At 28.0% G+C, this 72,089-nt stretch overlaps 3 protein-coding genes across 3 annotated transcripts; 1 reads left to right on the top strand and 2 right to left on the bottom strand.

The window, feature by feature from the left end:
• Positions 1-20,059: 20,059 nt before the first annotated feature.
• On the bottom strand, positions 20,060-20,707 carry LOC136074412 (uncharacterized). The gene has a single exon (XM_065786728.1). It carries the CDS (start codon positions 20,705-20,707, stop codon positions 20,060-20,062), a length of 648 nt encoding a protein of 215 aa, XP_065642800.1.
• A 5,615-nt stretch (positions 20,708-26,322) lies between these two features.
• Positions 26,323-56,108, top strand: LOC100215309 (probable ATP-dependent RNA helicase DDX6). The gene is made up of 11 exons (XM_065788176.1): positions 26,323-26,627; positions 32,008-32,083; positions 38,144-38,378; positions 45,118-45,261; positions 46,069-46,163; positions 48,206-48,328; positions 48,592-48,660; positions 49,902-49,961; positions 50,150-50,330; positions 50,444-50,563; positions 55,166-56,108. Exons 1-11 carry the CDS (start codon positions 26,587-26,589, stop codon positions 55,330-55,332), a joined length of 1,311 nt encoding a protein of 436 aa, XP_065644248.1. The 5' UTR covers positions 26,323-26,586; the 3' UTR covers positions 55,333-56,108.
• Positions 56,109-59,873: 3,765 nt separating this feature from the next.
• LOC136074411 (uncharacterized) lies at positions 59,874-61,115 on the bottom strand. Its single transcript, XM_065786727.1, has one exon. The coding sequence runs from the start codon at positions 61,113-61,115 to the stop codon at positions 59,874-59,876; it is 1,242 nt and encodes a 413-aa protein (XP_065642799.1).
• Between the last annotated feature and the right edge of the window lie 10,974 nt (positions 61,116-72,089).

Here is a 72,089-nt window from a genome sequence, read left to right as displayed (position 1 = left end):
CTCTTGCTTTGGTATGGGCAATTGAAAAATTACATTTGTATCTGTATGGAAAAAACTTTAAGGTCGTAGTGGACCACAAACCGCTCAAGTTTATTTTTTCATCCAGTTCTAAAATAAATGCATGCATTGCAAGATGGCAAATCAAATTGCAGGCATTATGATTTTGACATAATATATAAGAAGGGAGAAGAGAACATTGCAGACTTTATATCCAGAAACTGTATCCCAAATGAGAATGAAAATGGCACCCAAATCAACATCACTTGAAGATATAAAAATGGAGACAGCAAGAGACGTCAGTTTAGTTGCAGTAAAGAATGCATTAGTGTCTGGTAAATGACATGACAACCCAATACTGGAACCATATCGTAGATTTAAAAATGAGTTAACTGATCATGAAGGGATTATATTAAGAGAAACAAGAATTGTCTTACCAAAGTCTCTTCAAAAAAGAGCTTTATAAATTGCACATGAAGGACATTTAAGTGTTGAAAAATGCAAAGGATTATTGCGTCAAAAAGTGTATTGGATCACTATGAGTAGTGATATTGAATCACATATTGAAAAATGTCTTGGATTTCAAGCCAATTAAAATGTCGATTTTACCAGAACATGTTTGGGATGAATTAGCAATGGATTTATTTGGACCATTACCATCAGGAGAGTATTTATTTGTTATAGAAGATATATATTCCAGATACCCATTTGTTGAACTAATTAAATATAGGTTCAGGGGTATTTTTTTAATTTGTTGATTAGAGTGAAATAGTATATACTTAGTTTTTTCCATTTTGAGTGATAATTTATTTGATTTAAACCATATATTAACTTTTTTTAGTTCAGCATTTGTTTTTTCATAGAGGTCTTCGATTGTCTTTGATGAGTAAAATAAGTTTGTATCGTCGGCAAACATTATAGTTTTAAAGATATTAGTGGCGTTTGGAAGATCGTTTATATAAATAAGAAACAAAAGAGGAGCAAGAATGGAACCTTGGGGTACACCACATTTTGTTTTTAGTAAATTTGAGTTGCTTTTTCTATCTATAATAACATACTGTTGTCTGTTATTAAGGTAGTTTTTAAACCAATTGAAAGCTTGATTTTTTATACCATAGTTTTTCATTTTTGTTAGTAAAATCTCATGGTTGACGGTGTCAAATACCTTTGACAATCAATAAAGATCCCTAATGTTAATTTTTTTTTTTAAATGATCTAATTGAAATAATGAAATGATCTAATTGAAATCTAAATGAAATAATTTTATAGATTTTAAGTTTATACGTAATCCAATTTACCAAGTATTTAATTCATCAGTTTTAACAGGTATTGTACCTGTATTTAATCAGTTTCAACAGGTGTTTTTACCAAGTATTTAATTCATCAGTTTCAACAGGTACAATACCTGTTGAAGCTGATAAATTAAATACTTGGTAAATTGGATTACGTATCTCTTCAAAAACATCTGATAATCGATTCCTGGGAACTTAATTTTAAGTGATTTAATAGCTGTTTCAAGTTCGTCTTGATTTATTTCATTGAAAATTAAAGAGCAGTGTGAGCCTGTTAAGTAACTTTAAATGTATTATTTGAGCATTGAATTTTCGATGCAAGATCAGCACCAATGTTGGCAAAGTATTTGTTAAATTCATTGGAAATATCTCGTTTGTTGTTTGATTCACTTTCATTAATTATTACTCTAGAAGGCATTTTGTTAACATTAAATTTACTTTTACCAATTATTTCCTTCATATTGTCCCATTTCTTTTTTAAGTCATCATTAAATTTTTGTATTTGAATAATATAAAATGTGTATAGAATAATATATATTTGTATAGAATAATATAAAATTTTGTATTTTTTTTATTTTTTCAAATAGGTTTTTGTATTGCTTGCAGGCCCGGATTAAGGTCTACAGTGCCCATAAGCTGTAAAAAATTTGGTGCCCCCAATTAAAATTTTTTTTTTACATATTTCTCTACTCGATACTTGAATAAATAATAAAACTTTATTTTAGGTTTATTAGCCACATCAATATGTACATGTATATAATACCTATGTGAAAACAAATAAAAACATAAAATTAAAATTAAACAAAATATATTTTAGATATATAAAAATATAAAATAATCATATTTCAAAAAGTAACAAGCCATTATTTTATACTTTTCTTTTTCTTGCTTTTTGATGGGCAAATGTGTTAATAGTATCATTAAAATCTAATTTTTCAACCAATTCTGCTTCAATGCTAAATATTGCTAATGCATTCAGTCTTTCCTCCTTCATGGTTGACCTCAAGTAGGATTTTACTCTTTTAAGTACAGAAAAAACTCTTTCGCCTGAGCAGTTTGAAACTGCTGTACTAAGGTACATACGCATAACTACTTCTAAATTTGGAAACATACACTCTAATTCTTTGGTCTTGATGTACTTAAACATAGAGAGAACAGATTTTACATTTTTATCTGTGGAAATTAATTTTGAAAAAAGAATACACTCATCTATAAGTAAGCTTGAGTTTTCAACATCATCAATGAAATATTTTGCCAAAGTTTCACATGTGTTTCTTATAACAATAGAACTCGGTGTTTTATACAATGTGGGTATACACCCATAAATATCTGATATTTTTTCATAAGCTTGTCTTCTTGAACTAAGTTGACATTTAAGAGTATCAATGATCACATAATATACATTTCTAATAAAATCTATTTTGCCTGTGATTTCTGTGAGAGGTCGAGATCTTGATTCATCAGCCATAGCCTAAAAAAAAAAATAGTTTTTAATGTTGTTAATGTTTATGACTTTTTTCAAATTATTTTATGTGTATTTTAAAATTAATAAGTTAAACATACCTTTCTCTTTTTTTTTCTCTTGGAATCTTTGGCATACTCCGAACAATCAGTAATTTCTACAGCCTTATTTTCAAAAACATCAAAACCATCTCTGATCTGTACCAAGTAATTTTCAAGGCCATTGTATAGGTCTTATACTGTATGAAGATCAATGTCAGTTGATTGTAACTTTTTATTTGTAGCATTAAAACTAAAATCATATTAAACTTTATATTAATTTATTTATCTATTAAGCTGACCCTAATAAAATAAAATAAATGAAAGCATAATTTATTATTTAAAAATAATTAATTTATAGAGTGAAAAATACCTGTTTAATATTGAATTTATATGCATATCATTAAACCAGTTTCTAAAGTTTTTAATCTTGCAAGCAACCCATTAGCTTCTACATTATATACAGCTTTTTCTTTCTTATTATCAACTATACTACGCAAAGCTTCAATTATAAATGCATAAGAATTAAATAAAGCATGGCAAGCATCAAAAAGAGCACTCCAGCGAGTTACTGATAAATTTTTTACACTAAGATTTTTCTTCAAATATGTTTTTAAAATGTCCCAACGTGCAGTAGAACTAGAAAAAAAATTGTATAGTTCCTGGAGAAGCATAAAAAATGAAGTAGCAGAATTACAACTTTCTGCTGCACACGTTCCGACCAAGTTAAGAGAATGTGCAGAACATGGTACTCTGAAAATGAATTAAAACTTTTAATTCTTGACTGCAATCCAGAATACTGACCTGACATATTTCTCGCATTGTTGTAGCTCTGGCCACGACAATTTTCAATTGGTATATTGTGTGAATTAAGAAAATCCATTAAAACATTGCTCATTTCTTCAGATTTATGACCACTGTTTGGAATGAATATTAAAAATCTTTCTGCAGGTACACCACTAGGTAAAACATATCTTAATGCAATAACAAGTTGATCGACGTTTGCTATATCAGGTGTAGAATCAACAATTAAAGAATAATACTTGGCTGCTTTTAATTCTTTTAATATAATTTTAATTATATCATTCTTCATCAAAAGTAAAAGTTCTTCATAGATTGTGGATGATAAATAAGACGGAGTTCCTTTCCCTCTATTCCCATATTTTTCTATATGTTGAGCAATAAAAGGGTCAAATTTAGCAAGTAACTCTAACGTTCCCAAAAAGTTCCCATTGTTAATTTTGTTAAATTGTTCATTATCACCTATTTTTTCAACAATTACTTCAACAATTCGATGAAGAACAGCTTTCCAGTAATTCATTTCATCAGTCACTTGTGTTGCCAATTGAGTGTCAATTCTACCTACATCACTTTGTAATGTAATAAAACTTAATGTATTATTTTTATGTGCCAAAGAATTTTCGTGCCTGGAAATAAGTAAATGTCCATTTTTCCAATCATTAAATCCAGCATCTCCCAGTTGAGTACTGCATCCAAATAATTTGCATGGAGCACAAAATAATACAAATTTTGAAATTGAATAAACAAGCCATTTCCGTGAAACATTTTCTCCGTTTTTTCGATTTTTCGTAAAGATTGATTTACTACAATAACGATCATAATCAGAAGATCGTTTTGATGAGGTAAAATCTGCATCAATGTTCTGATCATATCCAAATGTTGCAATATAATTACGACATATGTTACTATTTGTCCAATCTGCTGGATCTTTAAAATTATTTGTATTATTCTGCGTAAGAGGATTAGGAATGACATTTAGCTCAGATTTTTCTGATTCCTCATTTACATCAACAACTGATTGATCTGAAGAAGACGCAGTACATTGAATAGAAGTAGAAGTAGTAGAACAATTATTAGTAATAGTTATATCATTTGAAGATTCTAGTTTATTATCTTCAACACAACTAGGGGTAATGTTATTTATTTGAAAAAATTATTTAACCTAGGTATTTTACTAAGTAAAATCACTTCTTTTTCTTTTTTAAAAATTACACGCTTTCTCGCTTGGGCTCCACTAATATGTCGTTTCTGATCCATTTTTACATAAATATCGAACACTAAACTATATATAAAACGCACTACTCGCACTAAAGAAAAACCTTTATAATTTAAATTTACAAGTTACAATAGTGTTAACAAAACATACGTACGATCAAACGGAAGACCGCACGACAAAACGCATTGATTATTACTATTTCAAATTTCCGATATTATTTAAATAAAAATAAAATCAGGATAGTATTGTGCTTATTGTCAATAATTATTTTACAGATTGTACAATTTTTCAAGTTTAAAAAAAAAAAAAAGGATAGTATGAAGTGCCCGTGCCCCTAAATCCGTGGTTGTGTAGGCTGAAGCCTACACTGCTTTCGCCTTAATCCGGGCCTGATTGCTTGTAGAGGGATATGTTCGCTTCGCTTCTATTTTTTAGTATTTTACGTATAGTTTTTTTTTTTTGTTTTGAGGATTTTCTTATTTCTTTTGTTATCCATGGACAATTTAAATATTTTTTTTTTTATTTCTTTTTCTTGAATTGGAAAACTTTTATTATATTGTAGGATAAATAAATTTATAAAGTTAATGTACGCAGAGTTTGTGTTACCTTGGTCACATTCTTGGTAGATCTTTTGCCAATTTGTTGCCGATAGCAAGTCCTTAAATTTTTGAGTAGACGTTTCATCGATAATTCTTTTATGACATAAGATTTTTGAATTATTAATTTTTGTGGAATTTTGTGACAAAGAAAAGTATATTGGAAAGTGATTTGAAATATCTGTTTTTATTATTCTGGATATTAGAGAAAGATCTTGTATTGAGTTTGTTAAAATATTGTCAATAGCAGTAATAGATTTGGAAGTTACCCTGGTAGGTTTGTTGATAATGGGGAAGATATTAAGTTGAAACATGTCGTCAAAGAAATTTTTAGTAATAGCATGCTTGTTGTACATTAAAATATTTATGTTTATATCTCCTATTATGAATAACTCTTTCTGTTCTCTATTTTTTGTAATTATATGTTTCATATAATTTGAAAATTTACAAGTATCACCATCAGGTGATCTGTAGCACGTAGAAACTAGAAAGTTCTTTGAGGTAGTGTTAATAACTTCCATTGTGAAGACCTCACTATCGCCATCAGAGTTTGAAAGATCATTTCTTATCTTAATGTTTAGATCATTCCGTATATAATTCACAATTCCTCCTCCTCTTTTGTAAATTGATCTTTCATTAAAAAATAATTTATAGTTTGGAATTTGGAGGTCAGAGTTTGTTTCTGCTGCTTCGTCAGAGCACCAGGTCTCTGTAAGGCAGATCATACTGAAAGTGTGTTTGCATTCAAGGAGAAAGTTTTTTAACTTGTCTATATTAATAAGTAACCTTCTGATGTTTATGTGTATTACCGTAAAGTTATTTATAGTGGTTTGTAGTTCAAATTTAAAATTTTGTATATCAAAATATGCAGAATCGGAGTATTTTTCGTTTAAAAAGCTAAAGTCGTCATAATGATTAAGCGGTAAAGATTTATTAGCAATTTCAAAAATATTCAAACGCAGCGTTTCAAAGTCTATTGTTTCATAAGCCATAAAGATTTTTTAGAAAACAAAAACTTGTTAGAAAGTGCGTTCGCTTAAAACAGTTGTTTAGTTTTTAAAATCTCTGCAATAAATTTTATCAAATTTATTGCAGAGATTTTAAAAACTAAACAGCTGGCGTACTTACCAGCTTTACGAAGTCGTTTAACTTCTTCCCGGGAAGTCCGCACATCTTCTTGACGCTGCTAAGTATGCCGATTTGGCTTGGAAATCAATTCAACCTTCATCTCTCAAAAATTGCTTTGACAAGGCAGAACTGTTTCAGATTTCCAGTCCCGTTAACACTGAACTATGCTCTGAGGAGGCTGACTTCGCATCTTTTAATATGCTCTCGCTGCTGAACGAAATTGAAATAATAGGGAATATGATCAGTTCGGAAGATATCAGTAATTTTGAATCAATTGACTGTGAAGATTCTCCAACGTATATTGAAGCAATCAAGAAAGATGTTGAAGATTGTTTGTCTCTCAAAGAAATTAATGATAATGCAGTTGCTATGGATAACAATTCTGATGAAGAAGAAGCTAATAATGATAAGATAGACAATGGTACAGACTTCTTAGGTATTGAATTTATACATTTATCTCTGATCGATATTGGCAAGCAAATAAAATGTCAAAAAGCTAAAGCAATTTTAAAAGACGACAACGATAAGTTAATGAATAGCTACGAACAACTATCATCAAACATACGGTCCGTAATTATGAAAATTAAACGAAAAAAGCTGCAGAATGCATATCAGCCTACAATTCATGACTTTTTTTGTCATGCATAGTATATTTTTTAATAAAGATTTGTTTATATAGTTAATAACTTAGTTTGCTAAATTTTTTCTTATCTTTTTCTTATTTGCACACTCCTAGCTAATTGCGCACCGCAGTGCCTGTTTTAATTTGCGCAATTAAGCGAGAGACTACTGAACTACCAGGACATCCCATAATGCATTACGCGTACGATCACACTCTTAAGTATGTAAAAACGAAAGAGTCGACAGGCCTTGTTTTATATGCGATGTTTTCTTTGACGCAATCAGAACTCCTCCACGGCGTTTATTTGATTGTCTTTCTTATGAGACTAATTCAAAATTCTTAAGATGAAAATTAGAATTATTTTCAAGTTCGAAAGAAGAGCACCAAGTTTCAGTAACATATATAATATTAAAAATGTTTTCAGTTTCTTCTAGAAAATGTCGCAAGTTTTCATTATTTTTTCTTAAACTCTTTATAGTGCAGCAGATTAGCATTAGAAATGACTGAAATTGTGCACAAGTGGATAAAAACATGAAATTTTCACCAACAACTCAGAAAATTATGCTGATAATTTTAAGATATGGTGGCAAAGCATAGCATGACCAGAACTGTCTATTCTTGTAACCAGCCCTTGCTGCATGATATGCATGTAAAATGAGGCGAGTATCAGCCTTCTCAGGAGAACATGGTTCAAGATTATCAAAGGTGCAAGAGTTTGAAGACAGATGTTGCCCAGCAGTGGCTATTATAACTTTTGACTCTGGTAATTGAAACTGCTTTTTCAGATAAAATTGAAAAAACTCGTTTTTTGTTGTGATCATCTCAGGAATTTCTGCTATTTATGTGGGACAGGTACTTGAGGTCCAACACGTACTCTAGCTCCAGTTCCTCGCGTTGCACGTGTAGCAGATTTTAAGATTTGAGATTTATAAGTGACCCAGACAAGATCTAGCCGTTGCGTTGTAACAATTTGTAAGCGGAGATAAAGAAGGAATACCTCTAATGCATAAGATGCAAACGTCTTAGCCTTACTAGGCTTCAATAACTGAACAATAAATGGGGACAAGCTGTTGCGTTTTAGCGGTGCATACACACTAGCAGTCCTATTAACAAAGCAATCTTGAACAAAATATTTGTACTGAGATTGGACTACATCACGAATTGATATAATATCGGCTGCAGTATAGCTCGCAACACGCCTGCTATGTAATACCACAATATCTTCACTGTCAACTTGAAATGGGTTACCCATATTACCTAATAGCACAATATTAGTTAAACTAATAGCACCACCTTTAACTGCAGCGTTGCATTGTTCATGGCTTTGATCAATAGCCATTGCTGAAAATTTTCGTACAGTTTTTTTAACTGTAAGTTTTCCCGCGTTAAATACAGCTAAAGTTCATGGACTATTCTGCAAAAGACAAACCATGTCTCGAATGTGCACAGATAACCATCGAGCATAATGAGTACGATCAAGTGAAAAAACCATGGTACCAGTTTTGTTAAGCTATCTAAGTGTAGATCAAAATTTGAAGTACGCAAAGACCTAATAGACGTAAACAAAATAAGCTGGATTTCTTTTACTGTACTCCAATAAACAAACTGTGGATAAACCATTTGACTTACGCTCCAGTTAGTGAAAGGCAACGGTTGAACGCCGTCGTCAAGCAAACTACAATAGGACACGTATGCTTGATACTGTAGTATATGATTTGCATCTGAGTATGATTCCGGTAGAGCTTCTATTTTCTTACTACCACGCGAGTTAAAAAGCAACATAACATTGCGTGGAACTCCAGTACTGTAATTATCAGGTTGCTGAGCTAATGAAATAGCTGTGCCATGGAATGCTCCACGAACTGTTGTCGCTGTGGGGTTGTGGTCAGTATTATCAACAGCTGCAACAGTAAATAGTTTTTTTCTCAGTTTCAAAGAACACACAACTTGATCACTGTTATACTGATCACACACTTCATTTCCTAGTTCAGTTGTCAATGCAAGTACTCGATCATAAGATACACTTAAACCAAGATGAAATAACTCATTAATCAGTGATCATTTTCTTGTAGTTCCATGCACAAGCGAACTAACATACATAGGTAATGGAGTTTCTTGTAATTGAATTCGTCTACTTTTAACAACAGAAGAGTTAGATTTCTCTAATCGCTTATACTTTACACTATTAAAAGTATGTAGCTGGCTTATAGTAAGTGCAGCAGGAGTGTTAATTGGCATGGTTTGTATGTCAATGCGTGGACCTTCTTGTATCATATTAACGAGTGCAAGGAGATTTTTTGATACTGACCTTTCCTGACTCCCTGGCTGAAATGTACCTGCAAAAGGTTCAGCGGTGTCAAATATAGTTTGGCGTATAATCTGTGCAGCCCTTAACAAACACACTGCAATACGATCACAGTCATATTGACAGGCTTTGAGAAGTGCTGAACCAATTTCACAATTAAAAACAAGTAAAGCATCTTGACCTTTCTGTTGTGCATGCATGTTAGGAAAATGGGCTTGCAGTCTTTCTTTCAAACGTGTGCTATGCATACACTGAGTTGGTGAATGTAGCCTATTTTCAGTTAGTTGGGACAAGCGATCAGCATATAGTCTAGCTAGATCAGCTAGTTTGAAGATGGGTGTGATATCATTCTCTGACCTTGTTTCTTCAATGTAAGCGATCAAACTGAGCAAAACAATACCATGTACACAGTCAACTTCATCTTCTATTTGCTGCGTTTCAGCACGCATGCGTCTATCAAAAGCACGTTTTTTGCTGTACAGGTCATTGAGACACTTTGTGTGATACTTAGCCCCTTGAGTAATTAAATTTATGTCGCTCAACTTGGTCAATAATGTAGAATCACCCAAGTTAATAGCACACTGGCGGACTTTAATATATATATATATATATATATATATATATATATATATATATATATATATATATATATATATATATATATATATATATATATATATATATATATAAACACATTATAAAAAATAACTAAAAACTTACTTTAAATCGATATTTGTGATGTGATTTGTTTTTTAATCGTTTTTTTAAGTGCAATATGATTGGATAACTTTAGACTATGCGATATGCAATATGATTGGATAACTTTAGACTATGCGGTAATTATACGGTAATTTATTAAAAATATTGTTACTTTAAAAAAAATTCCGTGAAAAGTGACGTAATTATTCTTTATCTTTCCCCAGCTCATTTACGATACCTTTTTGGTAAAACTGGACGTGCCACCATATCTTAAATGCATTGGATACTTACTTTCTACATCTAAAAAAAGTTTCATGCTTTTATCCACTCTTGTTATGCTAATCTGCTGCACTATTACATTAATGTTAAGGACTCTGATTCTTTCACTGTTTATATCATTTACATTTTTAAAAAGAAATTCTTTAATAGTGCTGGGGTAATGATATAAACAGTCCGTGTACATATCACTAAAAAAATTTACATATGGGTCTGCATTTTCATCTGATATAATGTATTTTTCGTAAAAATTATAGGTTAGCGATTGAAAGTCATTCATTTTTGTATTCATTTTTTCATGTGCATAGGTTTAAAGGATTTCTTTTTGTTATTGTAATTATTAATCGCGCGTTATCAGTTTGTTATAGACTACTTTTGCATACTTATTTGAGGATCTTAATTCTTTAGCTTATGCAAAGAGTATTTTTCTTATTTTTCAATCGTTCTTTCGCTGTAGTCGTCGTTGAGATATATCAAAGCTTTTCTTTTTTTTCCAGTTGTGTGGGCTCTTTCTATTTGAATGTCAAATTTTATATTTAATTTTTCTTTGATAAAATATTTTACTTTCGACTCGCTTTCTTCCCACGATTTGTTTTCTTTTTCTTCAAAACCTTCGAACCTCAAGTTGTTTCTCCTGCTGCGACTTCTAATTCATCAATTTTGTCTATAAAAAGTTCGCTTGAATTTTTTTTTTTCATTTTTTTTGATGTTATTTTTTAGTTTTTTATTAAGTTCGTTCGTTTCCTTTATTTTTTCGTAATATTCGTTTTGAAAGTTCATCCCGTTATTGTTATAATTTCATTTTTTAGTAATATGTTTTCGTTTTTAAATTGCTTTATTTTCCCTTCAGGTTTGTCAATTTTCTCTCCAAAGATTTTTACTAAAGTATTTTCATGGGCTTCTAACAGTTCTTTCACTTCCATGATTGTTAAATTTTTAGCCATTTTTAAAAAAAAAAAAAAAAAAAGCGTCTTATCTCGACGAAAGAAATTTTTTTATAAATATAATATATATAAATATCTAAATATTAATATATTTATATAAAAATATATAATATATAAATAATAATATCTATAAATTTTAAAATTTTGTTTAAAATATATTTTGCGATTTAAAATATACATTTCTGGATTTAAAGTATATTGTTCTCGATTTAAAAGATATTTGTTTGAGGAGCTTTCTAGGCTTCCGTAGTAAACACCTAATAATAATGGTGTTAATAATAATTATTAATAACTATAAAAATCATAACGTTATCAATAATAATAGCATTAATAATAACTATTATAATAACAATAACATTAATAACAATAATAATAATTAATAAAAACAATGATATTAATAAAAATAATGTTGTTAACAAAAATAATAATATTAATAGATAAGTAATAGCAATAATAATGATATTAATAACAATTTAAAATTTTTAAAATATCTATATACGCATTAAAACAGACATACATGCTAACATGTAATATCTTAATCAATTTTGCAAACAATATCAGAAAGAGCGTTTCCAGAAATAAACAAAATTATAAATAATAAGTCGCTCCAAACTCCCTGGATGTCTAAAGGTTTACTAAAATCTTCAAAAAAGAAAGAAAAATTATATATTAAATATTTAAAAAAAAATCTTTTAAAATGTAATAATTTACAAAAATTATAAAAATATATTCGAAAAAACCAAAAAGTACTCAAAAAAACTCTATTATGCGCAGTTATTAGAAAAAACCAAAAGAAACATTAAAACAATATGGAATGTAATTAAGGATTTAATTGGAAAAAATAATTACAACAAAAGCACGCTGCCAAAAAATCTTTTAATTAATGGAAAGTTAGTTTATGAAAAATCAATTATAGCTGAAGAACAAAACAACTACTTTGTTAATATTGGCCCAAATTTGGCCTCTAAAATTCATAATAATTGCATTCCATTCGATTCATACTTAAAAACTCTTGATAAATTTATGGATGAAACTGATTTAAAACTGAGTGAGTTGAGAACTGCTTTTAGCAGTCTCAAAAGTAAAAAAGTGAAGGTTTTGATAAAATTAGTGTCGATATTGTAAAATCAGTATTTGACGTCATTGAACCTTCTTTATTTCACATTTTCAATCTCTCATTAAAGTCAGGTATTGTTCCTGATAAGTTAAAAATTGCCCGTATTACACCAATTTTTAAATCTGGAGATAAGTCAAATATTTTAAATTACAGGCCTATATCAATATTACCATGTTTCTCAAAATTGCTAGAGAGAATAATGTATCACAGACTTTATAATCATCTAACTGAGAATGATATGTTGTATTGCAAACAATTTGGCTCTGAAAATAAGCATTCTACTGAACACGCAGTAGTTGGAATTTCCAATCAAATATCTAACGCCTTAGATAATGACTGTTTTTCATAAGGAGTTTTCATCGATCTGTCTAATGCTTTTGATACCGTAAATCACTATATTCTAATAACAAAACTCGAAAACTACGGAGTAAAAAATAAAAACTTACTTTAGTTCAAAGATTATCTGACAAACAGAAAGCAATTTTTATACTATGATCAAACAAATACAATTCCATACTCTATAACTTGCGGGGTTCCTCAGGGATCTATCTTAGGACCTCTTATATTCCTGTTGTACATAAACGACTTATACTTATCAACAAATCTTTTAGACCTAATTTTGTTTGCTGATGATTCTAATCTTTTTTTTTCTCACAGAGATGTTAAATCACTTTTTAAAATAGTTAACGAACAGCTATGTAAAGTTAGTGAATCGTTTGAAAGTAATAAACTTTCACTAAATGCGGATAAAACAAAATATATACTTTTTCATAAAGTAAGTAAATCTGAAAATATTCCTCTTAAATTACCAGATCTTAAAATTAATAATACTTTTATTAAAAGAGAATCATTCATAAATTTTATAGGAGTAAAATTGGATGAAAATTTACAGTGGTATTCACATATAAATAGTATTGAAAAAAAAAATCTCAAAAAATATTGCAATGATGTTTAGGGCGAAACCTTTTCTAAATATATCATCCCTGAAAAAATTGTATTTTGCCTTTATCCATAATTATTTGTCTTATTGTAATGTGTGTAATATTTTGTCTTATTGTAATATTGTGTGGGGTAGTACTAACCATACAAAGCTAAAGAACTCTACAACAAACAAAAACATGCGTGCAGAATAGTATTTGGAGCCAACAGAAGTGTTCCTTGCAAACCACTTCTACGTGTGCTCGGTATTTTAAATGTGTATAAACTTAATTTACACCAAGTTTTATTATTTATGTTTAAAACAAAAAACGGATTATTTCCAAAAAAATTTCAATCTTATTTTAATAAAATTAACCATAAATACTCAACAAAGTTTTCAGATAACAATTTTATTGCTCCAAAATATAAATTAAAATTAATTTCCTATTCCATTAAATACCGCGGACCTAATCTGTGGAAAAAGTTTCCAGATATTGTTAACAATAAACAGACTACATTAGAGCAATTTAAGAACGAATCAAAACGATTATTATTATTTATGGATATATCCAACTTTAAATGTTTATTCTAAACTAAAAACAATCATATAAAAAATAGATTTAGTTGTATCAGTGATTAATATAAATTAATACAAAATATTTAAAATAAAAAAATATATATATAAAATATCACTGATGATGTTAATAATTTATCTAGTGATTATATTAATTATGAAATTTCATTTCTTGTTGTCTTTTATCCTCAATAAATTTTATTTTTTTGACTTTTTTATTTTTTATTAATATATTTGTTAAACATTTTAGCAATTGAAGAGCTGTTTTCCAAAACTGGTTAAGTCAAAAAATGAAAAAAATGAGATAACTCATTTTTCTGGAAATTCTCTCTGATGTCTATTTAATGAATAAAACCGTTTCATGTAAAACTTGTTATATGGCAATATAAAGTAAGTACAAAATATAAATAAGTCATGATACGAATTCTTTCCAAAACTCGTTATGTCCATGCGCATGCGCAGTGAAAGCATTTTGTTGCAATGGCGTCGAACGACAATGTAGATGTATCGGAGCTCCTTGATGAATTCGCTTCCCCAGTAACACCCGGTAGAGGACGAAAAAGAATTAAAGAATGGCAGAAAACAAAAGATAAGAGTAAAAAATATAAAAAGATCGATAAAATGCCAATACTAAGCTGCCAACATCGTAATGGCCAGTGTAGAGCTGGTGACCTAGTTTCGAAAGATTTACAAGGTTGGTCTCTTCTAATATTAGTAGATCTACTATTAGACAGTAGTCTAATAGTTATAGTTATAGTAATATAATCGAGTCTAGTTATTATTGAAAAAAATAACTTTTTTTTTAAGGATTAGACCTATATATTTTATTATTAATATAGGCTATATTTTATTAGTTTTTAATAAAGTACTATTGTTTATTATAAAAATGGTTTTATATTTATAATACTTTAATGTTAATATTTGAATTTAATATAATAAAATTGTAATATAATTTATATTATATTTAATTATATTTTCTTTTGTTTTTAGGATTTTTCGATGCATTTTACCAATGTGGAGAAAAGATTGAGCAAGACAAGTTCATTCTAAGGCATGTGTCGAGTAAAATGCCATCTAGAACAAGACATCGTAAGGCATTGCAGACTAAAACACGCCGGCAAATACTTAACTACACTGTGCGCAACAGTGCAGGTGACCTATGGCTGTATGTTCTAAATCATTTAGATTGATTACATGTTGTTCTGCAGACCGGATTCAGAGAATACAGCGCAACTTCGCCCAGAATGAAAGCTCTGTTATTAAAGAGACCAGAGGTGGATCCAGACAGAGTCTCAACGATATAAGGATAACAAAAAGCATCACAGACTTCATCGCTACCTATCTATGCAGAGAAAGTCATTATGGGAGAGGCAAAAGTGTGAGGTCGTATCTTCCCCCAGAGCTGTCTATTGCCAAAATGTGGCGTACGTGGAAATCTAAGCAACATGAAAAAGCTTCTTTATCAAAGTTTACTCGAGTGTTCATTTCCAAATTCAACTTAGGCTTTGGAAATCCTAGAACTGATGTCTGCTCTTTTTGTGAGACAACGAAAATGGAAATTAAGAGTGCAAGCACACCAGCTGCTAAGCAAAAGCTTATTACTGACTTGCGAGTCGACAAACTGCGTGCTTCAAAGTTTTTTGATCTGTTAAGAAATACTCAGCCTGATACAATCACTATTTCCTTTGATATGCAGCAAAATCAACCACTTCCCAAGCTTAGTGTAGGTGAAGTTTTTTATGCTCGCCAGGTATGGCTATACAACCTTACATTTGTAAGGCAGGGTGCAAAACAAGACAAACAAAATGTGGACATATACACATGGCTTGAGACTCAAAGTGGACGCGGAAGCAATCAAGTAGCTTCTGCATTATTGAACTACTTAGATAAGATTGAAGATGAGTGCAGTCAAAATGAAGTGAGTCCTAAAATTATACGCCTTTTTTCTGATGCTTGCTCATTTCGAAATAAAAACTCTGTTGTAATGAGCACTCTGATGAATTTCATTAAAAAAAGTGAAGTTTTTACAAAAATTGAACATTTTTTCCCTATTCGAGGGCATAGTTATATGCCTCCAAATAGAGTGTTTGGAAGAATAGAGAAAATGCTTCGGAAAAGAAAAAATATTCTATCCCCAGAGGAATATTATGATATTTTTTCTGAATTTGGCACTTTACACGTATTTGGAATAAACTGGGAAATGTTTGATTTTCAGTTGGTAACAAAAAATATTTTAAAATCAAAGCTACTATTCTTAATGAGAGAACAGCGAGTGTTAACCTATACTAAAACTGCACTGTTTGTTCAGACAACCTACAATGCTGAACCAACAATGGTAACAGTTTTGGCTAAGGGGAAGAAAATCGAGACGCTTGAAAAGGCTGTTAAATTAACCCCAGAAAACAAAGTTAAAAATGTTAAAGCTGATGATGTGCGAAAACTTATGTCATTTTTTACTATTCCAGCTAATGCAGTTTCATTTTATAATGATGTATTGGGAGCGAATGTTGAAGGAGAAGGAGAGGAAGTTCAGATCTATGATGATATCACTGAATCTTTTTTGTAAAAATTTCCTATAACTGATGTTTGTTCTATTATTAATATTTTTTGTTATATTTTTTTGAAATGTAATGTATTTCTATTTTCTGTTCATTGTATCATTTAAATTTGCTTGACAAGATGTGTGTCTTGTCAACTACTATTACATGTAGATACTTATATATTTTATTGCAACTGTTAGTGTTCTTGTTTAGTGTGTTTTGGAAAATTTTTCAATAAAAAACCAAAAATAATATATTGGAGATTTAAATTATTACATGTTGTTGTTATTAATGTTGTTATTAATGTTATTCTGTAATAATGTTGTTTAAAATTAAGTATTTAGTAATCATATTAAGCTTTCAATCACTGCATTTGAAGAATAAATGACTGTAAATAAATACAAATAAAAAGTTTAATGTGATTATCTTCAATTAAGATTATCATTAAAGGGCTTTAGTCTAAGTTCAGTTATTTTTTAAAGACAATACTTACTTTATGTAAAATTAAAAGATGTTACAACACAACAACCAACAGTTATAGAAGATTTTTTTACCTAGTACATTTTATAGTTCAACCAAAACTTATTAAGTCACATGGACTTACACAGTTTTGGAAAAATCAACACATTTTAAAGGGCTAAACAAGTGGCTTATAATAAACAAAGATTTACCAAAGCTTAATTATAAATGAAGTGTAAGTAATTTGAATGTTTTCAACTTATACAAATTTACATGTGAGTTTTAGTTTTTTCATAAACAAAAAAACCTAAATATCTCAAAATTACAAAAATGGACTTAACAAGTTTTGGAAAACTGCTCTTCAATTGTTTTCAACACTTCTTAAAAAAAAAAAAAAAAAAAAAAAAAAACTATTTTTTATTTCTAATTACATTAGTTATTTTCGGTTTTCATTTCTATTTGTTGTTTTATATATATTTTTACGTTACGGTAATGTAGAACTTGTTGCTATTATTTTTTTTTAATGGGGCTCGGCGATAAGGCTGAATACGCCTTCTTCTTGCTCCAGTTTATATAAATGTATTTGCAATGTAAACATTTTTAAACGGCAAAATAAATAATTTCATAACTGCGAATCTGCATAATTGCGACTGGCATAAGTGCGAACTGGCATAAGTGCGAACTGGCACAAGCGCGAACTGGCATAAGTGCGAATCACTTGCAAAAACTGGCATAAGTGCGAACTAGCACAAGCGCGAACAGGCATAAGTGCGCCAAAAGAATTTGCAAACATTGGCATAAGTGCGAACCGGAATAAGTGCGAACTGGCATATGTGCGAATCAATTGCAAAAACTGGCATAAGTGCGAACTGGCACAAGCGCGAACTGGCATAAGTGCGCCGAAAGAATTTGCAAACATTGGCATAAGTGCGAACTGGCATAAGTGCGAACTGGCATATGTGCGAATCAATTGCAAAAACTGGCATAAGTGCGAACTGGCACAAGCGCGAACTGGCATAAGTGCGCCGAAAGAATTTGCAAACATTGGCATAAGTGCGAACTGGCATAAGTGCGAACTGGCATATGTGCGAATCAATTGCAAAAACTGGCATAAGTGCGAACTGGCACAAGCGCGAACTGGCATAAGTGCGCCGAAAGAATTTGCAAACATTGGCATAAGTGCAAATTGGCATAAGTGGCGATATGGCAAGTTCGCACTTATGCCAATTCGCACTTATGCCAGTTCGCACTTATGCCAATTCGCACTTATGCCAATGTTTTCAAATTCTTTCGGCGCACTTATGCCAGTTCGCGCTTGTGCCAGTTCGCACTTATGCCAGTTTTTGCAATTGATTCGCACATATGCCAGTTCGCACTTATGCCAATGTTTGCAAATTCTTTCAGCGCACTTATGCCAGTTCGCGCTTGTGCCAGTTCGCACTTATGCTAGTCTTTGCAACTGCTTCGCACTTATGCAGATTCGCAGTTATGAAATTCGCACTTATTCAGCCTCCTCCAAATAAGCTCTTCGTCAAGATGTCTTTCCTTACTACCTAATATAAGCCAAGAAAAAATACACAAATATTTAATTATAGACGATAGTTTGACTGATTTCGGAGCTAGAGGTGCTTCAAAGCATAAAATCTCTGGGTATCAGCTATTTAAGGAGAACTTCGTTAAAAATTTAGTTGTAAAACAAATGTCAAGATTGAAATAAATTCTTTTCTTGTTAGAGCTAACGTTTCAGCTTCAATGAAAAAAAATCAGTACCTTATTTATGTACATTTTTGTCAAAAAGAAGGAGATATTTTGTATGCTAAATGTAATTGTAAAGCTGGTATGGGAGGATGTTGCAAGCATGTTGCTGCAGTATTATTTCAGTTAAATGAATATAAGCAATTAAATTTAAACTCTGTACCATTCGATAAAACATGCACAGAAGTGTTACAACAATGGCATGTTCCTGCTGAAGGAAAAAATTCAGAACCAATTAAGCTTTCTAAAATTTCCTTTGAAAAGAGTGATTTAGAAAAGAATTTAAAGAACTCACGAAAGCGTCCTTTTGTATCAGGAAATAGAAACTTTTGTGCAACCCCAATTTTTGCACATAATCCAAGCGATGAAAAAATTAAAAAACTGTCTGATAGTTTATATAATCTAGGAGAAGGAATAGCATTTGCAAATCTTTTAAAAGGAAACAATTATCATTCCACGTTTTACTATGAAACATCATTATCTGAATATCAGCTAAATGTAAAAGAACTCTATTTAAATTCTGATGTCATGTTTAATCTTGTTGATAACATAATGGATTTGAAGTAGAATTCAGTGATTTATTTGAATTTGATTAAACTCAATTGATTTTTATTTCAAAATATTTAGTTTTATCAAAAGAGAAAATAAAGACTTTGGAAAGAGCTACTTTATCACAATCTACAAGTTTATGGCTTGAAGAAAGAAAAAAACGCTTGACATCTTCAAACTTTGGTTTTGTTATTAATAGACAAAAAAGTATATTTCCTGCCTCTATTTAGAATAGAATTTTGAAAAACAATAAAAAAAGCTCTTGCAACAAAGCTTGTAATTGGGGTAAATTAAATGAAAACACTGCAATAAAAAAGTATGAAAATATAAAAAACGTATCAGTAACGAGATGTGGATTTATCATAAACCCAAAATGGCCTTGGCTCGGTACAAGCCCTGATGGAATTGTATTTGTAAATGAAAAAATAAGGGCTGTTGAAATCAAATGTCCTTATTCAAAAAAAGATTTAACTATAGCTGAAGCTTGCCTAGATAAAACATTTTTTCTTTCTGTTGTTGATGGTAAAACAATGCTTAAACAAAATCATGTTTATTTTTATCAATGTCAAGGTGTTATGGCATTATTAGAGGTCACAGAACTAGATTTTATAGTTTATACTGAAAAAGATGTTTTCATCGAGAGTATTAAATTTCTTAAAGAGCAATGGGAAAAAACTTCTTTACCAAAATTAACTAAATTTTACTTTGAGTTTATGCAAGAAAATATATTTGCAGTTTAGATTAACTGTTTTTCTATTTTTTACAAACATTTTATTTATCTGAAACAAGTTGTGGCAAAAAGTTTGCTAAATAACAACAAACTATCCAAGTTTTATTAATTTCTGGTGCCATAGACAATTTAAATGGTGTTTGTAAAATGTGATAATTTTTTATTCGCTGTATTGCTCTTTCTACATGAATACGAACAGCAGCAATTTTTCTAGTTTCATTCTCATCTTCTAGACTGAGTTGAGCTTTTCCATGGTTGTATATGCCACAATCTTTAGTAATTTGTTTGTCCGAAAAACGACCACAGTATAAATCAGAAATAAAAGTTATGGCTCCATTTGGTGCTATTCCAATTAATCCTTTTGCTGTATTTTTATGTTTATAATTAGAAAAAGTTGCAGACTGGCTTCGAAAAGATGTAGCCATTTCGATAAACAGTTCAGTGCAGTCTAAGATTACCCTTGTTGATTCATATTTTTCTTTAAAACATTTTGGCATTGTTTCTTTTACAGTTTGTTTTGTTGCCCAAATTGGTAGCATACGCATTTGAGAATGCAAAAAATCAGTCCATGTCACTATGATTCTACTAACATGACTTGAGGATATGTCAAAGCGCAGTGCCATGTCTTCAACCAAATAGCCAAGTCGAAATCTTGTTAAAACTAAAAACAATTCAGACTCTGAACTCATTATGCGTCCTCTTCCCTTTTTATTGTAATTAAAGTCTGTTGTTTTTTCAATATTTGTATTTGACCCCCAATATATATAATATTTGCTTGCAGCAGGTTCTAAATATTCTAGTAAAACTTTAAATAGATTGTATGACTCAAAGCCAGTATAAAATTTAAAGTGGGCTTGATTATGTTAAATCTGTCAACTGAAAATTTTAATTGATTGATAGTGTGATTTTGGTTCATAATAATATTTTTCATTTCTTTCTTTTTAGTTTTTATAATGTTCAGTTTGTCCTTTAGGATAATAATTTCTTTTTTTAACTTTTCAGGCTCGGTTTCTTCAAATGAAAAATTAACTTTTTTTTCGTTTTCAATTTCGTCTATTTTTCTTTTATATCCAATAGAACTATTTACTGTGATTCTTGGTTTTTTTATGTTGTCTTTAACTTGTTTTGACAGTAAAGATGGACAGTTGTTCATATAAGTCTTTTTTCCTCCTGTAAAGTGGACTGAACAAACCCGATGAGAAGTAGAAGGAACAAAGTTTTTCCTACTAATTAAAGATAGCCATTTTTTTCTCAAATTACTTTCTTTTGGGATGATGTAAAACGATAAGTTTTTGTTTTTGAGCGAATTATTGTTGCATAATGGAACACAACAAGTTATGCCACCGCGGTATTTTGTTGTTGTTGTTGACTCAACAGTAATATTTTCTTTAATAGAATGAGTTATTAGTTTATCCCAAGATATTGTATCATTTGAAATCATTTTGAAAAGTCTTTTTAAATTAAATTACTTGATTGTTTATTTTAATAAGCTTTAACACAGATTTGTTTATTTTCGGTGAATACAAAGACCAAAATGCATTGCGGTTTTTTTCTATAGAGGGAACGGTCCATTATTTTTGTAGGAAAGTCGAAAAAAATAAGGATTTTTATTTAAATAGCAATGTTTATATAAAAGTTTATCAATTCATATAAATTTGTTATAATTTTTTTTTATTTCAGTAAAATAGTCTTGTTACTCGTGCTATTTCATCCTGTAAAGGAGGATTATAAAAGCAGTTGTTATTTGTATTGTGTTAAATCAGCGAATCAGCGACAGACCTCTTCACAGTTCCGATAATTTCGTCCGCGCGCATATTTAATTGTACGTCATGGTTCATTATGCGCAGAATCGCATGAAAGAAAGTAAATATACAGATATGTTATTAAAGCATTCTTGAAAGAAAGAGTTTTTTACATGAGATTTCTTTTCTTTTTTTCATAATAAAGACATCGATTTTGCTTTATATAAGTTTATTTTATCTATTTTAAGTCTAAAATTTATACTTATGTTTGTGTTATATATATAAAAGAAATAAAAGCTCGTAAAGAGTGTGAAAATGCACAATGATAATTATGTATATTATATATATATATATATATATATATATATATATATATATATATATATATATATATATATATATATATATATATATATATATATATATATATATATATATATATATATATATATATATATATATATATATATTCCACCGTTACATAAGGGACATTTTGATTTTTGTAATGTCACATTTTTAGATATATATTTTTTATTTTAACAGATTAAATATTTATGTTTATATATATGTTTATGTTTATATATATGTTTATATATATGTTTATATATATGTTTATGTTTATATTTATGTTTATATATTATGTATATATTATATTTTATTTTAACAGATTAAATATTTATGATTCATCCCAAATTTATTTATTTGTTTTTCTGTATATTGAAATTTCGTTCAATTATAATAAGTTTAGGAATTATAGTTGATTACATGCTGTGTTTTTTACGGGACGCAAAAAAACATTGCATTAAACCTGTTGTTTTCAGTTGAATATTTCAAGCCAAATATTTAACCTACATAAACTGGCTTCTTAAATTAAATTAACTAGTTATTATTCTGTGTAAAATTATTCAAAATTTATTATGTTTTTAAAAAATTGAGGAATAATTTTACGCAGTAAAATTATTCCTTAATATTAAATATTATCTAGAGGTATTAGACTCAACGAACAAATTCTTTTATTTTTATTTTTTCTTGATTACAAATATTATATAACAAAAACATATAAACAGTATAGATTTTAGACTTCAGATGGATAAAATAAACTTACATAAAGCTAAATCAATGTCTTTTTTGTAAAAAAACAAAAAAAATCTTAAGTAAATAACTGTTTCTTTCAAGCTTACTATCTTAATTTATATATGTATTTACTTGTTTTCATGCGATTCTGCACATATATGCAATCAAATATGCGCGCGCATAAAATCATCGGAATTGCGAAAACGTCTATTGCTACTTATTGCAATTTTCGACTACTTTGATTAATTTAAAACTGTCATGGATCTTTGTAAATCAATTTGTGAATATTTATTCACATTTGGAATGTATAAATTTGAAGAAAAATTTAGTTCGTTAAATTCAATTTATCAATCTTCGTTAGCTGGGAAAAAAGTTTCAGATGCGGAAGCACAATCATTGTCAATGCCTGATTTGCCAGACTTATCTGAACCACTGTTATCTGTTTTACCATCCTGTCTGAATTTAAATAAACAACACCAAAATCAAAAAAGTGTTAATACTTCAGATAAATCTTCCCTAGGTGACTTTAATTGTGATGAAAATATTTAAACCAAATTACATACAAAATTGAGGTTATCGGAAAGAACAGTGAAATCTCAAATAAAGAAATCAAAGATATATCCTTCAATTTTATTTATGACAAGTTTATTGAAACAAAACCTTTATCAGATATGTCTATAAATTGTTTATCAAATGGTCAACTCTAAAGATTTTTCTTTGCTTAAATATGATTGCTGCACCGGTCAAGCTATAGATGATTTTGGTAATTTAGTAAATGCATGCTTGCCTAATGTCCCTCTAGATTTTTAGTTGGAAACAATAGCTTGAGACAAAATGATTAGACGTGAAGAAAGAAGAACTTTGCATTCTGAGGTTATATTTTAGCTTGCCGAAACATGACAGTTGCCGAAACATGACAGTTATATTTTTAGCTTGCCGAAACATGACAGTTGAAAAAAATTGGTATCCGGTAAGTTTGTGTTGACAGCGGAGTACACGACAATTATCTAGTAAAGAATATTGAAATTAGTGAAATATTTGTGTGTGTGTGTGTGTGTGTGTGTGTGTGTGTGTGTGTGTGTGTGTGTGTGTTAGTTCTTTTCAAATTAATATAAATTATCAAGCTAATAACGTTTGTTTTTCTCTCTAGCAGCTGCTAGAGAGAAAAGCTGCTATTCTTACTGTTGTTAAAAAAAGCCGAATCGAACAAGAAAATTGTTGTCCTTGAAAGGATTCACTACCCCCCCCCCCCTCACTCATTTTAGTTGTATAATCGCCTCTGCAGACTTGATGTGTATAAAATTACAGTCAATAATAGCATAAAATATACTGCAGAAAGTTTTCAAAATAACAGAGATTCTGATTTATCGAACCTAGTAGAGCATTAAAAATTTTCTATCAATCAGAACTGAAAATAAGTTACTCGGGACAATATTTCTTAGCGGCGGTGATAGTAAGAGGTTTTGGACCGTAGAAACTACCAAATTATATGAGATGTTTTAACGAAAAAAGTAACAAATACGCTTCAAAATTGTTATGGAAAAGCAATTAGATAGAACATCACTAATTGGTGAAACATGGCGCCAATTTTGTTTAAGAACCGATAATTCCAATAATTTTGTTTAACAATCAATATTTCCCAGCGTACTCCAGTCTGATAAGCTCACAGGACAATGAAAATATAAAGAAAGTATTATATTCCCATTAGCAATTCGAGATGTGGTTTTAAAGACACAAAATTGAACAGACCGTTGAAGTTTATTTCCAAAAGTAACAATCATTGAGAAAAGTATTCTTAATATTGGTGTTTTTTCTTCTTTGTTTTTTTTTAAATGATAAAATGAAGTTTTTAGAAAAACTATTTTTGAATTTTAGCATGAAACCGAGTATTGAAAATCTTGGTTTTAAACTGTAAAAAGTTTTTGCGAAACCGCTTCGACCATTTTTGCATCATTATTTGTTCTTACATCCATTATGCATTTAGTTAAGAGTAAATTTTTATTTTATTTCTTTTACTCTTTGTTTTAGTTTTTCACATTTTAGAAATATAAATAATTTAATAAGTTTCAAATTAACAATTTTGTATTCATTAGTGTATTACCCGCTTGCGCATCATTTACCCCTTCATTGGTGTACCACTCTTTTTAAATCAATTTAAAAGGAATCTCATACTAATAAAGTGAATTTTTAAATTAAATATTCAAACAACATTAAAATTTGTGAAAACTTTTGAAAATACAGAAAGTATTGAAATAAGGCAATAGGTTGAGGACGATCATCATTTTTGTCAATTGGGGATACCGTCATGCTAACTTCAGTGCTTTAGTGAAAATCCCTTTGTTTATTGAAAATTTTATAATCTGGATCTAATATCTGCAAGTGTTACTTTAGTTTAAAATACCTGAACTTTTTTTTTTTTTTAATATATATATATATTATTTTAATATATTTATTTTTTTAATATATATAGTCTGATAATAATTACAATAACAAAACAATTAAATAAAAGTTTACATGACAGGAGCAAAAAGAAGACCATAGTTGTCTTATCACTAAACTATAGTTGTCTTATTACTAAGAAACTTCATTTAAACTCGGAAATTTATTCCTTTTTTAAAGAGCAAATTTCAAACACTTTAGTAGTAAAGTCGGTATTGTGCAGTATAGTGCAATTTAAGCATTTAAAGATATACGTGAAATTTTTCAAATATTATTATTATATATTATAAATTATATTATTTTTATTCAAATACTATTATTTTTCAAATGATTTTCAATACTAAATTTTTTTTTAGCTTGGTTTCAGTATTTAATAAATATTTAAATTTTTTAAAGTTTGTAGGGGAAAATAAATATCAGTTTTATTAATATTTATCGAGGTAGTATAGTTTTTTTATTATTTATTTTTTATATTATAGCGTCACGTTTATTTTAGTTTATTTAATTTGTTTATGGAAATAGTTTTTTTTAACTTACTATTTCTTATTATTTTTGTCACTTTTTAATTTTTTTTTATTTCTAGAGAAGAATTTCTTTTTCAAATATGCAAAAAAACAAAACAAAAAAACAACAACAAACAAACAAAAAAAAAACGTTTTACAGTATAAAGCATTTATATCTCGTATATCTTTTTTCATAATCTCCGCTTTTATTTTTTAAAAATATGTTGCAAAGTTTTTGTTTATTTTTTGAACATATTATAAACGCAATATTCATCCGATAGTAATATTTTTTTTTTAGTTATTATTTAGTCAGTTCTTGCTTTAAAACCATTTGTTTTAATCGAACTGGGAAATGATCACTAATATCAATTTTAAAAATACCCCAATTTTTTTTTTTAACTACACGTACAAATAAAACAAATCAGTTGGCAAGAATTTTTATTGACTGGTTGTTGATATTTTGTTTATTTTTTTGTTAGACAAATAAAAATGACGTTCAGCTAATCTTGTTAGAGATAATAGTGCGCATGCGTCAAATAAGTATTTAAATAAGCCAAATATTTACTGATATAGACGGCGTACTTTCGCAGTGGAACATTATAATGTATGCTTGACTATGGCTGGTTTATAAACTTTTAAATCGTTTATTATCTCTCAAATAGTAATTTTAATACAGCTGATTCTATTATAAATTAATAATATTTTTATCTTTTTGTTTAAGAAGTTTAATATTTCACAATCAATATAATACAATTTCGCAAAAAGGATACAGAGTACTTAATTAGTTATCTTCCTTGATAATTTTGCTAAATGGCTGCAACAGTAACTCGTAATGGTTTAGATGCCAGCAAGTGAGCAGTATTTGATTATTTTTTGAATACTAAAGTTGTCCGTTTGTAACATTTTTTTGACTAGTCTACTAACTGTTTATTTACTGCAAGCCAACAGTTCAATAGATAGACTAAGTATATTTATGCATTTAAAATAAAGCTTGCCAAAGTTTAAAAACAGTGTAAATTGAGGGTATTTCAGAAATACAATTTTTAGATTTTTTTTGTCTTTGTTCAAAGTTTTTATTTGTCTATGCTTAAAACTCCTGCTTTAACGCAACTGTTTTTAAAATTAGGCCTAGGTAAAAAATGTTAATAGTTGTGTGATTTTAAAGTTCTCTTACAACTAAAAATAACAATATCATGACAATAAACATTTTAAATGGTTGATAAATACATTGGCTTTAAAGCCTAAAAACAATTCAAAAATTTTACTGTAAAATGCATTGACTCGTCAATGTCAAATTTGCTATTAATGTTTTAAAAAATGGTTAAGAAACTTTAGTAAATTTTATACATTTGTGCTCTCGTTCTTGGAGGTTTAATGTAAACTTTAATCTTAGACTTTTTTACATCGTTTAAAAGTTGACTTAAATAATAAAAGCTTATCTATTGTTTGTGATAGGACCTAATATTGATATTTTTATGTTTTTTGTTTTAAAAGTAGTTTTTAACAATCAATAAAAAAAAAGTACACATGCTTTTTGTAATTAATTTTTTTAAATAAAAAATATAATATTATTTTATGCCAATTTACTGCAGATTTACCACTCTAATAATACCTAATCTAAAGCATTGATATTTTTTATCATTTGAAAAAGACATGTATAAGCCATCAAACAAACGAGTATCCATCCTACGCTGAAGCACAACTCTTATATTAAGTTATTTTTAGTATTTTCAAGTTTTTACACTAATTTGCCTACCACTATGGTTTTATAATTAATTAAAATAAAGAATTTTATGCTGATTAAGAATTGTATAAAAACATAAACCTGAAAATTTAAGTAAAGTACTCTAATTTGATAGTAAAATTTAAAAAGTTATGCAAAAATTGTCAATATTTGCCATTTTTTCAAAAAGTATTTTACCACTGTTTTGGTTTAGAAATCAATCTTTCAGAAAATCTTTTAATTTATTTACACAATCAGTTTTTATTGTTGTCAAAAAAGTAATTTTAAGTTCAATTGAATGTTTTTATGAGTATATATTTTATTAAATAAAGTGCTTTTAAGATATTGTTTCCAAGATGTACATTCTTTGACTGACAATTAGGGATCAGTACAATTAAATGTACATAATTCGATTGAAAAATAGGGATTTGTGCAATTAAATGTACTTATATAAACTGAAAAATAAGGAGTTGAAGTATGCAAATTGACTGACAATAGTGATAGGTCAAAAAAAAAGTTATTTATTATAAATTACAGTTATAAAAACTTATTGTTTTTTTAACTATAATTTATAATGCGATTAAACTCTTAATTAAGCTTTCATTTTAAATAATAGTAAAATTAAATGAAAATATTTAAAATAATAAAAAAAAAAAAAATTTTTAAAACGTAATAATCATGCCAAAAAACTGGAATTAAAATGTAAGAGAAGAACAACAGAAAAAAATTATTAACTTTTGAATGAATTAATAACCTTGTCATGCAGTAAATATGCTATGTGATGAATCTTTTTAGTCTATTTAAAAAAAATATATAAATATATTTATTGAATGTTATAGTTATGTTTCTCTCGCGAGTATCCGCGATAAAGTGTAAGTTCTTCATGGAAGAAGCTATAAGGAAATAAATTTGTTTTTTTTCTTTATATTAGCATATAAAGCATACAAATAAAAGTTAGCGAATTGAAGTTGGCGTTAAAGCCGTCTTCATTACATTAATGACTATTTTAATTAATTATTTATATCTTTATTTAAAAAAATGTAAATTACTAGGACAAGGTATATTATATAAATATTTTCAAATTTGTCTTCTAAAAAAAGGTCCTCCAAATGATAGGATATTTAGACTTTTTCCGGATGCGTCACTGATAGGCTGGTTTAGTGCCAAGTCATGTGGTAACATCAGTTTTTACTAATAGAGCAGAATAAATGTTGTTACTTTTATTGTTAATGCAAATACATTAAAAAGTTAATTTTTAATTAAATAGTTTTCACGTTTTTTGCTTTAATAACAACAACAAAACCATTATAATGTAATTTTACTAAATTCATAATTAAATTATTTAATTTTTATTAGGTTAATAATTTAATTTACAAGTTAAATAAAAGTAATTTGATGCTAATTTTATTGGCACAAATGCAACAAAAAAATATTTTTATTTAGTTGAGTCACCCTTCAGGCAATTTAAAATATTATTTATGTCACTACATGAGTCTTTGTTTTATACAGACACTAAATAGAAAGTTTTTATATTATTACTGCTATTTTAAGAATGTTTACCAAGTTCACAATCAATACACAGAAACATGAATAGAATATCATAACTTTAGAGAATTTTAAGTAGCTATTTATTTAAATTATCTATTAAGATTTCTTTGATTTAATGTTTGTTATATTTCACACATCTTTAGTAATTTTTTGTAAAATAAAATATATGAAATTAATTTGCATATTGTGTTAACTATAGAGTTAAACTGGCAGTTAAAGATGTTTTTTTTTTCAATTCTAATAACAAAATAAATTTAAGGATTAAATTTAATGGAAAAAAAAGGATTAAGTCAAGAACTATTAAATCTATTTACCTCTACTTAACCCTCTGTCGGGCGCAACTGATCTAACAAGCACATGCTTCATTCATTTGTTATTTTCTCCATGCCATAGCACATTTAAATTTAGAATTGTCTTGTAGTTTCCTGTCTTTATAAGACTTACAAAACCCTCTTAATAAGTTACTCTTCAGATAAGGGAAAGAGTATTAATCAACCGGTGTGTTCTGATAGGCTCATTGTGCTAGATTAAGTCATTTTATTTAAGTTGGTATTTTTTAAATTTTTTTTAGAATTGTTTTTTTTTCTTTTTGCTCATTTTAGACTAAACTTGGTATTTTATAAATCTTCAAATATCCTAACATGTGCATAGCGCCTAATTATGTCATGATTAATTTTTATATGAAAAATTTAATGGTGTCTCAATTTGATGAACTAAGGAAGTTACTTGAGGAAGAAGTTAAAGAAGAACCAGCACAAATTGAGGGCTTTGCAGAAGAAAGTGATATTGACTCTGAAGATGTCGGGCAATGCATTCTTAATTCAGAAACTGAGCAATCTGAAAATGAATTAGAAAATGACAAAGAAGGAGACTTATGTGCAAAGATTAAAAAACAGAAGGCTAAATAAACCACTAAAAAAATGTTGAAAATTTTACTATTGATGAAATGCTTCTGACATTTTGAGGTAGATGCCAGTTTCGAGGTAGATGTCAGTTTCGAGGTAGATGTCAGTTTCAAGGTAGATGCCAGTTTCAAGGTAGATGCCAGTTTCAAGGTAGATGCCAGTTTCAAGGTAGATGCCAGTTTCGGCAATACATACCCTCAAAACCAAACAAATATGGTATAAAAGTTTATAGTCTAATTGATCCTTAAATGTTTTACACTGTTAAATTGGAAATTTATACTGGGCATCAACTGCAAGGCTCTTTCTATTTTAGCAACAAACCAAGTGATGTGGTGATGAGAGTGGTTGAACCATTATTTGGATTGGGTCAGAATATAACAGCGGATAATTGGTTTACTAGCTTCTATCTTATTGATAAAGTAAAAGCTAAGAAGCTTTTCTATGTTAGCACTATCAGAAAAAACATAAAACAGCTGCCGATTGCATTTATAAATGTATATTTATAAATGCAATTGCCAGCTGTTTTATTATAAATTATAAATAAGCATATTTGGTTTTAATAATGATAAAGTTTTGGTCTCTTTCGTCCTGCGCTGAACTGGTACTCATAAGTGTGTCACAAGTACTTTAGAATTAGGTGTAAGAAGGCTATCTCAATCCGAATGTCAAAAATGCCACCAATCTCTTTGCATCAGGTTTTAGTCTGTCAACCATGCTTTTCTTTATGTGAATGCATCACTTTAAGTAAACATTAAATATCTAATTTGGATTAAATATGATTTATGTAACATTAATGTGACTTACAAATAAAATATTTTAAAAAGTGTTGAGGTTTAGTATTAATAATATATATGGTTGTATTGAAACTAGGTTGTTTTTTGTTTTATTACTTAAATTGTAATATTGCTCAGTATTTGATCAAAAGAATGACTTTTTTTTCATAAAAGATTTAAAATTATATTTATAAACATCTTTATAAAGATTGGTAATTACTTTTGTACAATTTATATTAATATCAGTTGTTAAAAACAGCAACTTTTAACTGTGTCTAATACGCACATTGCATTCAATTTCATGTGTTTCAATATTGTGCCTGACAGAGGGTTAAGTTAACAGTTTAATAACAGAATCAATAGAGAGATTTATTCTTCAAAACAAGATCAAAAGAACTTTAAAAAAAATATAAATGAACAAGTAGCTTTTTTATTTTCTAAGTCAAAATAATTTTTTCCTTGGATGGAAGTAGCATCTAGCATTGTGCTGCTAAATCATATTTCACAACATTGATTTAAAAAAATGATTTAAATGTTCACAATGTGGAAAAATGTTTTTATTGTTAAAAATTTTGTTTGTTTAATAGTTTAATTCTGATTTAATAAATAATTTATTGCTTTATTTTTTCAAATGTAATTTCTTTCAACACAGCAAATAATGTAAGAAACATATACATATGAAAAGGCTATAAAAAAAAATCTTTTTTTTTTTCTTTGTCTGAGAAGTATTTGAATAAAGTCAGAATTTCAAAAATTCTAAATTTGCAGTTGCATACATATACTTTGCAGTAGCATACATATACCATCTTGATTGTATTTTTCCCATACACAATAAGCTTTAATCACAGATTTTAAAGAGTTTTAAAAAAATGAAAAGTTTCAATTCTTAAAAAAGTACTTTTCTTTAAATTAATAGACTGTCCTATCAAACTGAAACCAATAGTCAACATATTCCCTGTGCCTATGGCTGAATAAATCACGTTTATTCAGCCATAAGCACTATGTTTGCACTAAGTGTGTCTAAATCTGAATTATTCGGTTTATAAATGCATACTTGATATAAATATAAAAAAAATTCAGTTAGCATAAAATAATTTAAAAAAAATTTATGAAAAGAAAAAATTCCTGGTTTAAAGTGGTTTTAAATAACAATTCTAATTATTTTCGTTGATTATTTTAAGGATTTTATCCTTGTTTTTGTCAGTAATAAAACATGAGTCCTTTTAGGTTTTTTATTTTATGAGTATATCTAAGTAGAAGTATATGTAGTTTTTTTTTATAGGACAGATGATGTAAAAGCTGCTGATTGGAAGTCAAATTTAAAAATCCCTCCAAAAGATCAAAGGATCAAAACAGCTGTAAGTAAATTATTGAAATTTTAATTGTGTTTATCATTGTGCCTAAACATTTTTTTTTGAAAAAACTTTATTATAAATTAGTTTATACATTATTCTAACCAAAATGTAGTAAAAATGAAGTATATTCACATTATAAAAAATTTAGCATAATTTTTTTAAGTATGTATAATACTTTCTAATATTGTCTTGAATTTGACAATCACAGTGAATAAGTCAGTTATGCACAAACTCTAACAATTTTATTTCACAGAGTTATGTTATCAAAATTGGTACAATGTTTTGCAGTAATTCATAAATTCTTTAGAAATTAATTTAGATCCAATAACTTTGTTAATTACATCATGTGAATTATGTTGATGCATATCATAAGTTACTTTTAAAGCAATGTTTCTAAAACTTTTAATTTCTGTAAATTAATCAGAAGTGTTCTGATTGATTAACAGAAATTTATTTAACTTATTTTTTGGGTCACATGATTTGTTTCAATATTTTTTGTCAGTTAAAACAAATCGTGTAGAGTTTTACTACTTTTATCCTCTTAAGATGCACAGAGCTCAAATGTTTAAAGATTATAATTTGACAGGCTGAAATAAAAAAAATTGCATTATATAAAACCTTTTTTCGACAATCAAACTTTTAATAAATTTTTGTCTTATTTTTATATGCTTAACACTTGATTTATATGCATTACATATGGCTCACTTTTAAAATACACGATATTTCTTTATACAATATTTAAAAAAAAAGTATTTTTCATCCTTGTAGTTGTGTTGGCAACTAAATTACTGCTGTGTTTTTTTTACTATTTACATTGTTTAAAAGTTTCATACAAACCAACAACTATTTAATCAATTAAACTTTTCCCATAGAGTGATATGCTTCTCTATAGCAGTGAGATTATCCCATTTTCACTGCCAGTTCTCTTGTCGTTTGATGTAAATTTTTATGCAAAAGTTAGTTCAATCATTCTTCATCAAGTTCAGTTGGGTGGCCAGAAGGAGATGCGTTTTTAAGGTCAAAATTTCCATTTTTGAAATTAGCATACCAGTCACAAGCGATTCTTTCTATGCTATGGCACGCTCTCCATACGCAGCACAAATGTCGCAAGCAGCTTTTGAGTCTTGATTAATAACACAATAGAGGTGTTAAAAATGCGTATTTTTCTCAACCTAACATTCCATTCTGATGATCTAAAAAAAAAAAATAAACAGACTAACTTGAAAAAAATAAGATAGATATAATTTAAAAATAAGATAAATATAATTTAAAAATAAACTAAAAAATTAAATAAAATTAAATTAAAAATAAAATTAAAATAAAATTAAAATAAAATAAAATTAAAATAAAAATTAAATAAAAAATAAAATTAAAATAAATAAATAAAAATAAACTAAAAAATAAGATTAATATAATTTAAAAATACAATAGAGAAATGGCGAGAACTTAGTTGCCAACCTGATATATGGTAGTTTTCTTAGTATAATATCATCTTTTATAAAATATTATGATAAAAATGTTTTCAATTTTAGTAAATATGAATCAAGCTATGTTTATTTAGATTTAGCACGTAATCGTTAATGATAATTTAATACATTGTTTGAAAGATGTAATACAATATAAACTTTTAGTGTAAATCTATTTAGTTGTATCAATTTTAATAACACTATAGCTTTTTGGTTAATGGCACAAAAAATTTATAGCATCAATTATATTATTTTTTTAAATAAGTTTTAATTGCAGGCATAACCTGAAAAAGAGCTAAGTCTAACATTCTGCCAAACCGAAAAAGAAAAATGTAATAAAGTCTTAAAGATAAAAAATATATGACGTAATAAAAGGAGAGAATTTAATAAAGTGTTCAAGGTTTCATGTTTTAAAATGATATTCGTACAAAATAACCAGTTTTTTTAAAAAAAACATCTTTAGATCAGACGAATATTACTTTTAATTATTTTTCTGTCAGGTTGGGCAAAGCTAGTTTTAAAATTAAATATTATCATGTCAAAACATAATAGTTGTGATAATCTTATAAAAGAGCTTTTGTAATTTTGTTGGAGTAAATTTATTTTTTTTGCCAAAAATTTTGTAATCTTGTAAATTTAAGTTAATTCAATTCTTGGTGTATTTTTATCAAAAAGTATTTTATAAAAAAAGTATTTAGAAAGTATGTTGAAGTCCTGTGTGTTTTATATGTATTTTTATAAAAAAGAAAGTGTATTGTGATTTATTGTCTATTTTTATATTTTAGATAATATATAGGTAAGTCATTATGTTTTGCTTCGATGCTGTTCCGTTCAAGTTAATATGGATCCATCCATTGTTAAAATAGAACCATATGAATGGCTCTCCGTGTTTCTTTTCAACCACAGTAGTTAATACATTCTTTTGTTAATTTTTGCCTAGTTTTTTCTGAAGCAGAGAGTTAAAATTTTGAATATTAGGTAAGGAGAGAACAAATAGAAAAGATTATCAATTTAAATGCTTCAGTGTTTGTTATTGTTTCGTTCCAGAATATAATCTGTAAATTTAAGTTAGTTTGCTCCTTGCAGGCTTGGACAAGAATGACATGTCAGTAACAGACCAAGCTTATATATTTTTTTCATTAAAATTTGACCGCGCCTGTTTTGATGTTTTAACAATTTAAATACTATAAGAAAATCGTTATGTTATGAATAACTTTTAATCATAGATCTTTTCTTAAATTTTTATTTTACGCAAAGGATTTAAATAAAATAAAAAATTTATTATAATTGTTTAAAATAAATGCATTTTGTAAATTAAATGTTATATTTGAAATTTTTAGTAAGCATCTATTTTTTATGATAAATTTAAATGTTTGAAACTATTTTTCCATGTCTTTCTTAAAATGTTTAAAAGATTATTTTTTAAGTTACTTTAAATTATGAATAAGTTAAATTAAATCTTCCATTGCGTTAAATTAAATCTTCCATTAAATCTTCCAGTAATGATTAATTGCTTTATTTTTTTTGTTTTGTTTCTATTTTTACAAAGAATTGTTTAAATACTCTCTTTTTTAAACTTGAGTTACTAATCATCAGAGCATGAAATGATTAAAAATTACTATTTTAAAATGACTACGTTTTTTTTTAATATTTTTTTTCTTTTTAATAATTTAATTTTACTTTTCAATAATTTAAATAAAATTTGTTCATTTATTAATCAATCATTAGAAGTAATTTGTTAAAGCATTTTGTTAACTTTATAATAGAATGTTTCAAAGGATAAGTTTTATAGTAATTTATTTCAAAAGTAATTAAAAACATAGCAGAAATTTTTTTATTTATTTTAGTTTGAGTTTTTTGAGTTTTATTTTAAAGCTTATATAAATTTTTTTCCATAAGAAATAGTTTTCATTTTTCTTTAGTTTTTTTCCAAGTTTAAGTTTAGCATATAGCACTTTTTTTAGCACATTTCTGAAATGTTAAATCATCTAAACAGTAGTGGTCAAGTTGTCAACAAAAAAATTATTTGCGTGGTCAGCAATAGCATTCGATCGCATACCATTCCTGTTCAAGCCTGCGCTATATGATAATTATATATTTACTTATATTATTTTCTGTATTCACTTAAAGCTCTTAAATAAAATTTAAAGCTAACAAAAAACATTTTAGTTCAGCTAGTGATTCTTGACTAATTTCAGATGGAATTGAGATTAAGGGCAACAGTCTAGTCAGTTACTAAGCCGCTGTCTAAATCAAACTCTATTTGTTTTTGTTTATTTAATTTCATTCTTTTTTTTTAATTTTAATATACCATTTCATTAATTTAGTGTACTTAGTCATTTCTTAAAATTTTTTTTTAAAAGATCAACTCCCTCCTTGTCTGCTGCTTTTAATAAAGGGGGTATGGGGTGCGTTAGAACAAAATTTTATCTTTTATAAATTAATTTGTAATTGCTATTTATTTAATATAATATCTCTTATATTTATATATAATCTCATAATAATTGTTTTTACTTAATTTATCATTTAAAAAAGTAAATATAAAAATGCAAATATTACAATATTTAAACACTGCGAACAGTTAAAACACTTTAATCAGTTATAAACTAATTAAATATTATTTAATGCTGGAAATAAAACATGTTTTTATTTTCAAAGAGTTTTAATTATTTAAAAACTTATTTAACTAAATTTTGTTATTGTAAAAACAACAATAAAGTAATACTAAAAAGTTTTTTGTCTAAATGCTTGTGTATACAGTGTGTATATATAATAATAATTATATATACATATTATTATATATTATTAATATAAACAACTTTGCCATGATGTTTTATTGCTGTTTTAAACAGTTTATAACTTTGAAAACATAAAATGCGTTTAAAAAAAAACAAAATAGTTTAAAGGAATTATTCAAATTAATAAATTAGAATTAATGAAAGCATTATCGTTATACAACTTTAAACTTGATATTTGTGTGAAAACATGGTCTATCTATAGACCAAATGAGTAAGATCAAATTAAACAAAAAGGTGAACAAGTAAACTCAAAAAAGTGTGAAACTTATTAGATATTGCATTTTTTCTAATTAATTGTTTTTTGATCTAGATATATTAAAAAGGGTAAAAATATTTTTTATTCAATGGGTTTTTAAGTTGATGTTTTTATTCAATTTTTTTGTTCTAATTGTTTTGCTATAAAATAAAGAGAAAAAATTTGGTTCAATTAATCAATTTATATTTCCATAAGTCTAAGTAAATGCTTAAATTTTTATTTATAGATATAATATTTATATATATATATATATATATATATATATATATATATATATATATATATATATATATATATATATATATATATAAAATAATAAAAATATATAAATATTTTGAAAAGTAAAATTAGAATTATTTAATTTTTTAAATTTAAAAAATAATTTAGTTTTTATTTCACTCTATATTCTGTTTCAATTTCAATAGAATGTTTTTACTGTTTAAACTGTTTTCAAGAAGAAGAAAAAAAATAATGATGCAGTTTAAAGAAATATTTAACTATTAATAAAAATGTTTATGACTTAAGAAAAACTTTCTCATTTGTACTATCTTCTGAATATCATTTTGTTGCTGTAGCAAAAAATCTATGCATGGTTTTCAAGAATGATTCTTGCAATGTCAATGGGTATTACTTTCCATTCAATTAAATTTAAAATTATTGTAAGCAAGCGTTAAAAACTTGCAAAAATCTTTCAAGTTTTTCAAAATTTCAAATTCAAAATTATTTGAATAATTATTATGAGAATTTTAGAAGAATAAAATTATCTTGTTCAAATAGGTTTCTTTTTTAAATGAATTCCTAAAAGCAATTTGCATATTTATAGAAAATGTTTATATCTTGATATTGCTACAAATAAAGTGAAAATATAAAAAAATAGTATCGCGTTTTTCTATTTGAAATTCAAGATTAAAATAATTTTTAGTTAGAAGCTTATATTATGTGTTAGCATAAAAGATATAAATAGAAACATTACTATGGCTAACTTTTGCAAGTAAATGTCTTTAAGCAAATTAAGTAAATTTAATAGTTGAGTAACTTAACTGTAGTAACTAAACTGGTTGTTTTGATTTAGTTTATAGGAAAATTTATTTATGTATTTTATCCATTAATTTTGAAATGATTCTAAATTCACATTAATTTTAACTTTCCAATATTATTGGCTTCTACATAAGGTTCCCATTCTCCTCTTTTTTGCGTAGGAGAGCGCGGCGCTAAACTAATTAAAATTGAAGTTTTTACAGCGTTCTCCTATGGAAAAAAGAGGAGAATAAGAACCCTACTTCTACACAGAGATTTAAAGTAATTAAAGTTCAAAAGCGCTTTATGTTAAATGAAAATCTCTTCGCAAGAGAGCAAATGATCATACTTTGATTTAAATGTTAAATTTAGCGTGACATTTATGGATGACCTCTAATAAAAACCTCAGACAAATACATTTTATACTTTTATGAGCGGCCATAAAAAAAAAAAAAAGTTAAAAAAGAAAAAGTTTTGCATAAAATGTCATTGTGATTTAAAATTTTCTTTCTATTATTCTTTTTAGGATGTTACTGCTACAAAAGGGAATGAATTTGAAGACTACTGTTTAAAGCGTGAGCTTCTTATGGGTATTTTTGAAAAAGGATTTGAGAAACCTTCTCCAATTCAGGAACAGAGTATACCTATTGCATTAGCTGGAAGAGATATAATGGCTAGAGCTAAAAATGGAACAGGAAAAACTGGTGCATATTTAATACCATTGTTAGAAAGAGTTGATTCAACTAAAGATTATATTCAAGGTTTGTTATCTTTTAAGATTGTTTATGTTCAAAAAAGCTATAACAAGCCTTGTTATTAACTCAAAAGCTCTGCTCAATGTGTGAACACATTATTTTACATATAGTTTATTATTTAAATATTGTCTACATTAATATTTACTACACACATAATCAGACCTCAGATTTATGATCGGCATTTAGTAATACTAACTTTAAAGTGTCTAAGGTTAGTGATTTTTTATATGTTATCATGATACCTTGTTGTATGCTAAAAGTTTTGTGCTGACCTGATGCATATCAGAAATAGTTTAAGGTTGAGCTAATTTATTGTTGACTTTTTTTTTAAAAAGGGCTGCATAATAGTTAAATTTTCAATAATCTTTGTGTTTAATTTGTAAAACCTTTATTGTTGTTTGATTTCCAAACATAAGTGCTTTAAATACTTTTTTAAAAATAAAGCAGTGTGGTTGACCAAGTCTCATTAAAGATCAAAGCTCAAATTATGTGATCACAAATTGCAATATCTGGAAATATTTCTTGTCATTAAATTCTCAGTTTTTTAAAAACTGTCAACACTGCACAGTGGGATGGTCACATACAAAAGGGTGACCAAAACTATTTTTTCAATTTTTTTAAAATTTTGATAAAATGTATCTTGCTAAGTATGTATATTCAAAATTTCACATAATTTTAATCTAAATTTTCCTAGAAACTTAACTTTGTATCATTAGCGCTAATAAGATTTTCCCCAGGGGAGGGTTTTTGGGATCAACACCAAATCGAGATTTTCCTTTATTATTATTTTTTATTCTAATCATCATCAATCTCTACATCTATATTAAAGTTTTCATTAAATTGATCAATATCGTTGTCATCATCTGATGTGTCATCATTATTTTTGCCATTGCTTGTATTAACATCTACTTCTTCTAGTACTAAAAGGTGTGTAACATCTTTTGGAAGAGTATAACTTTTATTTTTAGATCTTGTACTTAAAGATAATGTACTTATAATTGGACCTGATGAGTTCATCGCATGTGTAAATATATTAAATAAATTTTCTTCTCTTGAGCACTTGCGAGCATGTTGTAGCCGATCTTTTTTAGTGTTTTTATTGCAAAACTCTAGTGCTTCTTTGCCCAAAACTCCTACGGGAACAGGAGAATTTAAATTAATTTTTCCTCCATGTGTCAATATTTTATGGACTGTTGCAGGAATTTTGAACCAGCTTCCATAAGTTTTTAAAAAAGTTGAATATGTTTCCTCGTAATAGTTGCTGGATTTTTTAGGATGAACAGTATGTTTACTATTAATGGTTATTAAAATAGTTCGAAACCTTATAATGAGTTCCTCCTTGATACCCAGGATTTCACCTAAAATTTTAGGATTTTTGAAGTAAGTATTCAAAAAAATCGAACCCAGTAGTGTAAAGGTGACAGGCCGTGAATGAGCATCTTTTTTTGCATTGAATTTTTTTTTCTTCTGCAAACGTTTCCTGTCGTACTGTTACCAGGTCTCTCTGCTCTTGGCTTGTCAACTCTCAATCCCAAATAGCCTTAACATTAAAAAGTGTATTCGTTTTTTTTGCAATACAATTGGCGATATGTAGTAAGTATTCAAAAAAATCGAACCCAGTAGTGTAAAGGTGACAGGCCGTGAATGAGCATCTTTTTTTGCATTGAATTTTTTTAGGTTTTTTGTATCACTCATCTCATTAGGTGTTGCTCCACAAATGGGACAACATTGCATAGATGACGTGTCTGTGATAAATGCCATAACTTTGCCATCTATCATACTCAAGATAAATGAAAAATCCACACACAAAGTTTGCTATTCGGAAAATCACTTCTAATAGGGTTAAAAAGTGATATTTCTATATCTTGTTTGATTTAAGGATAGTCTCATTTTTTTCTTTTGTAAACTCCATGTAGATAGGTTGACAGAATCTTATACTTTGAGGTGTATGATTTAGCCACATTAAATTTTCTGTGTTATTGTATAATGTTAGCTGCAATTGCGTTGTCGCTACTGTTATTAAATCTGAATCACTATCATTGGCGCAATCCATTCTCCAATTATATTTAGCGTTTCCAGAAGTTTTATCTAGTCCTCAAAGAACTCAATAATATTACAACCTTTATTGTTCTCTTCCAAATGCTTCAAAATAGTTGCTTGATTCAAATCAACTAATCTTTTGGCTGTGTTCATCATGAGAGCCTTTAATTCTACTTTGATAAACTTTTTTGTTGTAGTTATTAAATCTTTTGGTGGACAGCGTGTCTTTGTTTTTTAATAGTCCTATAGCTTGGAAATCTACCAGGTGCTATCATGTGTGTATCATGATATGAACTTTTTGTGTAATTACAGGTTGATGAAATATCTAAACGTTTTATCATCTGACAACATGTTATTGTTATTTAGTCTGTGTAATATTTGAATTGCTTCAGTTTGATGTTCTATAACATTTTTAAAAAGCTCAACCATGATATGGTTTTGATTACTATATGCTATATTTTTGCTGCAAGTAAAACTTGTTCGATTGAATCTGTTTTTTTGATGAACGTCACGCTTTTCTTTTATTTGATAAATTTTTTTCGATTGGAAAAGCTGGACTGTCTATCCATTTTTTATACTGGCTTTCAAGTCTAGCATTAAGTTTATGTACTTTTTCCCACTTTTCTATATATCTAATATACAAAACTCTCAATAAATTTAAAAGTTTTAAGGTATTACATTCACGAATACTTACTACTGAAAAAGTATACTCAAAAGCCTTTTGAGAATTTTTTGTGACAGTATTAGAGTGACTAAAGTGCTTGATGATTTCCCTCCTGGATAAATTTAAATATATTTCATTGCATCTAGTAGTATTTGCTTTGGATTCCATTTTTTAAATTATTTTTTTATGACAGAAATGTGTAGTTTTCTTTCAGTAACAACAGCAAAGAATTAAGCTGTTTTTATCCTTATTAAATCAAAGTCTTATTTTTACAAAAGGTTACTTAAATTGATATTGGATAATGATCCACAAATGACCCTCAAAAATTGTAATTTAAAAACCACTTAATTATAAATTAAGAGTTATTATAATTCCTCATGGATGACTGTTTTGACAAAAAAAAATTCACTTACTAGCTAAACTATCTAACTAAATATCTCGTTATTTTTTTAAAATGTCTAATTTTCACATTTTTATCTGTCTTTGTCTTTTGAACCCACTATTATAAAAAATTGTAAAAAAATATATAAAATTCCAATTTTGGCCATGCTACGTCCCACTGCACTTTTTAGATGAAATGGTCCATTTATCATTTTGGAAAAATTAATGAAAAAAAAAAATTTACCACTGAAAAAATAACAACAGTCAAAACATACATATTTTTAATTATTGTTTTTTTTAACACCAGCTAATTTGAGGATTATAAATAAAATTAAAAATTACAAAATAATAATAATTACTAAAGGCCCACAAAATTTGCACTGTAATTTAAAAATCAACCAATAAAAAATTATGCTTAAGTTATTTGTGCATTGTATGAAACATTAAAATTGATTTTTAATTTAGGGGAAAAGTTAAAGGAATTATTTATTTAAAAATTTAAATGTTTTAAATTAGAAACTAATTAATTGATAATAAAAATAATTAAAATATATATTTTTTAAATTTTAAAGTTTTTTAAAGTTTTTTGTATGGTTTTAAAATAGATATAAAAGTTTCAATTGGCTCACTTTTAAACTCTGTCTTAAATTTGTGTATACATATATACAAAAGAGTTATGAGCATTTAAGTAAATAAGAAATTTAATTAAATAAGAAAATAAATAAGAAATAAGATTTAAATAAGATATAAAAGTGTTTTATATCTTAATTCACGATTTCTTTCATTTAAAATATTTGATCAGCCCTAAGTTCCTTTAGACTGTTGTGATTAGCAGGTTTTTTTTTAATAATTTTATTGGAATTTCACATGCTTTAATTTTCTAGTTTTATCTAATGATTTATAAAATGAATTTAAATATTTAAGTTTAAATCATAGTTCCTGATAATAATAAAAATAATAGTAATATTATGGTTTTATAATTAGATTTTATATCATAATTCAAGATGAATATAAATATTTTTTTATTAAATAACAGCCATTGAGTTTAGTGATAAAAACAGAGTTTTAAAAAGCTAAAAATTTAAAGATTGGAAACATTTTCCAATATTGCAATTCACTTAATTCGAGCCCTGAAGATATATTTTTTAGTTATTTAGAGACTAGAAGCATTTTCAGATTTTCAATCACTTAATTCGAGTCCTGAAAATTTTTTAATTATTTTTAACTAATTTGATTTTTATTTTAAATTATTTATATCAATTTTAAAAGGTTTATTGACAAAATTTGTTTTAAAAAGTTTTTAAATAACTGTTAAATCTTTGACTTCTTTTAAATATAAAGGTGAACGTTTGTTTATAAAACAATCAAGAAATTTGCAATAAATAAATTTTTTCATTGTAAAACTGATAAGTTTAAGCTAAGTTTTCTATTAACGCATAACTTTTAAATAGTGCTTGTTTAAGCTTTGGTATATTGGTGTTTAAGTGGTTGCTAGGCATTGGTGGGTTGGTGGGTTTAAAAAAAAAACTTTTATTGAAAAAAGTCTTTATTGAATAATTTTTAGATTAATAATTTTAGAATAAACATTAGGGTGATGGCTTTTATACAACCTCGTTTCCCCGTTACATAATTTGATGAGCTTTCATTGAAGATTAAATAAAATATTAGATTCAAGGCGATTTGATAAAAAGACCTCACACAAAATAATTTTAGGAATTTTATTTATTAGCTTTTTGGCCAAATTTTTGAAGTCACTGTAAGCAGATACAAAATACACTTTAAAGCAGAACACAAGCTGTTGAGTCACATGCACACAACATTATATAGGATCATCAAATGCACAAGGAAATCAAATACTTGCGATGTCATTTGAGAGGATGAATCTCAGTGGGAGGTTGTCCTTGTTGCGGCAGGAGTAGTGCAATTCTTGCATAACTTTGATGGTACGCTCGCAACACTGGTTGCTTCAGGCAATGTTGATTGGAGAGTCATCTGTTTTCCAGTGGGTTTTCAAGCAATTGAGAGCTTTTGGGTAGTCATTCAGAGCTTCAGATAGTCTAAATCTTTATCGTGGAACAATTGACTGCTGAACCAATGAGTAAGAAATGAATGAACAGATTTTACACAACCTGATCCGGGTTTCTGGCATCAGAATAAATGCAAAAAGGGCTAGAATGGCATGAGAGTACTAGCATGCATTGCTGATGTTTGCAATCTGTTGGAAATTCACGAAGAGGATCTCATTCCTCTCAGTTAAGTGACGGAAGACACAAGTGAGGTGGTAGAGAAACTTCATGTCATCTCTCCAGCTGCCTGTTTCCTTAATCTCAGTTTTACTGTTGCTGAAGGCTGCTTTCAATTTCAAATCATAATTGCTCATCAAATCCTGTATAAAGAAATACTCAATGTTTGGTGATTTAGTCGACCCATAGAGCTCATCGTCCATGACAACGGGAAGAACATGGTCTAGCACATGATGCTGGCAACTGATGAGCTTGGGTTTGGGGTGACCTTTCTCTTCGAACATTAAGTGGTGTTTGTTGTGTTGGCAACAATCATCACAACTGATCCCCACAGGTTGAACTCCTCTAACACATCCTGGAATCCTTCTGCGATTGTTTGAGCTTTCCCATCTTTAAATTTTAGCGCAGTCAACTTCATTTTTTTCAACTTCATTTTTGAGGACGACGGCCTGATATTCAAAGCCCTCGATGAGTTTGCCGTCAAAGTGTATGCTTCACTTCTCCAGATGAAGCGTGCTCACCAAGTGTTTCTTCACCTGAGCAGCTCTTGTGTAGTATGTCTTCTATACATAGCCTTGTGGGTTGCTGATTGACATGGGGTTGGGATTTCAATGTCCTCACCAGAAATCTGGCGGCACACCACTGCTGCTCCGTAGGACGACAGCTTTGAGCAATGTAACAAGACGTCTTGCGATACCTGTTGGGTTATGCTTCCTTTTGCTCATTGGTGCTGCATTGTCATCCTCCCAAGGACTGTCTGTACTGTTCTCAGATGAATCTGATACTTTTGGAACAATCAGGTAGCGCTAAGCTAGTAAGTGTGGATGCAATCGCTTTTATTGCCCTCTTTCGCTTGGATGGTATTGGTACTTGCAGGTTAGCCAGTCCAATAACCAACGTGACCTTTGTTCTCAATTTGCAGTTTGTCGAGGTTCTCATCCTCTTTGCACAACCATTCGCCTTTCATCTTGGTCATGTCAATCAGTTCATTCAATGAATCAAAGTTTTGTTTTTTTTCTGCAGCACTTGTAGTCTTTCAGACGTTTTGCTAGTTTTGCACAAATGGCTTAATCAGATACATGCGGGAAGTTCAACATTTTGCTTCATAGGTCTTTAAGCTCTACAGCAATTATACCGATCCTCTCTCCTTTCTTTGGCAGTAGATTCAAGAAATTTAAAGCGTCCAATGAAGTGGTTTTTTAGGGGCATGCGACAGCAAATGCTGTCGCATGCCCCTGAAAAACCACGTCATAAGAAAAAAAATCAAAAATTCTTCACCCTAATAGACATACTAGATTAACTATTTTTTGTTGTTGTTGTTTGCTTTAAGTATTAAGTTATATAATAAATGAAAATGTATTGATACATGAAGTTTTAAATTTGATAGTCAGTAAAACCAGTTAACTTTTTGTTTTAGCATTGGTTCTTGTTCCTACTCGAGAGCTTGCACTGCAAACTTCACAAATATGCAAAGATCTCAGCAATCATCTTGGTACAAAAGTCATGGTAACGTTGGGTGGGACTAGTTTAAAAGATGACATAATGAGACTTTATCAGACAGGTAAAATATGTTTAATTAAAAAATATGTTTATTTTTTTGTTTTCATTAAAAATTTAAATTATAAGTTTTTATAAAATTGCCATCTGGTGATTTTTTTTATTTTTATGTAGTATTTTTATGTACCTAATTTATGAAAAAGTTTATAAATTTAAAATCATTTTCACATAAAGCTAATTAAAGTGTTACCAAAAATCATTTGTGGTTTTAATAAATTCTTAGCAAACAAATCATTTGTTTACATTTTTAATATAGCAATTTAAATGTAGTGTAGTTAACAACTATATCCTCATTTACCCTCCAGTAAGAGTGCAGTAATACAACATCCTTGTTTGTCAAGGTTTGTATTTTGGAGTTAATGAGTTGAGAGAGGGTTTTAACAACAGTAAAGTAGCCTCCTTGACTGTAGTGAATAAAGTTAAATTAAATCCTTTTTTATCTTTCATTTTAAAGAAACATGATTTACTTTTCTAGCTTTTCCAAACATCTCCAGAGTTGTTATTGATTGGTAAACTGATTATTGATATCTGATGACAAATTCTTTTACATTCTATTGATTGCTGGCAATTACATTTATCCTAATATAGATTTTTTTGTTGGGAATTAATTGTTTTTGATTATAAAAAAATTTCATAATAGACTTTTTCCAGAAATAATTTTGAAGTAATGACTTTTTATCTTATTTAATTATTCAAATTAGCAAAATAATTAATTTATCCTATCTAATTTTCTACTTTAACCTTTGTGTTTAGTAGTTAAATATGTGTTTTGCCAATCTTTCTGTTATTAGAAAGTGTTTTGATTTTATAGTACATGTTGTTGTTGCTACTCCTGGAAGAATTCTTGATTTGATGAAAAAAGGTGTTGCTGATATGTCCAAGTGTCAAATACTTGTAATGGATGAGGTAAAAATATTTTAGGTAAAAATTTAATTAGACCTAAACTTAATGTTAATTTATTCACAAGCAGTGAAATAAAAAGTTATTTTTAACTTTTTTTTTTACAAGTTTACTTTATATTTTTTGCATTTTAGCAAATTCTAGCACATTTAAATAAGTTAAATTAATGTTTATATCAATTAAGTTACAGTTAAATTTATATATTATATTTATGTAAATAAAGTGGCAGTCATAAAAAAATTGATATTGAAAGGAAAAAAAAAAATTACCATATTTAAGTGTTCATGTAGTTTCTTGGAAAGAATTAAGTTGATAAAAAAAAAGCATTTGGTTGATCCGTAATCAGGGGAAAATCAGCAAAATTGACCACATTTCAAAATGCTCAAGGTCAATTTGTCTTAATCTCTTTTCAAAAAAATTTTTTGGACATTCTACATTACATCTAGATACTCAAATTCATGTATCCATTGATACATCCATAAAGTACATCTAGATACTCCGTCAGATTTTACCTAAATCAGAGTAATAAAAAAGTTATTGACTTTTTTGAATAACTCATTGATTTTCAATAGTTTTTTGAAATGTATAGGTCTATATAGTATTTTAGAGTGATTCATAAAAATTCTGACAGTTAAATGGAGTTCATATATGTTGCAAACATATCCTGAAAGTTTGTAAAGAAATATACTATCCAATATCAAGTTATCGCATTTTAAGTTTTCATGAAAAACTCGAAATGCAAAACTGAGAAAAACACAAGGAAGTTTAAAAAATATCTCAACAAATCTTTAAATCCTAATAATTTCTTATTTTTACTTTAATTTCTTTAAAAGTCTTTCTTTTTTTTTAAATGTCATTGTAGCCCTTCAGCTTTGCTCTGGATTTCCTTTTTTACATTGTCATTAGCTTTTTTGGTCATGTGTTTTACATTTGAAACTAATCCTAAATCTTTTGAAATACCAAAGATTCCATTTCTGCTATTGTTAAAATGTATTACAGCTGAATAACTTTTTATTGTTTCACTTCCAACAAAATGATTTTGCAACACAAAATAATATGCCTCATTTGCATTTTGGGTTTTGTCGTGTGTACACTTTTCCAATAGTTCATCTGCCAAAATTGGAACGATGAGGTTTTATCCACAAAGGAATTAAATTTAGTGACTTATGTCTTACTTTTTGAACATTTTGAGTAGTAACTAAGAGTGTTGCTAGGTAAATTTCAGAAAATGGATAGTCGAAAAAGTTAAAAGAACTGACTAAAAAAGATTGGCACGTGGTTTAGTTTTTTTGTGAATACAAGTGGTATACAGTATGTTTTAATAAAAAAAAGTCATTTTTTAAAATTAAAACAGAATCCTGTATTTTTTTTGATTTTTCAAAAAATTATTTTTTTCATTTTATGACTGCTATTTAAATAATCATATGATCATTATTAGTATCCAGGGGTATTCTAGACCGTTTTCGACAGCCAAACTTATTTGGGCGCTGTCCATATTCAGAAATTGAGTTTTTTATATATATATAAGACTAATATAGTTTTTTTAGCCAAAAAATGCCTACATACGGCAAATTTCGTTACAGCGCACCAAAATTAATTTCCTAGAATAGTCCCTGATTATCTATATTTAAAAAAATAAAATTTTTAAATTTTGTTTTAAACCTACTAAAATTATATACCTTAAAGTTTGTTTGATTTTTTTTATTCAAGAAAGAAAGTAGTATTTCTCATTATTGAGATGTAAACTCTGGATTACTTGTATTTTTAAATCTATTTTTGCTAGATACTAGAAATATCCTTTAAAAAAAATTTTTATGTAGATGTTAATTTTATTATATTTAAAAGATACACAATTTGGAAAAGTTTCAAAACATTGATTTTAAAGAGCTTTCTAATAAACTAATCTCAAATGAACTGAAACATAAATGTGTTTTCAGCTATTGTGTCTGTCACAGTGGCCACATGGTGTTTTAGTGTGTTTCTAGTAGTGGCCACACTTTTTAGTTATAACTATGATAACTTGAAATAAAGAGTTCTTATTTACTTAGGCTGATAAGTTGTTATCAATGGATTTTAAAAAGTTGCTTGATTCATTGATACAAATGCTTCCAGAAAATCGCCAAGTACTTTTGTATTCTGCTACATTTCCATATTCAGTCAAAGAATTCAAGGTACTTAATTGATAGTTGAGTTTTGAAAAAATGTCTATAAAATTGTGTGTTTTAGTGAATCAACTGAGGGTTTGTGTTGGGGCAGCTATTTTTTTTTTTTTTTTTTTGTTATTAATCTTTGTTTTTTTATTTTTCAAAAAAAAATCAAAGTACACAAAATAAATTTAGAAATAGCGTCCTTAGATACATATTATCCTCTGGTGTGTGTGTGTGTGTGTTTATACACACATATTTTGTATTTTTAAATTTTAATGTTTTTTTAGGATAAATACTTGTCAAAACCTTATGAAATAAATTTAATGGATGAGCTAACTTTAAAAGGAATCACTCAAGTAAAAATTTTCTATTTCGTTTTTATTTTTATCTAAAAAATATCATTTTAATGCATTAGATTTAACAGATTATTTTTAAAAGTTTTTAAATTATAGGTAAATAAAAGTGCTTTATCTTAGGTTTTTATAAAAGTGCTTCATAGATTTAAAAAAAAGTTTAATTCTTATATATGTAGAGATGTTTAGGTTTAATTATTATATATGTAGAGATGTTTAAGTACCTCTGATCTATGTATATAATCAAATCTATGTTTGTAAAATTCCCTTGAATTCCATGTCTTAAACCAAGCATAAGATGCAATAGATGCATAATACCATGTAACTATGTTAATAGGAATTCGGTCTTAAGCTTTAAATCGCATGTTGAATGTTAGATTTACCTCTCTGAGTTGTACCACATAGTAAACTATTGAATATCTATTAAAGACCTTGTAAATATTAAAAGAGATGACTTGTATGAATAGATATATATCTTATATAAATACTTATATAAGTATTTAGAAAGACCTGAGCTTTATTATGTTGAATTTCTCAAAGAGACTTAGGTACAAAGTTTTGAACAATTATTCTCTATGTGAAACTTTACTTTCGCCAAATAAAATTTTTCCAAAACATTTTTTAGTAATTTCTTAAATATTTTAGCCATTAAAAACTAATTTATTGAATCTAATTTTATTCTAATTATTGAGGAAATAGATTTAAAAGGTAAGTATTATTTTTACTTCCAATTGTTTTAAAAGTTTTTCTTTTTTTCCCCTAAAAGTTTTTTTTTAAAGTTTAAAAATTTGTTAAATATATTTTTAATCTTTTTTGTTATTGCTATTTCTATTATAATTATTGTTATCATTGGTAATATTTTTATTAATTTTATTATTGTTTTTTTTTAATTTTCTTGCTTTCTACTTAAATAATTGTTATGGCATTGTTAGTTGTTACATTTTATCAGTTTTTAACTGTTTGTAACTTAGTCTAACTTTGTATATATAGCTATTGTTTTTTTAAAAGCAAGTAACTTGAAATTTTTATTGTTTTTAATACCATTGTTACATAATGGTTTTTAGAGTTGTTATTGTTTATTATTAACATCATTATTATTAGGTGTTTACACATCATTAGTGATTATACTATACTATTTGTAAACATCCTTGAATTGTAAAATAACATAATTCAGAATTTATATTGATTGATTTATTAATAATTTGAAAAAATCCTTTGTAATCTTTTTGTATATTGCTTTTTAGTATTATGCATTTGTTGAGGAAAAGCAAAAGGTTCATTGTCTAAACACACTATTTTCTAAAGTATGTATACATTAGAACTATAGCAAGATTATTTTTATTACATGATTGTTATCGCATTTCATTAAAATATTAAGATTTGTGTGCTGTGTTTTTAAGAGTTTTTATGTTAAGATTGTTACTAATTTAAAACTTATTTAAAAATATTACAAGTAAATAATAGTTTTAAATTTTTAAAAAACCTTTTTTAGCTTCAAGTAAATCAGTCTATAATCTTTTGTAACTCTGTCCAAAGAGTTGAATTATTGGCGCGTAAAATCACACAGCTTGGATATTCATGTTTTTATATACACTCTAGAATGCAACAGTCACACAGGAATAGAGTTTTTCACGATTTTCGCTCTGGTCAGTGTAGAAATCTAGTTTGTTCAGGTAAATAATAGATTTATTTTAATTTTTTGTTCAAATATTTTAAATGGCATTTTGATTTTAGATTTCAAAAGATAATCAAAATTATTTACACATTTTAATATTAATTTTTTTAGATTTATTCACAAGAGGAATTGATATCCAAGCCGTTAATGTAGTTATAAATTTTGATTTTCCAAAAAATTCAGAAACGTATCTCCACCGAATTGGGCGATCAGGGCGCTTTGGTCATTTAGGTAATTTTTAACTTTAATTAGATAAAGTGTACTCCCTTGTTATTTTTAGGTGAGCCGTATTTATAGCCTATAATAAAATATGATAAGATAAAGAATTAGATATCTTTACATATATCTATCATATATATTTATATGGTAATATTATTTTATCCTTTTAAATTGTTAAAAAAATATTTTCTTGTTGTAAATAATTTTTCATGTTGGTCTACTTAACCAATAAATATATTGAGAGAATAATGCTTTTAATGTTAGAGCGATTTTTTAAAATACAAGTTAATGTATTAATGCAACTTAATGATTTAATGTCTTGTGCTGAGTTCCTGAAACCTTTTTTAATTTGAAGTAAAATGTTGTGATGCTGAAACCTCGTAAATTTTGATAGTCAATATAAGATAATTCTTTTATTACAGGATTTTATTTGCTTAGTTATTATCTTTTTTAGAAATCGAAATTGATATTTTTAGTCTTATTGTTTAATTTCTATGCAATATTTAAATAACCTGTAATAACTTGATCTTTTTTATCATGCATAAATTTTCATGAAGTGGATTGCCTGAATATATATATTTGTATATATATATTTGAATATATATATAATGCTGAAGTTCTTTTCTTAAATTTTAACATTTTAAAAGTGTAATTAAGAAATAAGAGTATGAATGCTATTTTATGTTTTTTGCTAGGTTTGTAAAAAATCAAAACATTTTTCTATGGTTTGTAGAATTCACAAAATCTTTTGTGTTTTGTTATTTTAGAATTATTTGAAAATTTTGAAGGTTTTGATAGATATATGATGATTTATGAAATTTCTTCACTTGAAAGTTTATAAAGAAATTTTCATACTTCTGGTTTCTTTATTTTCTTGAGTTTGTATTAATTGAGAATGTATATCTGCTAGAATAATTTTTGACTATTTTTTGAATGCCTGGTTCGATAATCTTTTGAAGGTCTTTTTTTTTTTTTTTTTGAAGGTCTAGCTCAATTAAGTGAAAATCTTTTGAAGGCCTTTCTTTTGAAGGTCTGGTTTGACTATCTTTTGAAGGTCTGGCTCTATTAAGTGAGAAATCTTAAATCAAATTTAAATTCATTAATCAGAAATTTGTTAGTGAAATATGTTTGCCATCATATACTGATCAAAACAACAATAAAAAGTGTAAATATATTTTAATATCCTAAGATGTTTTATGAGTTTTTTTAATCAGAAATTGATGAAAAGTTTCTTTTTAATTTATGTATTAGCATGATGATTTATGAATTTCTTCACCTGAAATTTGATGAAGAAAATTTAATATTTCTGATTTTATTTTTAATTTATGTATTTACATGATGATTTATGAATTTCTTCACCTGAAATATTATGAAGAAAATTAAATATTTCTGATTTTATTTTTAATTTATGTATTTACATGATGATTTATGAATTTCTTCACCTGAAATAATATGAAGAAAATTATATATTTCTGATTTCTTTTTAATTCATATGACATTGCATGATGATTTATGAATTTCTTCACCTGAAATATTATGAAGAAAATTTTGTATTTCTGATTTTATTTTTAATTTTTGTATTAGCTAGCATGATAATTTATGAATTTCTCCTCCTAAATTTTAATATTTAGTTGCTTTTTTTCTCCTTTCTTGTAAAATAAAAGGTTATTTATTTACTATTTATTTATTTACTATTTGTTTCAATAAATTTTTTTTTGATTTTATGCATTCTTTTATTCTGTGTTACATAATAATTAATGATAAAGAATTTCCATGCTCATTCTGATATAAATGAGGATTGGTATTTTCTGATTATGCCTATAGTGAAGAAGTGAATATTTATATTTTTAATTATAATGATGAAGATTTTCCATGCTCATTCTGATATAAATGAGGATTGGTATTTTCTGATTATGCCTATAGTGAAGAAGTGAATATTTATATTTTTAATTATAATGATGAAGATTTTCCATGCTCATTCTGATATAAATGAGGATTGGTATTTTCTGATTATGCCTATAGTGAAGAAGTGAATATTTATATTTTTAATTATAATGATGAAGATTTTCCATGCTCATTCTGATATAAATGAGGATTGGTATTTTCTGATTATGCCTATAGTGAAGACGTGAGTATTTATATTTTTAATTATAATAATGAAGACTTTCCATGCTCATTCTAATATAAATGAGGATTGGTATTTTCTGATTATGCCTATAGTGAAGAAGTGAATATTTATATTTTTAATTATAATGATGAAGATTTTCCATGCTCATTCTGACATAAATGAGGATTGGTATTTTCTGATAATGTCATAGTTAAGAAGTGAATATTTATATTTTTAATTATAATAATGAAGATTTTCCATGCTCATTCTGAATTAAATGAAGATTGGAATTTTCTGATTGTGTCTAAAGTTAAATGTTTATATTTTAAATTATAATGATGACAAATTTCCATTCTGAAAGTCTGCTTCATCAGAATCCCCCCTATCATCATACCTCTTACAACTAGCTTAAAGCTGACTGTGGGACCCTTTCCATGATTTTCTTCTTGATGGTCTTTTTTTTTCCTAACTAACATGCTTCTTATGTAACTTCTTTTATTCTGACTGGCATGGAATCTTTTATTCCCTCTCAATGATTACAAGTCAAGCCTCGCTCTTCTCTATGGTTTTCTTCTCTTTGTGCTGCTGCAATTTCGGATTGTAGATGTTACTTCCGTATCTATCAACGAAACAATTCTCCAAAAAACAGATGACAATCACAAAAATTGGCTCCCTGGACTACTGGAGAATCTTTAACAGTGTCTATAATTAAGGCAAATCTGTTATTCTACCTCTCTTGCATGGTTCAGATTTTGTCACCTCACCTAAATACAAAGAATTTTTTTTCTAAGAACTTTTCATCTATCTCATCTCTTGGTTCCACTAAACACATCCTACCTGATATAGCTGACAAACAGGTTGATCCAATGCTTGACTACAGCTGTATTGTATCACTCCAGCTTCTGTGTTTAACATGATTTTCTCCATAGACTCTTCAACAGCTTGTGGTCCAGATAATGTAGCGTGTTATAGTCTTGCAGAGACTATAACACGCTACATTATCTGGACCATTTTCTCCGGTGTTATTGTCTAATTTTAAAATTATTTAACACGTGCTTATCAGAGTCTTGTTTTTCAGTCTGCTGGAGAGTGGTATCTGTTATCCCTTTATCCCAAAAATTCTGGAGAGCAGTCTGACTTGTCTAACTCTCATCCCATTAGTCTATTTTAAGTCTATTTTCTTTCCTATCATAAATAAAGTTTTTGAGTTTTTAATTAGCAAACATTTAATCTCATTTTGAATCTAATAATTTCTAATGATCAATATGGATTTTAAGCTTATTCTACCGCTGATTTGTTGACAATAATAACCAATGGGTTTTATCGTGTACTAGATGGTTGTGGAGAGGTTAGGGCTATTGCTCTCAACATTTTTAAAGCTTTTGATAAAGTTTGGCATGCTAGTTTTCTCCAAAATCTCTCTTACGATGTATCAGGTAACATTTTCAAGATTATTGAATCCTTACTTAACAATCATAGTATAAAAATTATCCTCAATAGACAGCACTCTTCTTCATTTATTGTAACTTGGGGGTTTCTCAAGGTTCTACCTTGGCCCTATACTTTTTTTAATTTAAGTTATCAATATTCGAGAAAAAAAATTTCACATTTAAGATGGCATTGTTCACTGATGATACTACCATTTAATCTTGTCTTGATAAGAAGCCAACACTGATTGCTTTGAGGGGGCATTTGAGCTTGAAAAGGATCTAACTTCTGCTACATCTTGGGGCTCTCGGTAGTTAGTGAACTTTAATTTAGATAAAAGTCAATTTTTTTTAGCTAATCGTTATTGCAATAATTTAAATCTTCCTATATTTATGAACAGGTAATATACTCAATGAGTCATCTACCCTTTGTTTTCTAGGAATAATACTTACTTCCAATCTTTCTTGGAAACCATACATCAAATCCGTTGCAAAATTAGCATCTACTAAGGTTGCATATCTTTATTGTACTTGCCACTTTCTTACTCCGGATTCAATTATTTCTAAATCTCTAATCTGTCCTTGTATGGAATACTGCTGCCATATCTTAAGCGGATTTTTGAATGATGCTTTTTCTCTTTTAGACAAGGTGTAAAAACCCATTGTAAGCATTGTAAAACCCGCTATTACAGCCAACCCTCAACCATCGTCACACTGTTGTAATGTTGCTTTTCTTTTTCATAATTACTTTTATGAGCGCTGCTCTAAAGTGTCTCGTCTCTGTGCCATCTACTAAAATTTTTGCTCGTGTTACTCGTCATTCAATCAAGTCACTTCCTTTTACTGTTACTGTTCCTAAGTGCTCATATTAAAAAAAAGTTAATGAAGATTGGTATTTTCTGACATTTTAAATATATATGATGAAGTAGTTTTGTAAATAAAAAAATTTTCATTGTATTCCAATAATATTTTATCTTTATAATGTCTTGATATAATTTTAAATATTATTCTTTAATTGTTGTATAATTATCAAGCAAAACATTTATCTAAATAAATTACTGATAAAAAAATTATTTTAAGGTATTGCTTTAAACCTAATTACGTATGATGATCGCTTTACTTTGTATCAAGTTGAACAAGAATTAGGAACTGAAATCAAGCCCATACCACCTTCAATTGACAAAAGTCTTTATGTTGCTGAGTTTCAAATAGAACAAACCAATAACGAAAATAAAGATGAGGAATAATTTTAAAAAAAAATGTTTTAAGCTTGTGTTTTGCAAAGTTGAGTTAGTCATCATTGTTGTGATGTCATCATATAATCATTGTTGTGGTATTCTTTGTTGGTGATGGTGTTATTTAGAAATATGTTCGACGAAGCTTTGTACGTTTTTGTTTTTAAAAACGTTGCTATTCTTTGCCCTCCTTGGATTTACCTGGGATTTGATAGTACATACAGATTTTCGTGCCTTTATAATATACAATGTTAATATATGATTTTTGTTGAAAAGAAAGTTTTTTTTGTTGTTTTTTTTTTTTTTTGTTGTACAACATGTTCTGCTGTGTTGTCATATCGCCTTGTAAATAGTTTATAATATATCAATTGCAAAGTCTACCTTTCGTGTTGTGTGTTACATACTTGTGGCTAATCTTTTTAAATTTTCATCTTCAAATTCAATTTTGCTTATGTTAAACTTTTTTTTTCTTTTGACGTTTGTTTCATTTTTTCAAAACTTGTCCAACAGTGCAAGTTGTCAATTTATTTAATTTTGTTTTTATTATTTCGTAATATTTTTGTTCCATATAATATTAAAATATCTAGATTTATATGACGGTTGTGATTTAAACAATGTTTGTATATCAAGCTTGATGTACCTAGATACTTGTGAGTATTTTTTGAAGGCTTGTATGATGCAATTTTGTTTTATGTAACGACTGGCTTGTTTCATTTTTATGGACTTATTTATTTTTATGTTATAGATTTTATTTATATGTGAAATAAAAATAATGTGGCCCGTAGAAAGTTTTTTCTTGTTTTGCATTTCTTAAATTAAAAATCGGTTTACTTGGATTTGTAGTCAAATTCTGATTATCAAGAAACAATGAAATATCGAGCAACAATCTTCAAATAAGGCATAACGGACCTAGAAAAGTAATTAGGATCCGGACCCGGTGCCGACGACGGCGAAGAACTCACCCCCTCCTCCACACACATTTTTTTCTACTAGACTTTTTTAGATATAGTGGACTATTATTTTAATAGACGATCGAAACCCGTGTTGTCGGTCGTGGATCTTTTCCGGGTTTTTTTAATTTTAGATCCGGAACCAATTTTACCTTAAAAACTAATAAAAGAGGTATTTGGCGGAAAAGATTTTTATTAAATTTTAAAAATATATAACAGTAGATATCGGCAATTTTCTTTTTTTGGAAAAATTAATTGCTTCAACCTTCAAGTAGGGCAGGTCGATTTTGGAATCAGAGATTTGATTCTTAGGTGAAAAAAATGTGTATTTAAATATTGATTTTTTTCATTTTAAATAACTTTACAACGCCATCTTTAGCACTAACATTTTCATACAAATTGAAGATTGCCGCACCTACGCAAAACAAACAAATGTTATAACTGTGTGGGAAAGAGAAAATTTTGGTGGACGAAAAATGTTCTCAAACTAGCGTAAAACACAAAATTTCACAAAAAGCAACTTTAGTGGAAGTCCTAACCATCTTGCAAATACGGAACCACCCACGAACAAACAGATTATTGAAGATTTTTATTTTCTTAACAATAGACTATTAACTATTGGCAATTATAATATAGACTATATAAATATAGACTATTAACTAAGACAATTAACTAATTGCAAGATAACCCTAGACGACCATCAAATAATACCAAATGAAAAACTTTATCATCTAGGCTTTATTTGGGATACACAAAAATCTATTTTATCATATCACTCAATAGAACAAATATTAACAAATGGGTATCAAATTTCCAAACAATAGTGCAAACTCTGATTCAATCTGGTATCCGGTTTGTACATCCATCTTCAATTATTCAGTTACATACATCTTTAACAGTTCTGACGCTAACGCATGGTCTGGAACTCTGTGAAAATAGAGAGTCAACAATGCAAAGAGTTAATAAACTTGGAAGAAATGCATTCAAGTCATTTTTTAATACCTCTAAGTATAGCAAAAACTATATAAACTCTCTATTTAAAGTTCGGGAGATATCGATTTACATACAACAAAATAAAATAAACCTATTTATCCGTCTATTAAATAATAAAGTAACTTTTCAAATCATCAATTCTCAGCTTACCTATTGTTCATTAAAATATTCATTTTTAAATGATATAAAGGAATTATGTAAGATCCATAAAATAAATATGAAAAACTTAATTCAGGATAAAAAGAAAGTGAAAATTAATATTTCAGAAAATATAATTCCTGAAGATACTTATCAAATTTTAGTAAAGGCAATTCAATCTTGGTATGCAAAGCAACAGCGAACAGTTTTCAAAAATACTCTTGAAGAAAACATTCCCAAGTGATATACTTTATTCTCTCTTTATATATCTTAAACTATTTTTATGTATTTTTACCTTGTAAACACATTTACAGAGGGTGTTTAATAAAATAATAATAATACCTATCCAAGTTATTGTTTCAGCTTAATTGTAAAACATAGCTGAAAAAAAAAGTCATGGTATGGAAAAAATTAACTCTCGGTCACCATTAATGCCCACTTATTGTGTAGAAAAAAACGTTTTTAAGACATTCAATAGGCTTTTTGATATCAGTTCCTGCACATGTGTTCCTAAAGTTGTTCTTTGTGATGATAAAAATATCATAACTAGTCAAGATAATTGTCCTGATACTCATTTTATGCACATGTAATCCAGATAAAAAAAGTCAATATTACTTTTTAATAATAGATACTTAGAATAAAAGTATTTTTAAATAAAATGAACAGTATATTACTAGTATAATTAAATTTAATACCATAAATTTCATATGCAATTGCTCAATATTATCAAACAACATTTAGATTCCTGTAGAAGAAAGGTTATATTTAAAAGACCAGGGTGCGGATTCACAACTTTTGCGTAACTCTTGCGTAGCTGAGCAAAAGTTACGAAAAACTTACGCAAAATATTTTTTACGTAACTATTTTGTATTCACAACTTTTTCGCAGCACTTGCGTAAAGTTAAGGTTGCGCATAAGTTACGCAAAACTTAGGCAAAAACTTACCCAAATTTAAGGCAAATATTTTATAACTATTTGTATAAAGGAAGTAGTTAGTATAACTAATTTTTTTTTTATTAAGACACACAGGGCAATGTGACCAAACAGTGAATGTTTTTTTTTGCAATGACAGGGCTTAATTTTACTTACAAATTTTTTTGTTTTTGTTTTTGCTATATTTAAAAATGTAGCAAAACCATATAGGGTCTATTCAAATAATACGTGACATTCTTATATGGGGTGGAGGTGTTTGAAAGTGTCACCAAATATCACATGGGAGAGGGGATGGTTAGCCACAGTGTGACGTGACAAAATATTTAAAATTTAAATTCTAATCACAGCGGAATAGTAAACCTTTGGCATAAAAGTACAAACTCAAAGACATATTTGTTGAAAAATAATGTCACGTTTCAAATAGATTGGGAAAGGATTGTTTAAAAAGTTACATATACAAAGTAGGGAGTCAAAAAACAGCAAAAAAAGTGTTTCTTTGTATTTGAATTGCCCCATATAACATATACATGCAATTAGGGGAGATGGGGGCGCATTGATCGCCGTAGCAGTGTTTTGAAAATTGCGCAGAACCTGAAAGAGATGTAAAAACTTATTAACTACGAAACACATGTAGAACTATCTGGCTTTTGGAATATATATATATTTTGATTTAAAAAAATGATAAACATGAATAATTTTAACTTTTAAACAACCCTCTCAAAAGATCAATGTACCCCAAACTATGGGGTACTATGATCTCCGACTTGGGGCACATTGATCTTATATGCGTAATATTATCTAAACGTTTAACACTTCTATAACTAAATCTTGTAAATAATTTAGTCAAAGAGTAATATTGTATAACATATAATACATCTAAATTTTTTAATTATTTTCTAAATATAGCAGTTAAACCCACTAGTCTAATTTTTAATTAAAAAATGTATAAATCACAGCAGCTATAAGCTACCCGCTTTATATACGTTTAAAACTTTACAACAACTTGAAATTTATAAGAACTGAAATATAAAGACTGAAATAAGAATACAACTTTTAAGTTTACAAAACTTGTTAAAAGTACAATATTTTGATTAAGAATATTTCATCATTTGTGAAAGTCAAGTTGTGAAGCAGCTTTTGGTTTACATTGTTTTTTATTCCTAAGCAAGTAATTCTTAGTTTCTTTCTTATCTTTTGTGGAGACTTTTTGTTGATTTTTGGTTTGCTTCAAAATTTTCTTTTCTTTTGACAATCGAATTTCATTTCTGACAGGAGTATCAGTCAAGATCCTTGTTTTTAACTGCCTACTTTTAACATTTTTTTTTCTGGCAGATGCTTTTGGGTAAGGTTTTAAAACCCCAGGTGAGATTATAGAAGCAACACTTGTTGACACTTTGTTTAAAATACTTGTTTCAATATTTACTTTAGTTATTTCAGACTCTATGTGATTAACATGTGCTGGTATCATTTCAGATTCCATGTTGTTGACAGGAGTGAACTATCACTCCTGTTCAGATAGAGCTGCTCCAGATACAGTTACTAAACTGTATCTGGAGCAGCTCTATCTGTAACTGATGATGGTAAATATTCGTCATCTTTGAAAATTTCAGAATTGATTGGCTCAATGCCAGCTACTCTAAATCCTGTCTGTATATTAGATGGTGAGAAAGCTTTTGTATACGGTTCTCGAACTATTGAAACAATATCATAAATGGTCATTGGTCTTGGGTTTGAAGCCATCCAATTATCACATGCAGAATTGTAAAACCTTTTCAATGGTCCAAAAACAGTTCTATCTAATGGCTGCAATTTATGGCTGCAATGGGGAGGAAAACTTATCATTGTAATTCCGTGTTGAATTGCAAGCTCCAAGCCTTTAACAGAATTATGACTTTCATGACTGTCGAGAAGTAACAAAACTGGAGATTCCTGAGAACAGTTTGAATATTTAACAAAATCTTTAATCCATGCTATAAAAATTTCTGAGTTCATCCAACCAGAAGGATTTGCAAATCCCACACATCCAGGAGGTCCTTCCTTAATCATGTAATCATGAAACTTTACCCTAGGAAAAATAAATAATGAAGGAATGGAATTTCCAATAGCATTAGAGGCACAACATGCAGTTAGCAATGTTCCTCGTTCTGCAGATGTGATTCTTCCAACTTGTTTGCTTCCTCTACCAGCTAAAACCTTTACCGGCTTTTGAACGGTTGTTAAACCAGTTTCATCAACATTATATATACAGTTAGGATTATATTTATATTGATTTCTTACCGTTTTAAGATTTTGAAAAAACTCTCTTACAGTGTGTTTGTTAAAAGCTGTATATCGAGCGAAGCTTGTTGCTTCAGGTGTTCGTAGAGACAACTCTGGTTGTCTTTTCATAAAACCTTGCAACCAATCAATGCCTGCAATTTTATTTTTGATCCATGATGATGGGCATATCTTATTGTTTTTTAAAGCAAATTCATATGCCAATAATCGCGTTGACCTAGTTGAAAGGCCATAGTTCATTTTTGATGCAATTAGTAAATAACTTGATAAACTTTTTTCATCTTCTGCTGTAAAAACTTGTCTATTGTTGTAGTTAGGCTTGAAAGCTTCATTTGGATTAAGCCTCTTTTTACGACAATATCTTTTTAAAGTCATTCTATCTATGTTAAACTGACGTGCTACAACATTCAGTTGTGTTCCTTCTAAAACTTTATTAACAGCTACTTTCATTGTTTTACTTGGTATAGCAACTTTATTTGTTTTTTTAATTCTATTTCTAACCATTTTAAGATCTGTAAAAAAATATATCAATAAAAACATATGTTTTTAATAAATGCTAATATTTAACATAATAATATTATGTTAAATATTTTTTAATTATTATGTTAAATATTATTCTTTTGATATTATAAAATAATAGTATTATTATTACTAGCTTATAACATAAGTAGATTTAAAAAATGAAATGGTAAAAGCTATTGTTTGTTTATATATAGTTTTTTTTTAAATTATAAATACAATTCCATTCGTTTAACTGTATTGCTTATAAACAAAAACATGGGGCACTTCGTCTTCTATGGGGCACTTTGATCCTCCGATCAATGGGCCCCGCATAGTCAAAGATCAATGTACCCCAATAGGTATAGGTAACATATTGATAGCAATATCTACTGTATAAATTGCAGCCAAATAAAAATTATATATTATATTATACACCTAACACTTACAAATTTAAAATAAAATTGTTGTTAACCCATACAGACATCTAAATAAAAATATATTTGAATTATAGTACGATTTAAAAAAATCACTTTTTATGACGAAAAACAATATTTTCTTTATTTTTTTTGACGCTGATAACCTTATGAAAAAATATTACGAACAACAATTAGGGAAGCATAATGGTTAATTAAATTGCAACCTCACTTCTAGTAAGGCAAAAATGAACGAGTAAAAGCCAAAAGATCATACTACCGGCGATCAATGCGCCCCCATCTCCCCTACTCTTAAAAGTAATAGCATATATAGCATAAACATTCTTTCGATCTATTTTGAGTATCTATTAGCAAAATAATCAAAATAATTAATAATTGGATTAAAAATGGAACAAATAGGAGTCGATTGGTTTTTTAAATGAGATATCGGTTATTAACAAAATGCTACACATCTATTATTTTAAATATAAATATTACAAGCACTCATTAAGAAATAATTCGGGCATATTTATTCAAATCCAAATGGGTAATATAAATTGTATTATCCTTGGCTTATATAAGATAATTATTCGGCTTCCTGTATGATGCCATCAGTGAATGCCCATTAGTTTTATTCAACCCTAACTCTAAACTTGCAGCGAACCTTATTTGTAAACATTACTGGCTAAATAAACTAGCTAAATTATGCAGAAAACTAGCATTTGAAAGAACTTTTTTATTTATTTTTGATATAAAAAGAAAAACAACATGAAATTGATATTATGAGGCATTTTTTTGGCGCCCATACCGGTCCTATAGTACCAAAAAAGGTCTGGGTTCACCCCTGATCAGATCATGCAACTTATCTTGCATTGCTTCAGGAAGTTAAAATAAAGTACTTTAGTTAAGCATAAAATTTCACGTTCATAAAATAATGGAAGTGCTAACTAAAGTGTTTTTTTTTAACTTCTTGTTTTCATTCTTACTTCATATACCCTAAGGTATAAGAAAACATCATGACAATTGTTAAATTTTCTTTTCAGTCGTCTTGTTTTATCATATAATTGACTTGAATCAAAAACACTTTTATTTGCAATAGGGAATGACAGTTTCATCAAATAAAGAAATTGCTTCAATAAATTCAAGAAATACATTTGATTGCATTCTAGTATATTTGAAACTATTTATAAACAAAATTTCTATTGTCAGAAATACAAGGAGCATTTTGAAAACATAAGCAAAAGTTCAAAAACTTTTCCATAACATACTATGAAAAATACATTGTACTTTTCATAATATGTTATGGAAAATGTTTCAATTGTATTAATTAATAAAAGTTGAGTTTGAATTAAAACCCACTTGTTTTTTGTAAAAAATTTTTCAGTGATATTTCAGATTGAGAATTTATGGTACCATACTTGCACAAATAAAAACATGATTTTTGTATTTGATGGATAGCATAAAGTTAACTCTGTGAATCGGGTACATGCAGTATAAAAAAGTTTGACTCTTTGACAGAGCAAGTATTGATTAAATCATAACAACAAGTATTGTAGTAGGTTTTCAAGACACCAAATACAGTATAATCTAATAGCTACAACCAGTGTGAACAATATGCTTTCATCTCAAGAGTTGTAATACTATTTTCAACAGCAACAGATAATAATTTTACTGAATTGTGAAAAGCACTATCACTCCATTTGGACTAACTGGTGGATCAAGGAACTTTTTATGGAATTTCTGCTCTTTGCAATAACAAACTACACCAATGAGATTTTATATAGATATACAAAAAAAAGTTCTACCAAAACAATTTAAACTATAACAGAATATGTTTATTATTTGCAAATAACAATATTATTTACCAAGAAATTAGGCCTTAAAAAACAATTTTAAAGCCTAATTTTTTTAATAACTTAAATTATTCATAGATACTAATATCTCCTGATAATTGAAATAATTAAAAACAGAGCATTATTGTTCAAAATAATCTTAATATTGTTATACCTTTAATACCTTTGAATCATTAAAATTAACGAAAAACATAGCATCATTATTCAAAGTAAGTTTAATGTTTAGTTTATAATACTTTTTTACTTTAATAGCCTGATTACTCAGAGATAATTTTTGCATTATTGTATTTTGAAATAGTCTTGTTATCATTTATAAATTAAAAAAAAAAAAGATTTGAAAAACTAATAAATTGATTACTTATTTTTGTGAATATTGTATCTATATTAGGACAAATATTTTTTCTCTCACACAGAGAGAGTGAGTCTCTCTCTCTTTATGCTAGTTATGCAAGTTAAAGTATATACTTCAATAATATTGTTGTATATATTTTTGTATAATATAGTATAGATAGTGTAGTATAGATACAACCATAAGTTAGTATAGTATGGATACATCATTATGATGTATCCTTTATCCTTACGATGCATTATTATGATGTATCATCATTATGATGTATTATTATGATATGATGATCATATAGCATTGATGTATGACAATAACTTGTTATTAAGTTAATTTATTTAATAAGTTATTGGCATACTGCAAAACTATATGATATATCCGTACTATGGTCGCTCTCCTTGTTTTAGCTAGGCTATGAGAGAGTGAACTATCCATTATATAGATTGAGTGTATATTTTTTTAACCTTAAATTTAAGGTGAAAACAAATTTTATAAAACAAGTTTATGTAGTACATCTAAATTTTTGGTAAATATACTGCTATTAAAAACTGTAAGTTTTTTTTTACGCAAGGTTTGCGAATACCACTTAGCGAAATTTTGAACTTAAGCAAAACTTACGCAAACTTTACGCAAATTTTGGACTTACGAAAGTGTTGTGAATCCGCACCCAGAGAGAAAATGTCCAAAAGGATCATTTCAACTTGTCTCAGTTAATTGTGAATGGTCTAGAAAAGAACCTTTAAAGAAACATAAAACTGAATATAAAAATGTGGAACAATCATATCAGAATCTGATTCAGAATCTGTCATCTCTAGCTCTAGTGAGGTAATTTAATAAATTGAAATTTGGGTCATTATTTTACATTTTTAAAATTTACTTTCTTTTTTCAACGTATCACTTTTTTATATCAAAATTTTTTGTTTATGAACTTTATAACTTTTCTTTTATATATGGGAGCCTAAAAGAAATCCATTAAGAATTTACAATGGTTAGAATTTTCCAAAGTTTGCTATTGAGTTGATCAGAAACGATATAGGAAGTTCGACTGGAGCTGCATTAGGAAATACTCTTATACTCGATATTTCAGGACTGTTTAATAATCCAGCAATTATATCAACTTTAGTTTTAGACAAATCCAAAATAGACAGACAAAAGCAGTCAGTTAAAGTATTGTCAGACGTAAAATCCGTTAGGAATAACAGAGAGTTTGTTTGCCTTGGTGTTGATGGTAGAATTGATAATAAAACTTTAGTTATAAAAGAAATAAAAAAAAATAGATGGTGAGGTTGTATTAAAGAGATCAACAGAGAAAAAACATCATGAGCTTCCCTTTAGATCTTTGTTTAAAAAAAATGATGGAGCAACTAAGTCACCAAACCATTTTTCTGAACCAATAGGAAAAATGACATATAAAAATAATGAGCTTCATTTAGTTGTTAACTTTGGTATTTTGGTAAGTTTCCAATTATTGTTTTAGAAAAATAAATTTTAGATAATTTATGTAGTGACCAGAGACTATTACATGAATATTGTAATAGTCTCTGGTCACTACTTAAATTATCTCAATGCAATAGTCATGAGACTATTACATGAATATTGTAATAGTCTCATGACTATTGCATTGGAATTGCCACTGGAAATATGAGTGTTAAATATTCAAGTTGAAAAACTGGTCTCCTTAATCATTCTTGTTGGTTAACATTGGCAATACTGTTAATGTCTTTATATGTCCGAGTACTAGTTTCTAATTCTGAATTAGTTATTTTGGTAACCTATATTTTCCAAGTCTTTCTTCTTACATGGTTCCTCCATAAAAAGAGCAATAAGTTACACGAAGCTCCGTCAATTATGCATTTTATGATTAACCAAATCAAGCTCCAAGGAAAAGAGGTGCAAGGTATTTGTTAGCAAATTTAAAGTTCAATACATTTTGCCTACTTCCTGAGAATATTTTGTACTCAATGTTAAAGTCAGAGGAAATATATATAGGATCAATAGCAATGCAAAGATTATTTGATATTAGAAATCGTAAAAAAGATGGTCAAACTATAAACAGAATTAATAAAATTGACCTCCTTGATCTTCCTTCACATACACAGAGTGTTGGGAGATCTGTACAAATTGTTTCCATGGCTTCTCATACTGTTTTTGGAAAGAAAGCACGTCATAAGCATATTTTAGAAAAAATTCTAAGCAGAAAACACAGAAAGAGTTATATGTCTAAATTTCTTTACGGTGAGACATGATGATATTTTTTGTTAATTTAAAAACTAATTTATTTCCGCTTGCACATGAAAAAATTAAATTTAATAAAAATGTATAATAATTTATGACTTAGTCATTACCTCGCGTACATTGTTAAAATAATTTCTAAATAAATAAAAAGATCTGATTACAATATTTTATTTAACTTGCTTTCTTGTCGGTTTGTTAATTTATTTTTAATGCAGTTTTTTAATGGAATCTTGTATTTATATAATTTTAATTTTTGAAAGTCATTTCAAAGGTTTTTGATAAGCGTTATTAAAATTTAGCTTATTTAGGTAAATTTAACTTATCTAAAATAATTAGGATAGTTTTCTATTTTACAAATATTCTATTATATAACCAAAGCGTCGGCAACCTATTTTAAGTAGAGAGGTTTTTCCTTAAATAATTAAAATATATCTTCCTTAAATAATTTAAAAAAAGAGTCGCAGTATTACAATTTTAGTATGTTATAAATAAAGTTTTAAATCAAACTATTATGTCATTTGGACAGACTGGAGAGCTACGGAATTTAGATAACAGTGTAGCATGAGACTCGCAATCCGCTTGTTGCTGACTCCTAATATAACATTCAACCATGAGCGAGACTAGGTTTTTTCAAACCGAGACGAGACCGAGACGAGAAGTTAGTACTATTCGTCAGACCGAGAACGAGACGAGACAAGAAATTTAACAATTTTTGAAAACAAATTTATTAAAATCCAAGTAAAAAAAAAAATGTAAACATGGTTTTGACAAATAGACACAAATGACATTTGTCAAATGTAAACAACTTTTTCAAATATTAATTCAGAATATTTTTGCCAAACTTTTCCAACAAGACAATGTTTTCTCTAATTAAGATAATTTGTTCTACTTTTCTGGGTGTAAGTTGTGTCTGGATGATCGGACGACATTTCCACCTGAGCTAAAAACTCTCTTTGATTTAGTTGAACTTGCTGGAATAGCTAAAATTTGTCAAGCTAATGAAGAGAGTTCTGGCAATGTATTTGAATGCAATTTTCATCAATCAAGAATCGGAAAGTCTTTTTTGGCATCAGGGAGATATTCATACTGGCACATTTCGCTCAAAATAGGATTCAGTTCAGATGTTGGCTCCTGTGTTTCAAGTCTGACGTTTAACTTGCGCTTCAGTTTTGAATTAGGGGACAAATCTGCTGAAAGGACTCTGGCGACAGGTTGGCACTCAACATTATCCTTAACCTGTGAGGCTAACCATTCTTTTGTTGTTTAAAACTTTTTGAAGAGCTTCAAGTGAAGTCCCTTTAAAGCAGGATTTAAGTAGTTTGCTTCAGCACTCAATAAGTTTCAATTGTGACAAAGAGGAAATATTTTCTCAATTCAGCTTTTCAAGTTTTTTGCATACAAGACACCGTAGCCATTTTTTCCATCCGTCTCAATAAATTGATCAATTTTGTCATAGATTAAATAAAGAGAATCGGCGACAGTGTTAATTGTTGGAATAGACTCAGCCGACCACGTTTCTGTAACTTCTTTAAGTGGTGCCAAAATTTCTACTGCTCCTTGATTGATTTCCACTGTGATGCACTGATGGTCTTTGAAGAAAAAATATCTTCATTTGCACATAAGCTGATAATTGCACTCTTTAGATTTAGGACAGAAGCCATGCAATCCAGTTCACTATTCCATCTTGTGTCAACAGATTGGCGTAACTGTCTAAAATTGATTCCTTGAGCGTCTGATTCTGATTCAAGCAACTCAACTGCAACTGTTGACTGGTGAGTTAAAGAAGCCAAATCTTTGCATGTTTGCAACGCATCATCCATTCCAGCAGTCATTCCAAATGAGTCTCGAACTGCACATTGCAAAATATGATTGTTGCACAAGTATTGGTCAAGGCGCTTTGACAATTTGACTGCAAGTTTCATGTTTCTTGCCTTGTCGTTCACGCAGTACATTGGCAAATCAGCAGGCAAATTTAGTTCTTCTAAGAAAGAATCCAGCTTTCCTTCAATTAAGATACCTGTGTGTCTGCCTGGGAACTGTTGGACATGGGGTGTCCAGTGATGTAGTCTCAAATTTCCGTCAATAGCATGAAAAGTCCAAGAGATGTAGCTGTCCTGAGCTCTAGAAGTCCAAAGGTCAAAAGTAAATGCAGCACTTTTGACCTTTGGACTTGGACGTTGTTCTGTTATGAAGGCTCGGTTTAGGGTTTGCAATGTCAAACAATTTCTTGAAACCTATTCCTTCGACTGCTGAAAAGGATGCCAGATCAGTGCAAAAGTAATCCAGCATTGCAGAGTCAAACTGTTTTTGAACGGAATTGTCTTTGTCATATTTGGACTTTGTTTCAAGCATTTCGACCATGGCTCGTTGTTTCTTCTTAGGAGGAGGAAGAAGAGAGTCGTCAGTTTTTTCAGAATACTCAACATAAGCTTGGCTGTGTTTTTTTTCGAGGTGACGATGAAGTCCGCTTGTGTTTCCATCTTTTGTTTTCGAAGACATTTTGCACGCCTTTCATTCAGCACCGTCACTTGTTTTTTAAAAATATCTCGAGATTTTTTTTTCCTTGATGACAATTTTGATCGTTGAAATGAGGTAAGAATATTTCCTTTCATTATAAACAATATGTGTCAAGTTGAATTCCACTGGTAAACTAATGAAATTAAGTCGAAAGTGCACCATTTTATACAAAAACTTTTTGTATTTAAAATCTAGTTAAAAATATTTAAAATCTAATTAAAATTTTTTAATTAGATTTTAAAAAAAAATCTAATTAAAAAATCTAATTAAAAATTTAATTTGTTTTTGTCAAAAACAAATTAAATTTTTAATTAGATTTATTAAAATCATGGAGTCAAAATATTAATTAATTAAAAAAACAAATTTTTAAGCATTTTGTAAATTATAATAATTTCTAATTTGGAAATTAATATAATATTTAAGTCTCGTTCTACTTCTCGCGAGAATTTTCTATTTCTCGTTTCTCACGAGAAGTCCCATTTCTCACGAGAAACGAGAACGAGACGAGATCTCGCTCATGGTTAATAACATCCATGTAACAAATTTTCTACATTTTAAATTAGCATTTTTTTATAAAGTCCGGACCAGAATTTACAAAAGAATTTTGTTAAAGTATTAATATCTAACTTAGAAAAAAAATATTTTTGATTTAGAATATTTTATTTTGTTTTTCTTTATTTCTTTATTAACTGTCAGTCTTTTTGCTTTTTATTATTTTATTTTATATAGATAAATTAGTATGGTCCTGAATTTATATGCCAAAAAGGCCGCAGTAAATGTTGCGCAAAAAGCCTCAGGACACCACTTCAAAGCTAAAATCGCTCATAAAGAAACTATTTTAATTTCATAAAATTTTCCTGGATTGTTTAGAAAATATCTCCATAATGCCAACACTTAAATCCCAAAAAAGTTGCAATTCGACCTGTCCTAACCGAGAGTACCTTAATTAGACCAAAAAACTATGCGCAAAATTTGAAAGTTGCAAGTCTTTCTTATTTTTATTTTTTACATTTAATTGCATTACATTACAAAATGAGTATTAGTGTAAAACATTTTCCCGCGTATTTTTATGTATTTTATAGAACGTGAATTATTTATTTTTTAATTTTTATAATTTTTTAGACATGTTAGGGTCATGGAAAAATGGGTAGTTTTACAGAAAAGCCATATAATAAGTTGAACTTATATAAATAAAAAATTTAAAAAAACGTGGTTGCAACTTTTTAGCTTGAAAACTTTAACTTAATGCAGAAAAAAAGTTATAAACCGCTGGAAAGTTTTACGTTTACTTATTTTAAATAACCACTTATTTTTAATTCTACAAAAAATGGCGCTTTTAAACCGGTTTATTTATTTTGATTTTTTAAACTTACTTTTCAAATAAGATAGCAACTAGTAAACTTTATATTTTTTCAATCTTTGAGTCGACTCTTATTTTCTTATAAACTATCTACTTCAGCTTAATACCAAAAATTGTTGGAACTTTATATAAAGTTAATTTTAATTAACTGTAACATTTAACAATAATCAAAGTCGCCTGCAATGATTAGTCCATCGAATTTTTTAGACAAGAGATAGCAATTAGTTTTATAGGAAGATTCGTCAATTTTATTTTCTCTTATAGATTCGAAACAAACTCTGGACATATATTCGCGTCACGGTAAGGAAGGAGGCGTGAACTTCCTAGTTAAATGCACTTCAGCGGTGCTCTGTGACAAGACCGTTCGGTCTTCTTGGGGCACCTAAATAACAAAAAAAAAATTAAAAATTTTATGGTGGTTAGAGAAGTATTAAGGTTGCCCTGTGCATTGAGAATCATTGACCTATATATACGTAGCAACAACTTTTCTTTGCCAATCATTGAGTATCCTATTATTTGCTTCAGTACATGTATATTTTGAATTAACATATATTCCTGTCCCGCAACTAGCACGATCTTTTTAAATAACTCAAAGATTAATATAAGACAAATATATAATATAGGTAATATAATATAAAGAAATACATATAGTAATAAAAGATAAAAGTAATTTCAAAATTGAATTTGATGAAGAGAAGTTGTTCAAAGCTTTTGCATTTTATTGTTTAAGAATGTTGCATAGGTATAATAACAGCTCAATAAAATTCGAGCTTTGTAACAAGTTGATTTAAAAGATGAAGTTGTGCGTAATGGTGGCGAATTTGAATGTATAAAGATTTTCGAATTACTGATTGGTATTTTTCACGCAATTTTTCGAAGAGAACAGAACGCTTTTGTGCGCAGAAAAGTAATACAAACTTCTACTAAATTAAAAAAAAAAGTTTTTGAATAGAAAAAAGTAAATAAATGAAGTCTACTAAGTTCAAAGATAATATTGAAACAACTAAAAAACCTACGAATCCACTGACTAAAAAGGTCCTATCAATATTAAGTATGGCGGTAACACTTCAAGAAATAAAAAAAATGATAAAAAAAATGCTGGATGATTTTAAAAAGGAAACTGAAATTATATTTAACAACCAAAAAAAAAACAGTAATTGGTATTAATAGTTAGTGCGAACGCAAAAATATTAAACGAAAGATTGGATAAATTTGAGACAAATATCATTGAAAATGGAGATAAAAGAAAGTTTTAACTTCAACGAATGTAATCGATAAAAAGATTGAAAATAATAATAGACATATATTGAAGCAAAATCGATATCAATAACAAAATCGATAACAATTAGAAAAAGAAAGTTTGTTAAAATTAAAACAAGTGTCAAAAAGCGTACCGTTAAACGTGGTTCCATTGGACAGATTTTACTTTTTTTTTTTTAAATTTAATGTTTTGACTCTTAATAATTTCTTGATGTTTTTAGCCTATTTTAATGTTAACCTTTTTTCTTCTATTATTATTTAAAGTTCATTTCTGCAAACATAAAAGTTAAGAATTATTTATATACTAAATGTTTTTGTTTTGTTTTCAGTAATCTTAACCAATAATCTTTTATTTTCAATGAATGGATTTAGATCATTATTTTTTGTGTAAAACATTGTTTAAAGTTGTATGTTATTTTTGTCTGAAAAACCTCTTTCAACATCAGTTAAACAGAAATGGAACAAAGAATCTTTATGCAGTTTCTATTGCAGTTGGAGCTGCAAAGAATGCAAAATTAGCAAATTAGCAACTAGTAAAATCTTAGGTTATGATGCTTACTTTTTTAAACTAGTTTGAATTTAATTAATCAAATAATTCTTTAAGTAAAAATTGACAAATAAAACAGAAAGAAAATAACTACAGTAAAAGTTGGTGTTTGCAAGAGTTCAAATGCTGCTTGCTTTAAAGTTTGTCAAAAATGTTTTCAAGTTATTGGTAAAGGTATACGTCATAAATGCTACCCTGAAAAGGAATCAAAGAAACTTATCTCATAAATAAAGATATTAAAGTAAAATATTTACAAAATATATTTCTTTAATATCTTTATAAATAATACTATTATTTAAAATCTGAATGTTTTAGGTTTAAGGCCAAGTAATGACCAATATTCTGAAAGATATATGCTCAAACTTTTGCCTTTCTAAACATTTTTATCAACTATATAGGTGGTTCCAAAGTCCCCATAACTTTAGGTCAAACTAGTATGACAGTTTGAA

Source organism: Hydra vulgaris, chromosome 01 (genome assembly GCF_038396675.1).
Source record: "Hydra vulgaris chromosome 01, alternate assembly HydraT2T_AEP".
Lineage (NCBI taxonomy): Eukaryota > Metazoa > Cnidaria > Hydrozoa > Anthoathecata > Hydridae > Hydra > Hydra vulgaris.
The sequence above is the reverse complement of the archived record's forward strand: the minus strand, read 5'-3'. Positions and strand labels throughout refer to the sequence as shown.

What these genes read in the sequence shown, in the direction of transcription:
- LOC136074412 (XM_065786728.1), bottom strand. Translation starts at nt 20,707, where the DNA reads ATGAGTTCAGAGTCTGAATTGTTTTTAGTTTTAACAAGATTTCGACTT.
- LOC100215309 (XM_065788176.1), top strand. Translation starts at nt 26,587, where the DNA reads ATGGCTGCAACAGTAACTCGTAATGGTTTAGATGCCAGCAA. An exon ending in ATTCAGTCAAAGAATTCAAG is followed by an intron (nt 48,329 to 48,591) that starts GTACTTAATTGA and finishes ATGTTTTTTTAG; the next exon opens with GATAAATACTTGTCAAAACC. An exon ending in TAGAAATCTAGTTTGTTCAG is followed by an intron (nt 50,331 to 50,443) that starts GTAAATAATAGA and finishes TAATTTTTTTAG; the next exon opens with ATTTATTCACAAGAGGAATT.
- LOC136074411 (XM_065786727.1), bottom strand. Translation starts at nt 61,115, where the DNA reads ATGGTTAGAAATAGAATTAAAAAAACAAATAAAGTTGCTATACCAAGT.